At 41.7% G+C, this 72,089-nt stretch overlaps 1 protein-coding gene across 2 annotated transcripts; it reads right to left on the bottom strand.

The window, feature by feature from the left end:
* Positions 1-26,467: 26,467 nt before the first annotated feature.
* LOC124620913 lies at positions 26,468-70,844 on the bottom strand. Of its 2 annotated transcripts, none has more exons than XM_047147102.1 (2): positions 70,739-70,844; positions 26,468-29,099 (listed from the first exon to the last, which is right to left on the bottom strand). In XM_047147102.1, exon 2 carries the CDS (start codon positions 29,051-29,053, stop codon positions 27,287-27,289), a length of 1,767 nt encoding a protein of 588 aa, XP_047003058.1. In that variant the 5' UTR covers positions 29,054-29,099; positions 70,739-70,844; the 3' UTR covers positions 26,468-27,286. The 2 variants fall into 2 exon arrangements, with proteins under 2 accessions (XP_047003058.1, XP_047003059.1); XM_047147103.1 differs by having other exon boundaries at positions 70,494-70,826.
* Positions 70,845-72,089: the final 1,245 nt, after the last annotated feature.

The raw sequence follows: 72,089 nt of genomic DNA, 5'->3' as shown, positions 1-72,089 counted from the left end.
CGTTGTGGATTTGTGTGTCCGTGACGGGGCAGACATGGAACAGCTTATGCAAGCACTCACTGAACAACAAACACAGCTGACGGCTGCTATTCAGGCACAACAAACACAGCTGACGGTTGCTATTCAGGCGTTGTCGACGTCACTTACTCATCGTCTGTCTTCCTCTTCTCCGCCTCCATTCCCTCCTTACGACGAGGCCGCTGAAGATTGGGAGGATTATGAGAAGCGTTTGCGGCAACACTTCTTGGCTTTCGGCGTTGTCGACGCTCCTATGTGTAAGTCGTTATTTCTATCTTGGATTTCCCCACGGATCTATCAGCTGATATCTCAGTTAGCCCCTCTGCGGGAACCTGCCTCTCCGTCCTTCCAAGAAATGTGTGACTTATTGTCTAACTATTACTGAAAAAACACCCACGTCATTGCCGCCTGCGTGGCGTTCTACCGGTGTCGTAAACAGCCCCATCAATCTTACCGGGATTGGGCAGCGGAACTACACGGTCTGAGTAGGAAATGTCAGTTTGTCACGGACACTCATCATGAGTCTTATGCTGATTCAATGGTTATGGATGCTATTCTACGGCTTGCTCCTGATAAAGGAGTTCAGCAACATGCCCTACAAGTGCCAAATCCGTCGTTGTCGGAGGTTCTAAGCATCGCTCAATCCTTTGAAGTGTCTCACGCTGCTGGTGCGCAAATAGACGCGTGGTGTGAGGTAGGCGCTGTACAGACAACTTTCGACACAGACAATTTCATCATTGGCAGAAATGTATCCAATTGGCTGGTGATTATGTGGAAAAGTGAATATTGGTAATTAAAGATCACATTCTAAGGATTATTTCTGCATCTGATTTATTAAAATATTCCCATCCAAACCCAATTAATGAAGGTGGAGGCATTACTTTTCATTCACCCCTCATCAGTAGAATAGGAAAAATCTTTAAATTTTAGTAATTATAAAATAATTTGAAACTTCCTGGCAGATTAAAACTGTGTGCCCGACTGAGACTCAAACTTGGTAGAGCACTTGCCCGCGAAAGGCAAAGGTGCCGAGTTCGAGTGGCTAAGCCATGTCTCCGCTATATCCTTTCTTTCAGGAGTGCTAGTTCTGCAAGGTTCGCAGGAGAGCTTCTGTAAAGTTTGGAAGGTAGGAGACGAGATACTGGCAGAAATAAAGCTGTGAGTACCGGGCGTGAGTCGTGCTTCAGTAGCTCAGTTGGTAGAGCACTTGCCCGCGAAAGGCAAAAGTCCTGAGTTCCAGTCTCGGTCGGGCACACAGTTTTAATCTGCCAGGAAGTTTCATATCAGGGCACACTCCGCTGCAGAGTGAAAATCTCATTCTGATAAAATAATTTATTTTACAATGAAAGTGTGTGACATACATAATAACTATTAAGTAAAAATATGAGTAAAAACAGTCTTAACAACTCATTGTATGATGCCTTACTTTCAGAGATAGAGCTTTTATCCTCACCTTCACATCTCAGATCAGTAAACCATTTCATATGTACAGCAGGAATGCACTTCTGTGCTAATTTCATTACATATTTATGCTTATTGTTATTTACAGGCAATAGACCATGGTAGAACTCAGCTAAATCTAATACTGGAATATGTTTCATTTTGGAGAGACTGAATTTTGTCTGTGTTAAACTGTTTTGATCAGCAGAAGCAATACCTCTCTGCCTTCATAGACAAATTTTTGATATCTACTTATTCTGAATGGTTGTGTACCATCATTTATTATTTTCTTGAAATGTGGTACCAAGTGTTGCTTGAAATCAAATACCTTCTCCTGAAGTACTTTCACCACAGGAAAATGTTAAGAAGGAGATGGTATTATATCATACCATTCCTGAGGAACAAACACACTCTTTCTTGGGTTTTATCTTTTCAATCTGTGTGAATGTACAATCACAGGGCATGTACAAAAGTCCACGTTCTGGAAAATGGTGACATATGTTGAAAAATCTGCCTGAAGTCGCTAGTGTGCTTAAGTATTGCATCATCAAAATATTCGTGTTTTGGCCTGCAGAGATGTCAGTAAAAATACACGGTGTTTTCACTTCATGAGGAACATAGTTCTCTATATAATGCCTCAAAATAGAGATAGTCCCATTGGACCCTTCTCCGCAAAGGTTTCATCATACATACAAAGCAATGGAAAATCCAGGGTGGAATGTAACAATATTATGAAAAGGAAAATTGCTACTCACCATATAGTGGAGATGCCGAGTCGCAGATAAGCACAACAAGAAGACTGTCATAAGTAAAGCTTTTGGCCAGTAATGCCTTCATCAAAAATTAGCTACAGACACACACATGCTCACGCAAATGCAACTCACGCACACAACTGCAGTCTCAGGCAACTGAAACCACACTCCATTTCACAGAGATTTCAGTTGCCTGAGACTGCAGTTGTGTGCGTGAGTTGCGTTTGCGTGTGCTTGTGTGTGCCACACGAATTCTTTACCGACGAATGGAAAAACTGGTAGAAGCTGACCTAGGGGAAGATCAGTTTGGATTCCGCAGAAATGTTGGAATATGTGAGGCAATACTAACCTTACGACTTATCTTCGAAGAAAGATTAAGGAAAGGCAAACCTACATTTCTAGCATTTGTAGACTTAGAGAAAGATTTTAACAATGTTGACTGGAATACTCTTTTTCAAATTCTAAAGGTGGCAGGGGTAAAATACAGGGAGCGAAAGGCTATTTACAATTTTTACAGAAACCAGAGTCGAGAGGCATGAAAGGGAAGCAGTGGTTGGGAAGGGAGTGAGACAGGGTTGTAGCCTCTCCCCGATGTTATTCAATCTGTATATTGAGCAAGCAGTAAAGGAAACAAAAGAAAAATTCGGAGTAGGTATTAAAGTCCATGGAGAAGAAATAAAAACGTTGAGGTTCGCCGATGACATTGTAATTCTGTCAGAGACAGCAAAGGACTTGGAAGAGCAGTTGAATGGAATGGACAGTGTCTTGAAAGGAGGATATAAGATGAACATTAACAAAAGCAAAACAAGGATAATGGAATGCAGTCGAATTAAGTCAGGTGATCCTGAGGGAATTATATTAGGAAATGAGACACTTAAAGTAGTAAAGGAGTTTTGCTATTGGGGGAGCAAAATAACTGATGATGGTCGAAGTAGAGAGGATATAAAATGTAGACTGGCAATGGCAAGGAAAGCATATCTGAAGAAGAGAAATTTATTAGTATTGAGTATAGATTTAAGTGTCAGGAAGTCGTTTCTGAAAGTATTTATATGGAGTGTAGCCATGTATGGAAGTGAAACATGGACAATAAATAGTTTGGACAAGAAGAGAATAGAAGCTTTCAAAATGTGGTGCTACAGAAGAATGCTGAAGATTAGATGGGTAGATCCCATAAATAATGAGGAGGTATTGAACAGAATTGGGGAGAAGAAGAGTTTGTGGCACAACTTGACTAGAAGATGGAATCGGTTGGTAGGACATGTTCTGAGGCATCAAGGGATCACAAATTTAGCATTTGAGGGCAGTGTGGAGGGTAAAAATCGTAGAGGGAGACCAAGAGATGAATACACTAAGCAGATTCAGAAGGCTGTAGGTTGCAGTAAGTACTGGGAGATGAAGAAGCTTGCACAGGATAGAGTAGCATGGAGAGCTGCATCAAACCAGTCTCAGGACAAAAGACCACAACAACAACAACCATGTAGCTCACAGAATGTTTCAATTCATATAATTTGTAATTGGCGTGACTAATGATGTATATTTTTAATTTGTAATGTTTCCCAATTTCTTGCTTCACATTTCTATATTTACAGCCACAGTATACACACCACATCAGACGGCATGACAGAGGGCACTTCTCACTGCACCAGCTATTAAGGCTTATTCCCATTCCATTCACACATGGAGCATGAGATGACTGTTTGAACGCCTCTGCATGTGCTATAATTAATCTCATCCTCACAATCTCTTCCCTGTGAGTGTGTGTGGAGGGCAGCAGGTGTTATGTCTAGAGTCATCATTTCAAGCCCCACCCATGTAAATTCAACACCGGCAGGAATAACATGTGATTCTCAGACATGTATTGACCATGTTATTACAAACTTATGCAAGGAAGACCTTGTAGTTAGAACCGTTGAGAACCGCATTTCAGATCATAGCTCATTAGTCCTAGAGATTCATAAAGACAAAGAAATAGTATCTGATGAGGACCTATTTACCGATAAAAGAAAGTTAGACTATCATACATTAAAGGAAACCCTGGCACACAAACTGGAATCAGGTAGGCCTATACGAAACAGAAGATATTAATGAAAAGTGGGACAAATTTTATACAACATTAACCCATTGCCTTAATCAAGTGTGCCCAGTGGTAAAAAAATTAAAGGAAAACTGACAGTTCCAAGAACCTTAAACTTCCCCCTGACATGTTAAAATTAATGGAAGATATGAAGAATTTATATATTCTTTTTAGGGACACCAAACTGCAGTACTTCCAATCTAAATACAAAGCCCATAGAAAAACCTACAGGGAAGCACTTAAGACATTAAAAGCACGTAAGTATGCAGAACACATGAGGCACTCCGGCAATGTTAGCAAAACAGCGTGAAGTATAGTAAAGAAGAAAAGAAGGGGAAGTGACAATGCAGTGTGCAATAACATAATAATACGAGGTGATGAAAAATTGCTGAGTGACCCAAAGGAAGTATGTGAGAGAATCAAAGATGAATTTAGTAGGATGAGTAGGGAGGATGTCATTGACTCACCAGAGATGCTAAATCCCAGTAATTCATACTTCCTGAGGTGTGTTACAGAACTGGAAATCCTGAAAACCATTTCCAACTTAAAAACAAGTATATCCAGTGGCTGGGATAACATCTCAGCCAAATTTCTCAGAGAATGCGGTAATGAATTAATAAAGCCACTACTACATTTAATAAACAGCTCTTTCAATGTGGGGTCATTTCCCGGCTCACTAAAAGTCACTGAAATAAGACCAGTGCATAAAATGGGAATAACTACTGAAATACAAAATTATAGGCCTATTTCATCGACATCAATACTTAGTAATTTGTTGGAAAGGCAACTCCCAGGTCATTTTTATGCAAGTACACTCTGCTAAAAAAGCTCTCAGCATGGTTACAGGAAGGGCAGGTCTACAATAACAGCTGTAGCTACATTTTTTCAAGCAGTATTGGATAAACTTGATGATGGAAGCACAGTTATTGGCACCTTTTTAGACCTATCCAAGGCCTTTGACTCTGGTAAACCATTCCATTCTTCTATATAAATTAGAAACTTATGGAGTCAGAGGAGTGGTAGTAGATTTGTTGAGATCCCACTTTGTTGACAGGAGACAATGTGTTAAGCTGTACCATACAACAGGGGGGCGGGGGCATACACACAGTAAAATAATCTTGTTGTTGTTGTTGTTGTTGTGGTCTTCAGTCCTGAGACTGGTTTGATGCAGCTCTCCATGCTACTCTATCCTGTGCAAGTTTCTTCATCTCCCAGTACCTACTGCAATCTACATCCTTCTGAATCTGCTTAGTGTATTCATCTCTTGGTCTCCCTCCACGATTTTTACCTCCACGCTGCCCTCCAATACTAAATTGGTGATCCCTTGATGCCTCAGAACATGTCCTACCAACTGATCCCGTCTTCTGGTCAAGTTGTGCCACAAACTTCTCTTCTCCCCAATCCCATTCAATACTTCCTCATTAGTTATGTGATCTACCCATCTAATCTTCAGCATTCTTCTGTAGCACCACATTTCGAATGCTTCTATTCTCTTCTTGTCCAAACTATTTATCGTCCATGTTTCACTTCCATACATGGCTACACTCCATACAAATACTTTCAGAAATGACTTCGTGACACTTAAATCTACACTCGATGTTAACAAATTTCTCTTCTTCAGAAACGCTTTCCTTGCCATTGCCAGTCTACATTTTATATCTTCTCTACTTCGACCATCATCAGTTATTTTGCTCCCCAAATATCAAAACTCCTTAACTACTAAGTGTCCCATTTCCTAATCTAATTCCCTCAGCATCACCCGACTTAATTCGACTACATTCCATTATCCTCGTTTTGCTTTTGTTGATGTTCATCTTATATCCTCCCTTCAAGACACTGTCCATTCCATTCAACTGCTCTTCCAAGTCCTTTGCTGTCTCCGACAGAATTACAATGTCATCGGCGAACCTCAAAGTTTTTATTTCTTCTCCATGGATTTTAATACCTACTCCGAATTTTTCTTTTGTTTCCTTTACTGCTTGCTCAATATACAGATTGAATAACATCGGGGAGAGGCTACAACCCTGTCTCACTCCCTTCCCAACCACTGCTTCCCTTTCATGCCCCTCGACTCTGGTTTCTGTAAAAATTGTAAATAGCCTTTCGCTCCCTGTATTTTACCCCTGCCACCTTTAGAATTTGAAAAAGAGTATTCCAGTCAACATTGTTAAAATCTTTCTCTAAGTCTACAAATGCTAGAAATGTAGGTTTGCCTTTCCTTAACCTTTCTTCGAAGATAAGTCGTAAGGTCAGTATTGCCTCACGTGTTCCAATATTTCTACGGAATCCAAACTGATCTTCCCCGAGGTGGGCTTCTACTAGTTTTTCCATTCGTCTGTAAAGAACACGCGTTAGTATTTTGCAGCTGTGACTTATTAAACTGATAGTTCAGTAATTTTCACATCTGTCAACACCTGCTTTCTTTGGGATTGGAATTATTATATTCTTCTTGAAGTCTGAGGGTATTTTGCCTGTTTCATACATCTTGCTCACCAGATGGTAGAGTTTTGTCAGAACTGGCTCTCCCAAGGCCGTCAGTAGTTCCAATGGAATGTTGTCTACTCCGGGGGCCTTGTTTCGACTCAGGTCTTTCAGTGCTCTGTCAAACTCTTCACGCAGTATCGTATCTCCCATTTCATCTTCATCTACATCCTCTTCCATTTCCATAATATTGTCCTCAAGTACATCGCCCTTGTATAAACCCTCTATATACTCCTTCCACCTTTCTGCCTTCCCTTCTTTGCTTAGAACTGGGTTTCCATCTGAGCTCTTGATATTCATACAAGTCGTTCTCTTATCTCCAAAGGTCTCTTTAATTTTCCTGTAGGCAGTATCTATCTTACCCCTAGTGAGATAAGCCTCTACATCCTTACTTTTGTCCTCTAGCCATCCCTGCTTAGCCATTTTGGACTTCCTGTCGATCCCATTTTTGAGACATTTGTATTCCTTTTTGCCTGCTTCATTTACTGAATTTTTATATTTTCTTCTTTCATCAATTAAATTCAATATTTCTTCTGTTACCCAAGGATTTCTACTAGCCCTCGTCTTTTTACCTACTTGATCCTCTGCTGCCTTCACTACTTCATCCCTCAAAGCTACCCAGTCTTCTTCTACTGTATTTATTTCCCCCATTCCTGTCAATTGCTCCCTTATGCTCTCCCTGAAACTCTGTACAACCTCTGGTTCTTTCATTTTATCCAGGTCCCATATCCTTAAATTCCCACCTTTTTGCAGTTTCCTCAGTTTTAATCTACAGGTCATAACCAATAGATTGTGGTCAGAGTCCACATCTGCCCCTGGAAATGTCTTACAATTTAAAACCTGGTTCCTAAATCTCTGTCTTACCATTATATAATCTATCTGATACTTTTTAGTATCTCCAGGGTTCTTCCATGTATACAACCTTCTTTCATGATTCTTAAACCAAGTGTTAGCTATGATTATGTTGTGCTCTGTGCAAAATTCTACCAGGCGGCTTCCTCTTTCATTTCTTAGCCCCAATCCAAATTCGACTATGTTTCCTTCTCTCACTTTTCCTACACTCGAATTCCAGTCACCCATGACTATTAAATTTTCGTCTCCCTTCACTATCTGAATAATTTCTTTTATTTCATCATACATTTCTTCAATTTCTCCGTCATCTGCAGAGCTAGTTGACATATAAACTTGTACTACTTTAGTAGGTGTGGGCTTCGTATCTATCTTGGCCACAATAATGCGTTCACTATGCTGTTTGTAGTAGCTTACCCGCATTCCTATTTTCCTATTCATTATTAAACCTACTCCTGCATTACCCCTATTTGATTTTGTGTTTATAACCCTGTAGTCACCTGACCAGAAGTCTTGTTCCTCCTGCCACCGAACTTCACTAATTCCCACTATATCTAACTTAAACCTATCCATTTCCCTTTTTAAATTTTCTAGCCTACCTGCCCGATTAAGGGATCTGACATTCCACGCTCCGATCCGTAGAACGCCAGTTTTCTTTCTCCTGATAACGACATCCTCCTGAGTAGTCCCTGCCCGGAGATCCGAATGGGGGACTATTTTACCTCCGGAATATTTTACCCAAGAGGACGCCATCATCATTTAATCATACAGTAAAGCTGCATGCCCTCGGGAAAAATTACGGCTGTAGTTTCCCCTTGCTTTCAGCCGTTCGCAGTACCAGCACAGCAAGGCCGTTTTGGTTATTGTTACAAGGCCAGATCAGTCAATCATCCAGACTGTTGCCCTTGCAACTACTGAAAAGGTTGCTGCCCCTCTTCAGGAACCACACGTTTGTCTGGCCTCTCAACAGATACCCCTCCCTTGTGGTTGCACCTACGGTACGGCTATCTCTATCGCTGAGGCACGCAAGCCTCCCCACCAACGGCAAGGTCCATGGTTCATGGGGGGAAGAAAAAATAATCTTATAAAATTCTTTAATGTGGAGTCCCTCAGAGAAGCATTATTGGACCTTTTTTGTTTATTGTGTACACCAATGATATAATAATTTCACAAAATTCAGTCCTTGTAAATTATGCTGATGGTATCTCCTTCATAAGCTGAGGCTCTCTTTAGCAGTGCAAAATAATACAGAATAATACAGGGAACATTAGCCTCATCACAGAATATTTCACCAAAAACTAATTGGCACTGAATAAATACAAGACAATTCTGATGGAGTTTCTGCTAAATTATAAATCAAGACCAGTGGACACTGAGCCAGAGTTATCAATAACGCCACCTGTCTTAAGACGAATCTATTTTGGAATCATACACTCCCACCAACAATACAGTATCAAGATTTGGAGTGGTGCAATAATCGTATACATAGGATTGAGATTACAGAGCGCAGGAAAGAGCAATTAGGATAATAGCTAATATTAGTAAACATCAGTCCTGTACAGAATATTTGATTACATATGACATACTAGCAGTGTATTTATTGCATGTTTTCATGACTATACAGTTGTAAAAGAAAATATGGAGCATAGTATAATCAACAGTGAAATCCATAATTATAACACAAGAAAGAGAGAGAATTACCACATAAAATTTAGCAATAAAAGAGCAATAGATTGTAGTCCATTTTCTGCTGGAAGACATTTTTCTAACAGACTGTCAAATAATATAAAACTGTTAAATGGAAACATATTTAAGACAAAATTAAAGCAACTGTTAATTGCTACATGTGTGTACTCCATCAAGGATTTTTGATGTTGTTGTGTATAATTTATCTTTATTTCTAAATTCTTATTAATGTTCATATGTTGACAAACTGAATATGCCCACAATTTTAAAAGTTATTATGGACAAATAAATCTGTTGTGACAGTGCCACGACGTTTAACAGTGCCGCCACGACAGTACGCGCAAACGGCGATAGAGGCGCTCCGCAACTCGGCTGAGTGCGGGAGCGCCACCTAGCTACGAACGGCGCCGGCTGCATGTCACGGCACAGCAGTCGAATAAGAGATACTGAGTTGTTATCATGTAACGAGCTATTGTTTCTAAGTGAGTGTGTTTGAATATCCACGCAATTATTGGTGATTAAAGGTTATAACACTTTTTGGCGACGAGGTCGGGTATTTTCATTGCGTTGTGGATTTGTGTGTCCGTGACGGGGCAGACATGGAACAGCTTATGCAAGCACTCACTGAACAACAAACACAGCTGACGGCTGCTATTCAGGCACAACAAACACAGCTGACGGTTGCTATTCAGGCGTTGTCGACGTCACTTACTCATCGTCTGTCTTCCTCTTCTCCGCCTCCATTCCCTCCTTACGACGAGGCCGCTGAAGATTGGGAGGATTATGAGAAGCGTTTGCGGCAACACTTCTTGGCTTTCGGCGTTGTCGACGCTCCTATGTGTAAGTCGTTATTTCTATCTTGGATTTCCCCACGGATCTATCAGCTGATATCTCAGTTAGCCCCTCTGCGGGAACCTGCCTCTCCGTCCTTCCAAGAAATGTGTGACTTATTGTCTAACTATTACCGAAAAAACACCCACGTCATTGCCGCCTGCGTGGCGTTCTACCGGTGTCGTAAACAGCCCCATCAATCTTACCGGGCTTGGTCAGCGGAACTACACGGTCTGAGTAGGACATATCAGTTTGTCACGGACACTCATCATGAGTCTTATGCTGATTCAATGGTTATGGATGCTATTCTACGGCTTGCTCCTGATAAAGGAGTTCAGCAACGTGCCCTACAAGTGCCAAACCCGTCGTTGTCGGAGGTTCTAAGCATCGCTCAATCCTTTGAAGTGTCTCACGCTGCTGGTGCGCAAATAGACGCGTGGTGTGATGTAGGCGCTGTACAGACAACTTTCGACACAGACAATTTGCCGGTTTCACAGGAGAACGAAGATGTGGCGGCGGTTCATTCGTGTAAACAATGTCGCGTTGGGCCGCAACGCTCGCAGCGAAAACAGCAACCACAGAAGCAGCTTCGTTCCGCACTTCCTTCTTGTCCACGTTGTTTCGTACAGCATGACAGGGCCGTGTGTCCAAAAAGTTGGGCCACGTGTAATTCATGTAGGAAAAAAGGCCACATTGCTTCTGTGTGTCAGTCCCCTAAAGTTCCTGTCCACGAGGACGAGGCATCGGACATGGATGTTAACTGTGTGCTTTCTCAAACTAATAAGTTGTTTGTTACTGTTCATGTTCTGGATAAAGACATTCACATGCAAGTAGACACTGGCTCTGCAGTAACTCTCATTAATTCTCAGATGTATTTGGAGTTGAGCTCCCCTCCCTTGTCTCCAGTTACGCGAAATCTGAGAACTTATAATAAACAGAAAATTCCTATCATTGGCCAGTTTGATGCTTCCAATGCCTACAAGTCTGTTGTTAGGCCCCTCACGTTTTATGTGGTGGATCATGCGGGCACTGAAAACCTGTTCGGTTATGATGCTTTCCAGTTGTTCGGGTTCTCCATTGATGATGATGCGCACCTCATATCTGAGGATATTCCGTATCAACAGCTGGATGGATTGTGTTCTGAATTTTCGTCCGTGTTCTCTGCTGGTCTGGGTCGTGCCAAGGATTTTGAAGCCCACATTACTCTTAAACCTACAGCTCGCCCTAAGTTTTCCGGGCACGCCCTATTCCGGTGGCGTTGCGTGCACCTGTCAAGGCTGAGAGATAGACAGGTTAACAGCTTCAGGGATTCTCCTTCCTGTTACCTCCAGTGAATGGGCATCACCAATCGTGGTGGTTTCTAAACCAAACGGGAGTCTGCGATTGCGTGGTGATTTTAAAGCCACTGTCAATGCTCAGAGCCTCATTGACACTTATCCTCTTCCCCGTTCTGAGGAGTTATTTACCAAGCTCACTGGGGGCCAGTTCTTTTCCAAACTTGACTTATCAGAGGCGTACCATCAGTTGCCGTTGGATGCTTCATCCAAGGAATTTCTCGTCATCAACACTCCTTGTGGGTTGTATCAGTACCGGCGGTTACCATTTGGTGTCGCTAGCGCGCCGGCCATTTTTCAGCGGCTTTTGGAACAGCTCACGGCTTCCGTTCCCAGCTGCATAAACTATCTGGATGACATTGTTGTCACGGGGGGCTCCACTGAGGAGCACCTTCGCAATTTGCGTTCACTGTTTCGGGTTTTGCATTCGGCTGGGTTGAGGTGCAATCTGGACAAGTCACAGTTCTTCCAACCCTCCATTGTGTACCTCGGTTTCCACTTGTCCCGTGAGGGTATACGTCCTCTACGTCAGCACGTTGCAGCCATTAACACTCTACCCCGGCTGTCTATGGTCAAAGAACTTCAGGCGTTTCTGGGCAAGATTGCTTATTATCACAAATTCATTCCACCCGCGGCGGTGGTAGCTCATCCTCTGCATCAACTGTTATGCAAAAACATCCCTTTCTGTTGGTCCGACGAGTGTGAGCAGGCTTTTGTCTGCCTGAAGGCTCATTTGCAGTTGGCACCTTGTCTTGCCACATTCCGTCCGGGTCAGCACTTGGTTCCAGCGACTGACGCGTCACAGTATGGCCTAGGGGCTGTTCTTTCCCATCGGTATGAGGATGGGTCAGAACAACCCATCGCCTATGCTTCCAAGACCCTCAATGATGCGCAACGGCGTTACTCTCAAATCAAAAAGGAGGCACTTGCTATCATTTATGCTCTAAAAAAGTTCAGCATTTTTTTGTATGGGTCTAAGTTTCACCTCATCACCGACCACAAGCCGCTGGTCTCTCTGTTCAGCCCATCGGCATCACTTCCGGATAAGGCAGCTCACCGCCTGCAATGTTGGGCCTTATACTTGTCTCGTTTTCACTATGAGATTCACTATCGCCCCACAGCCCAGCACGCCAACGCTGACGCATTGTCGCGATTACCGATGGGCCCCGACCCGGTTTTCGATCGAGATGAACTACTCTGTTTCCACATTGATGAGGAAGAACGTCGTGCGGTCGAAGGTTTTCCACTTACAGGTTTGCAGGTCGCATCGGCTACTGCACGGAACCCGGTCCTGCGTCAGGTGATCGGTTTTGTTCAACGGGGTTGGCCGGAGAGGACCAAGGGCCGGGCATCGGATCCCCTTCACAACTACCGTGCCTTGTGCCTTTGTCTGTCTGTTTGTGATGGTGTTGTTCTTCTGGCCACGGATGGCGCATCTCCACGGGTCGTGGTGCCAGCCTCCCTTCGCAAAGATGTTCTCAAGCTGTTGCATGAAGGCCATTGGGGTATTTCTCGGACTAAGTCCCTGGCCCGCAGGCACATTTATTGGCCCGGTATTGATTCGGACATCGCCCACATTGTTGCTGCGTGTGGTCAGTGTGCTCAACAACTGGCTGCACCTCGTACTATGCCCTCTCTGTGGCCTGATCCGGCGCAGCCATGAGAACAGGTGCACGCTGACTTTGCCGGCCCCTTCCTCGGTACTTATTGGCTACTGCTGATTGACGCATTCTCAAAGTTTCCGTTTGTTGTTCGATGTCCATCGCCCACCACTGAGGCGACGACGCTGGCTTTGTCCAAAACCTTTGCGCTGGAAGGTCTTCCATCCACGATCGTCACGGACAATGGCCCTCAGTTCTCTTTGCAGGCCTTCTGTGATTTTTGTACTGGACAAGGGATTCATCATGTTACAGCACTGCCCTTCCATCCGCAATTGAATGGGGAGGTCGAGCGCCTTGTCCGCACTTTCAAAAGCCAGATGAAAAAATGCGTTAGTGATTTTCCCACAGAAGACGCTCTGCTGCAATTTCTGAGTTCTTATCGCTTCACGCGTCTGGGTGATCGCAGCCCTGCTGAACTCTTGCATGGCCGCCAACCGTCAGTGGGTGCCGTGTGGGCACGAGGGTATGGATCTCGCCCTAAATGGATTCCAGGGGTGGTCAAGGCTCTTCGCGGCCGCCGGCTTTGTGAAATACGTACGGACGACGGCATGGTTGGTCGCCATTACGACCAGATGCGCCCACGAGTGGTGGCCACGCCAGTGCCACCGCCCCTTCGTTCGCCTCCACCAGCCCGAGAAGCCAGTCCTGTCGCTGCTGCCGATCTACCGTACGTGTTGATGCAGCCGACGTCGCTACCGCTTCCGAGTACGCCGGAACCGGCCCCAGTCGCGACGCCGCCTTCTCCGGGACCCATCTCGCTGGAGCACACCCCCAGGTCCACGACACCTATGGATGCTGCTCCGGAGTTTTCACCCATCATCTCGTCCAGGAGGCACGTTCCACGCACGAGCTTCCGTCCTGGACATTTTCGACCATACTCTCGTGTCTCTCCGCGGGGTCTTCTCGGGGCCTCACAAGAGGCAATGGATGTCTCCACACTGTCCATGTCTCCAAGGAAGTGAGTGTTTTTTTTTTCTAGGGGGGAAAAATGTTGTGACAGTGCCACGACATTTAACAGTGCCGCCACGACAGTACGCGCAAACGGCGATCCGCAACTCGGCTGAGCGCGGGAGCGCCACCTAGCTACGAACGGTGCCGGCCGCATGTCACGGCACGGCAGTCGAATAAGAGATACTGAGTTGTTATCATGTAACAAGCTATTGTTTCTAAGTGAGTGTGTTTGAATATCCATGCAATTATTGGTGATTAAAGGTTATAACAAAATCATTTATTTATCATTTATTCATCTCTTGAAACTTTGTAAGCAGACTTTCTCAGGACAGTGTGTACCTTCAAGGATCTGCCACTTCATTTCTTTCAACATCTCTGCAACACTCTTCCATAGGTCAGGTAAACTTATGATCATTTGTGCTACCCTTCTCTGTATATGTTCAAGAACCCCTGTTAGTCCTATTTGGTATGGGTTTCACACGCTTGAGTAATATCCTCAGAGTGACTTGTAAGCCGTCTTCTTTGTAGAAGGGTTGCACTACTCTGGTGTTCTATCAATAAACCTAAGTCTGCCATCTGCTTTACACATAACACACTATATGATTGTTCCACTTCATGTCCTTAAGCAGGTATTACACGACGGTCCGCCGTGAACGGTACTGGTCTAGCGTGGAAACCATCTAGCGGTAGAATGGGTCAAACTACAAAAATTAGCAGACAGATTATTCATGCGCCAAAATAGAGAGCAGTGCTAAACTGCCTTCAATCCGCGCATGCGCACTAGGTAGCGATAACTCGCGCATGCGCAGAAGGGGGTACTGCAGTGCTTTCTGCTTGTGATTCACTTATTGTTCGGTGGTTTTCATTTTTTTGCCAGTAGACTTTCGCTAGCTGTTTGTGACAGCATTTTTTCTTTTGATTACTTAGTATTATAGAAATGAAATGAAGCAAAGAGACGTTAAGTGCTAAATTCAGGCATACAGCGAGTAAAGGTGTGTGTGTGTACCCACTGTCATAATACAATACACTGGCAATCATTTCTTTCTGAGTAATATACACATAATGTTACACGGTGATTTTTGATTTGTATCTTAATGCCTTAGCTTACAAAAGTACATGTTTTGAGTTGACTGCATCTCTTGCTTTATTTCAGCGTGCCAGAAAAGAGAAACGGGCAGTGATGGTGAGAAAATCTGTGCAGTTTCGCCCAGCATGACATACGAGGACTGCAAAACTGAATAACATATTGCACACTACATTTCATTTTCCAAACTTGGAAAAATAACATAAGTGCACCTTTAAGTATTGGTCCTTTAAAATGTTGCAAACTGCAGTGCATACACTCACAAAACTTTTGAAATGGTGGGCTGTGCTATTCTGGGGCTAAAAGCCAGACTCGCAAAAGATTCCCCAGTTGATAGGAAACGTAATGTTACAACCAGCCTGCAACTTAACATGGCATGTACTGGTATTTTACCAGTGATCTAGGTTGGTATGATCATAAAACATATGATTTAATGCTTACTTTTGAGGAGGTGAGATAGTCTCCCTCACGACAGTGTCACACTTGCTAATTCCGTCTTCTATCATAGACAGCAGCTTCTCGAAACAGGCCATGCCCATCCTCACAAAGTTCCAAAATTCTTGCGGATCTTCGGACCTCACTTCTTTCATAAGCAATATAATCCTCTGCCTTCATTCCTTGCTTTCAGCTAGGGTTGAAGTCAACAACATCTGACTTTTCGTTTTTGTCGTCATTCTGCCCTAATCCAAAGTTTTGCTGTCACTGCCAGGCCAACAGCTCCAAAAACAAGTGGGTCCTCCATGTGCAAAATATAAATTTAGATACTGGATACATGTACCTGTGTACCAAGTGTCGTAATACAAAACTAACTGTCTAGTCTGTAATTCAGAACAGTAGTCACTTACACAATAGGATAATTACTTAACAAATAATGATAAAAAACAATGTCTTATTAAATAGGAACCTTCAGCTCACATAAATAATTTGAAGGAATGACCACTCAACATGTCACACGGACCCCCTTGTGTTTCGCATGGTAGAACGAACAGCTTTACAAGAGACCAGACGGTTCTATTTGCGTTTCGTGCGTTATTACCATCTACTGCGCATGTGCGCCAGGTATATCCCATGTGGATGGTGTAATAGGACTACATGAACCAGCATGTAGTTACAGATATGCATGCCTGGGGCACTGGTGCATAGGTGTACAGCTTACGCGCATCATGTAGTGTGTTACACCCAGGCATTTGCACGAGTTGACCGATTCCTGCTGTGACTCATTGATGTTAAAGTCATATTTCTTCATTTTGTGAAGTGCACAATTTTACATTTATGAACATTCAAAGCAAGTTACCAATCTTTGCAGCACTTCGAAATCTTATCTTAATCTGACTGAATATTTGTGCAACTTCTTTCAGATTGTACCTCATCATAGAGAACTGCATTATCTGTGAAAGGTGTGAGGTTACTGTTACTACTGTCTGTATGGTCATTAATATGCAACATGAACACTTCCCTAGGGCACACCCAAAAATTATTTCTACACCTGTCAATGAGTCTCTGTCCAAGATAGCTTGCTGTATCCTCCCTACCAAAGAAGTCTCAACTCAGTCATAAACTTTGCTAGATATCCTATACAATCATTCTTTTGATAAGTGTCAGTGTGGTACTAAGTGAAATGCTTTTTGGAAATTGAGAAATACCACCTCCCTCTGACTGCCTTAATCCATGGCTTTCATGTGACTGATGTTTACAGAATCCGTGCTGGCTGGCATGAGGGAGGTCGCTCTATTTGAAATACCTAATTATGTTTGAGCTCAGAATATGTTCCGAGACTCTACAACAAATGGACATAAAAGATGTTGGACAGTAGTTTAGCGAATCATGCCTGCTGCCCGTCTTGTACACAGGTGTTATCTGTGCTCTCTTCTGACAACTGGGCAATTTTTTCTTTGAGGGATCTATGAGAGATTATAGTCAGAAGAAGGGCTAACTCAGCTGCAAATTCAGTATAGAAGCTGATAAGGATTCCTTTGGGCCCAGGTGCTTTGTTCAATTTTAACAATTTCAGCTGTTTGTTAACACCACTGACACTACTATTTACTTCACTCATCTTTCCAGTGGTACGAAAATTAAATTAGTGCAATACTCCTGGCTATTCCATTGTAAAGCAACTACTGAAAAGAGTTAAGCATTTCTGTTCATGCTTTGCTACTCTCAATTTCAGTTGCTTTCTTGTGCATGAGTGACTGAACACTAATTTTCGTGCCTTCGCATTACAACCAGAAATTCTTCAAATTTTGTAAACGATATCTCAACAGGCCACTTTCTTAAACTCATTTTGAAAATCTTAGAAGCGAAACAAGTCTGTAATTAGAGATGGTTTGCTTATGTCCAGTTTTATAGACCGGTGTTACTACTGCATGTGTGTGCTTCAGGAAGTACACCCTCAATCACTGATTTATTACAAACACATCCTAAGGCTAAGACTATTGTCAGAAAAAGCTTTTAATATTCTGCAAGAAACACCATCGTAACCATAAGAGTTGAAGTGAATTGATGAATCTTGTGGTATCCTTTGGAACAATATTTTTGAAACTAATGTCTCTTGGCGCAAGAAAATCTAATGCATCTGCATTTGCATTTGGTTGGTTGTTAGTGCATGCACTATTTGCTGAAACTGAGGTGAAGCTGGTGACCAATGATCTGAAGGTATCATTTATATTCTACCAAAGCCAGTTTCTATTGACTCCAGATAGTTTTTACCATATTCTTGTAGTATTCTAAGTGTAGTGCATGTATTTCACTTTTAAATAACAGACTGGAGGACTTTCTAATACTGATGGTATTGGAGATTCAACACTTGACAGTAGCTTATCCCCTGAATTATGTAGATCTCACGTCTTCTACCATAAGATGCTTTAAACCCTAGAGTTATACATTCCTCATCTTTGTTTCTGTTTGATTTTGCCCTTGTTTAGGGGGAAAAAAGAAAGTGCTGTAAAAATAGATTATGTTCAAGAAATAGTTAAATATTTAATCTATACTGTCTACTTCATAAATTCTTCTGTGTTCTTCCAGCAATTTTTCTCTAAACACTGTGGCTGTGTCATTGTTTATGGTCCTATGATACATTATTTTTCTTCTATTATTTGTTCCTAACTGTTCAATATATTTTATTGCTAATCCAGATAAACCATTGGCTGTTGGTTTTACAAAAAATCACATGTTGTTGGGTCTGAACTGATTAAAAGCTGCTTTATGAAGTTTAATCTGTGTCCTGCTGATGGGCTGTAAATTGTCAGTACTGCAAGGTTGTGTGTTCCCTGGTCCACTACTCCACTGTAGTATAAGTAACAGCATCCCATCCCTAAGTCTCCCCTGACCCTGAGTTCTGGGTGACTTTTCTGAACTGTAGCCCTCTTTCCCTAAACCTCTCTAGTCCCCTCTTCTTTCCCCTTCAACTCTTCTGCCAGAGGAAGGAGCCACTGGCTCCGAAACTTTGTAAAAATTTAAATCCTTTTGTGTGTGTATGTTACCCTGCCACTGCTGGGTGAGTAGATTTTTTATCCATCTGGTTTTACTATATTTACTTGAATATAAGATGACCTCATTTTTTTTTAAAGCGGCCCTTTGATAAAATTTTATTTTTAACATATATTGACTATTCAAAATTACAAACTGTTACATTAACATAAAGTATCTGCCTAAAAAGTTAACATTATACCTATTTTAAATCTGCACCAATTATTGATAAAAAGATGTTTTCATTAGTTTTTATCTTCACTTTCTTATTTGCTTAGCATCTAAGTCAGTTGTATGTGATATCATAATTACTAGGATCGTTATCTGGGATGACAATTTCACCTAACCACTGAGAGGTGCAGAGAGAATCAGTGTATTCTACGTGAAACAACAATTGAATTTAAAATTTTGGATGTCATAAAAATTTTGCTTTTTCTCCCAAATAAGTTGTGATTTATGATACTGTGTTTAAGGTAGGACCTGAGAATGCAGCTGTTTTTTCCAAGTACATAGCGGATTTTATATCCACAGTCACATAAGAATATGACAATATTTTCCTCCATCTCTTGAACCAGCAGCTGACACACACCCTTCCATTCCTGTCATAACGTCACAGCTCATGTTGACAACATTGCTGCACGAAACGCATAAGTACACCACTGGCCTCTATCTATACTTTTATAATCTCCTGCAGAAATGTTTACTGCTGTTGAGTGTTTGCTCAATTTGGAAGCCAATTCAATTCCTAATACATATTAAATGCAGCTAATAAAAAAAGGTAGGAAGAAATATTAACTGTCATCTCTTTTTCATCACTACTACGAAAATAGTAAAGTTTTTTTCTTCTTATAAAGTACATTTTGGTAAAAACCATGAAAAACAATTAACAGTAATTTATTGTTAAAAAAGAACAGTGTCTATGCAGTGCAATGAGTTTAGAACAGAGCTTGTCCTCTCAACATCTTTGGCCTGCTTGGCAGGCACAACTGTTTAAATTATTGTTGTGAAAGGAAGAATTAATGGTGGACATTCATGAAAAACACACAATATTTAGAAGATGCACCAAATCAACAATTTTCAAGATTCGGCAATGAAATTTTGTACCATGCTTTACATGAAATTAATACATTTACTGTTGAGTTACTTAAACAGAATTTAAAAAATTTATTTATAAAAAAAAGTATTTTTTTCTCACTCAGAAACTATTTCAGGAGATTCCTATAAAATTTTCTCTGTTTAATCACCTTGCATATGGTAAGTTCCTATCATGAGGTATACTGAATAGAAAAATTTTTTAATTATAATTCTGTAAGTATAATATAAAATTCATGCAAAATTCCCAGCACTTTGCCCCATATATCAGCTTACACAGGTTGTATACATGGACAAGGCAAAAAAATTCCCAGATTTCCCGGTTAAAAATATAAAAATACACTTTCTCCCAGATGAAAACACACGTTTATTAAGTGACGGTATATTTTCCCTCGGAACTGTAAAACTTATCAGTCCTTTGAATGGTTATGTTTTTATACACGTGCATAGAATTTCCCGGCACTTTAGAAACGAAACTCAGGGAAGAAAACTCCTTTTGGAAAGATTTTTGCTGTGCAGCAACATGTACACTGCATAGTTTCGTATTATGAAAGTGTAAATTCGAATTCCACTAAACACCGCATGTTACTTTCTGAACCATTGTACTCGAGATTGCGATGCGCTTTTGTAAGCCAGTCATAACTCATGTCACTTGATCCCACCAGCCGATGACAGCGGATATTCAGACCACAGGAGACGTGATGTAGTCAGCTAATAGCAACACCACTGTTAAGTAGTGCAGATGCACAAAGAGGAAAAAATGTTTTAAATTGATATACATAATGTTGCTACAAGAAAAGCAAAGCTTTCACATATAACATTGATCTCTAAGGTCAATAAGCTGCATCAGAAGCTAAGCTTTCACATATATCACACAAATGTGCCAGTAAAAGTTTTAGCCGAGTCCAGTGACTTGCCCTCAAAGTTTTCTACAAATAAATTAGCTACATCATAGGAGAGAGAGCTTCCCATAGCATATCAATTTGCTCATAATAACGACATGAATGATCTTCTGGGCTTGAAATACTTCTAAATGGCTCATCATCAAACGCTCTGTGATTTAAGAAATTCAGCGTACATTCTCGCACATAGTTCAACTTGTGTAAAAGGAAATTTACTTTGAAAGTAAAGCTTTTCAAACCACCATTCGTAATATTTTCCTGCGACCTGTTAGAAATAGGTTCGTTTCAGTAGTCATCAGAGAGCACCAGATAACAGACGCCACCGCACTTCAGCAGCTGGTATGACGCAGGAAGCCCGTATGTTTGTACGTGTAAAACATCGGAAGATCTTACATTATGTCATAAGAGAAAAAAAGACATCAAAGAATCAAGAGTATCGGAATTTCGTGAAGCATACTAAAATGGCACATTTAAAATGCATACTTAAAGAGCACATTTGCATGTTCAGATTCCCAATCAAGTAGGCCTCGACCTGATATTAAGCTTTTCAGTTGGGTTTTGGGATGGAAATTTTCTTGGAGTACCAGTACTGTAGTAACTCATTTTTGATTCTTTATTATGGCATAATGCCATATGTGCTAGAAGATGAAAACGTGCACTTGAAATGCAGCGAGTAGTTGAAATTAGCCAATAGTGTGGAACTAAACACTTTGTTTCAAACAAATTGACTGCCTCAGCGTAAAAGATTAATAAAAACCAAATTTATTTAGCAAACCAACAAAAATAACTTCATTGTTCTACAAGGTGATTAACGCATGGCTATCCGAAAAGTGGAAATAAAATAAAATCTGAAACTAACAATGTATATTAGCCTTCCGTAATAATGTGAATGTATTTTAATTCACCTGATAGCTCCCAGCCACAGAAATCCACTTTGTTTTCATTTGACGTGAGAGAAGTAAACGAAGAGGAAACAGCAAAATCACTAAATGTAAACACGGGTCACTTGGAGACTACACACTTCCCCACTATAACTCAGACTGCTCTGCACATCAGCCTCGGATCTACGATATTTATGAACCAGGACAATACTAAGATAGTGGCGCCCCCTCCCCCAGCTTCCCTCCATCGAGTGTTTGAGATATGGTGTCAAAAATTTGAAAAAATCGAATTTTCAAAAATATGTTCATTTTGTAGTGCACATCTTTATGAAGAGTCTGATACATAAAACATGTATGTTCAAGGAAATGTAAGACATGTTATTTGGTCTTAAGTGTGCCAGAGTGCAGTGCCACCCCGTTTCACACAGCGTTCTCCTATGGCACGTTATTTCGCTCCGTGGAACTGAAATTTTTATATTTTGTACTGGTTGCCATCAAACTATATTCAGGACAGTGGAAATTAAAATGTCCTGTGGTGCCTCTCCTGTTCCCAGTCGTCCGGTTTGACATCCTGACCCTCTTTAAAAAAACTCGCAATCAATATTGGATGCTAGAGGGGCACTGTACAACTCGCCCTTACTAGTGTAGCGATCTAGCCAAAAATTTTCTGACAAAATTTCATTTCCCGGGATACATTGAGAAGATAATATGTAATCTTTCTTACCTGTTATTCCTGTCAGTTGTTTATTCCCACCCTGGTAGTCTGAATCTATGAATTTACCAAGTAATTATAGCAATTATATCATTCGCAAATCCAAACAACAGCATAATCAGACAGCGATTGGCGTTCACTCGTTCGTCTTTACTCCGCTCAGCTTGTATAGCCCAGTCCCCTTTGCCTGCAGGAAAGTTTACTTCTAGATTCGACGAGGATTCCCCTGAAAGACATCACGTACACTATGCACGCGTTCAAAAATCAACTTATGATTTTTTTTTTTTACTTTTTATTTTTACTATGGGACCAAACTGCTGACGTCATCGGTCCCTAGGCTTACACACTACTTAATCTAACTTACGCTAAGGACAACATGTACACCCATGCCCAAGGGAGGATTCAAACCTCCGACGGGGGGGAGCCGCGCGAACCATGGCAAGTCGCCTCAGACTGCACGGCTACCCCGTGCAGCTTATGATTCATTCAGAAAACAACTTACAGAGTGTATTCAAAAACCAACAGGGTGCACATCAAAATCATATGAGTAATCGATAGATCAACGTGCGCTGGATGCTAGGCGCTTTGCGAAACAAGGTTTTTGGGCGCAGCAGTAAAATTTTTCCCAGTAGCATCTAGCTGCTTGCTGCAATTGCTTACACAGCTAACAGCCACATTTCTGTAGCCAGGAACGGGGGAAGGTACTACTCATACGCCACTCAACTGCGCATGCACATGAGCCCGCTCACTACTGCTTAACAAATCTAATGTAAACAGTTGTGACATCACGCTCATAGGAGGCAATTTGTTGTTATGAAGCATTGCACAGTCTTCCTAAAGCCTTTGACACATTTTGCTGTTGGCAAACTCTTGTATGAGCACTGTGTTTAGTTGATGTATATGGCACATTTCCTTTGCAATTTATGTTTTATTTTCCTTTTGTTTTCTTGTTCACGTTTTATTGTTGCAATTATTCTGCAATAGCATGATACAGTAATATCCTTTGTTAGAGTATCGATTCGTACCAGTCAAAATTACAAAAAATTGACTGAAAACTAAGACAACAAAAAATTACCAGAATTCTAAAAAATTCCCGGTTTTCTCCCAGATGAAAAAATTCCCGGGTTTTTCCCGGATCTCCCAGTTGTCCCGGATCGTATACACCCTGTTACACTAAGAATTTCAAAATTTACTCTGGAGACAACATTCACTGGGTTTATAGAAGTAAGTGTACAAAATTTCATAATTCTAACCTTCTTAAGGTCTAAGAAAGAGGTATATAAACTTTAAAAACATAATTTTCAGGAAGTGCTGAGTCACAGATAGGCGCAACAAAAAGACTCTTACAACGCAAACTTTCGGTCTTTATTAACAATAGAAACACACACACACACACACACACGCACACACGCACACACGCGCACACACACACACACACACACACACACACACACGCACACACACGCACACACACGCGCGCGCGCGCGCGCGCGCAAACGCAACTCGCACACATTCTCAGCCAACTGAAAATATTGTTCCATTTCATCCTGGATTTTCCATTGTTTAATTTTCAGGAAGTGCAATTTAAAAGTTCAGTTCATGTTTTTCTTATGTCACAACCCAATGTTTTTTCTGAAAGTCACCTCTTCAGAAAACCTCAGTGTCATTTTTCCCTTCAAAGTTTCTCTTCTGATTTCCTGTTTACTGCCATCTTTCCTTTACCAGATCTTGAGCTGACTTTCCAGCTACAGAGAGGTGCTGTAAATTATTTTTCTCAAGATGTCTTGAGTGAAATTTCCTATCTTGAAGCCCATTCTCTCTAATACCTTCATCCTTTGTACAACCTCTGCATGCATCATACGAGGGCAGTTCAATAAGTAATGCAACACATTTTTTTTCTCGGCCAATTTTGGTTGAAAAAACCGGAAATTTCTTGTGGAATATTTTCAAACATTCCCGCTTCGTCTCGTATAGTTCCATTGACTTCCGACAGGTGGCAGCGCTGTACGGAGCTGTTAAAATGGCGTCTGTAACGGATGTGCGTTGCAAACAACGGGCAGTGATCGAATTTCTTTTGGCGGAAAACCAGGGCATCTGATATTCATAGGCGCTTGCAGAATGTCTACGGTGATCTGGCAGTGGACAAAAGCACGGTGAGTCATTGGGCAAAGCGTGTGTCATCATCGCCGCAAGGTCAAGCAAGACTGTCTGATCTCCCGCGTGCGGGCCGGCCGTGCACAGCTGTGACTCCTGCAATGGCGGAGCGTGCGAACACACTCGTTCGAGATGATCGACGGATCACCATCAAACAACTCAGTGCTCAACTTGACATCTCTGTTGGTAGTGCTGTCACAATTGTTCACCAGTTGGGATATTCAAAGGTTTGTTCCCGCTGGGTCCCTCGTTGTCTAACCGAACACCATACAGAGCAAAGGAGAACCATCTGTGCGGAATTGCTTGCTCGTCATGTGGCTGAGGGTGACAATTTCTTGTCAAAGATTGTTACAGGCGATGAAACATGGGTTCATCACTTCGAACCTGAAACAAAACGGCAATCAATGGAGTGGCGCCACACCCACTCCCCTACCAAGAAAAAGTTTAAAGCCATACCCTCAGCCGGTAAAGTCATGGTTACAGTCTTCTGGGACGCTGAAGGGGTTATTCTGTTCGATGTCCTTCCCCATGGTCAAACGATCAACTCTGAAGTGTATTGTGCTACTCTTCAGAAATTGAAGAAATGACTTCAGCGTGTTCGTAGGCACAAAAATCTGAACGAACTTCTTCTTCTTCATGACAACGCAAGACCTCACACAAGTCTTCGCACTCGAGAGGAGCTCACAAAACTTCAGTGGACTGTTCTTCCTCATGCACCCTAGAGCCCCGATCTCGCACCGTCAGATTTCCATATGTTTGGCCCAATGAAGGACGCAATCCGTGGGAGGCACTACGCGGATGATGAAGAAGTTATTGATGCAGTACGACGTTGGCTCCGACATCGACCAGTGGAATGGTACCGTGCAGGCATACAGGCCCTCATTTCAAGGTGGCGTAAGGCCGTAGCATTGAATGGAGATTACGTTGAAAAATAGTGTTGTGTAGCTAAAAGATTGGGGAATAACCTGGTGTATTTCAATGCTGAATAAAACAACCCCTGATTCAGAAAAAAAATGTGTTGCATTACTTATTGAACTGCCCTCGTAAGTTGCAATTCTGACAACTGTAGCATATGAATATGTGGTTTTAGGGCATTGTTTCCATATGAGTGAATTTAGAGACTCATTTGGATTCAGGATTTTGCCACCTACACACTTTTTAGAAGTTCAAGATCAACAAGAAACGTGTAAGTGGGCTTAACAACATCCAGGATACAATTTGGAAGCCTCTCCTTGTGAATGTAGGTGTTGTTATCCTTCTGAGCCTGTATATGTAAGTGATGCTTCAAAAAGTGGGCAAGGCAAGGTCACATCAACAATAGTAGTTTACTACACACTGCGGTACCTGCCAGTTAGCAGTTATTCCGCACTTCAACATCCCAGCTCAGAGAAGGACACACTATCAAATAAAGAGCACGTCTTGACAGTGCGGCTGATTTCACCAAAAACAAGAGAAAAAGACTTAGCTGTTAAATAGGTGTTAGCATTCTGTTGTTATGTCTTGAGCTGTCAAGTGGACATTTAGATTGAAGTTGAGAGATTATTGCAGTGTTCCTTATAAATAGATATTAATCTGAAGAGTTATTGTATTTGAAACCTGCACCTACTGCAGAATTTCCAAATGAAGTTTGAGCTTCTCCAGATCTTCTCCGGTCATGAAAAAATAAAATGCTGAGCCAACTAAAGTGAAGGTGATACCTCAGGAGCAAATTAGTTATCTGTAATTATGGGAAAATCACAGCTGATTTCCTCCTTAATTAACTCTGATATTTTTACTTTATCTCACTCTTGTCATGTCACTAATTTTCGTTTCACTTTCCCATATGGTGCATTCGTAAACATATGCTCCTTGGTGACACATTTGCATAACACTTGTACGAAGTAATCTTTTCTTCACAGTTTTTGCCAGGACCTCAAACTTCAATAATCAGTAGGTATCTTAGATTTATGTAATATACATTTACAACACTTCACAAATCTTGCAGTTTTACATTTAAAGGGGAGAGGGCGGGGGAGAGGGGGAGGAGAGGGAGAGAGGGGGAGGTACATGAGGAAGGGGGGGGGGGGGGCTTGAACACAAAAGGACTTCTTTTCTCTGATATGCAGTTAAATTATATAAAATATTTTCATCTGAGTATTGTCTTTTACGTAACACAAAAACCTACAAGACACAGGATCATATTCAGGAGCTATCCAATGTCTGTCTTGACACTTAAACATTGGGTCATCACACTACATTAACAAATGGTCAATGGAAATAACATATTTACACTGAAAATAAGTTCATAATACACACATACATTACTTTGAATCTTTCAGTTTTTCTCATATTGTTATGGTTGTTGGCTCTATATTGATTTTTATCATTTCATCTAACTTCTTGAGTCAGTTTGCACATCATATGACTTAATGCTGCTGTACTTTCACAGAAAAAGTTGCACACACTACAAAAAACATTGTCTTTCAAAATAAACTGAGTACTGCAAACAATGTTCTCTAGACTGACTGGTATTTCCAACAGTTACTGCAGGATTTATTTTTCAGTTCAACGTTTCGTAATATACCTTTCTGATCAAGATGACCTAGCCTACCTAGAAACGTGTGTCCTTTATGTTGGGTATTTATCTTATTACCAGTTCATTACAAAGGGAAGAGATTATTTATCCTAAATGAAACCTGAAAAATTTTTGTTAACATGAAATGATGCATGTACATACATTCATACATCAACTAACCTAATTGCACGTTTAACTGATATTGTTTGGTACCTGTACCCTACAACAGTCAGTAAATAAGCAGGAAATAGCAGGCCATACAGAAACAGATGCTGTACTTTCACAGCTGTTATTCCTAACTACAGATTCTGGCACAACTGTTCTTCTTGGCAGTACCTGTCTTTCTTTTTTATGCTTCTCTCCTTTCACATGACCTTGCACTGTGTGGTGCTATTTGTAACTTCAGACTTTTGGGCACCACTGTTCTTGGCAGTTATTCGTTTCTTTTTAGGCTTTATTTGCTTTGTATGGCCCTGCACTGCCTGGGAATTAACAAGTTCACCTCCACAGCTGTTATTTGGAACTTCAGACACTCTAGCATAACTGTTGTTTTTGGCAGTTTTTCGTTTAATTTTATCCTTCTTTTCTTTTGGATGATCATTCATTGCTTGGTAATTAACAAGTTCATCTTCACAACAATTATTTAGAACTTCAGACAGTCTGGCACAACTGTTCTTCTTGGCCGTTTTTTGTTTCATTTTATGCATCTTTCCTTTTGAATGACTATGCACTGCCTGGTAATTAACAAGTTCACCTTCACAGCTGTTATTTGGAACTTCCAACATTCTGGTACAACTGTTCTTCTTGGCAGCTTTTCGTTTCATTTTATGCATCTTTCCTTTCGAAAGACTATGCACTGCCTGGTAATTCACAAGTTCATGTTCACAGCTGTTATTTGGAACATCAGACATTCTGGCACAACTGTTGTTCTTCGCAGTTTTTCGTTTCATTTTGTATGCCTTTCCTTTCAAATGACCATGCACTGCCTGGTAATTAACAAATTCACCTTCACAGCTAACATCTGGAACTTCAGAAACTGTGGCACAACTGTTCTTCTTGGAAATTTTTCGTTTCCTTTTATGCTGCTTTCTTTTCACACAAACAGGCACTGCCTGGTAATTAACAAGTCCATCATTGCGTAATGTACACTTAAATCTCCCATTCTGGTGCCTTACAATACCATACAGTTCATCACCTGCATCACACAATTCCTCTGAACTCTGACCATTTTCATATATGATAGGAAAATCGGGAGCTCTTTTCTTTTCTTTGTTACCAGTGTTTGATCTCCCTTGTAATGATTCAACTTTTCCTCCTAGATATCTGCGAATGCTATGATCTTCATGAACAACACTGCCAATGTCTTCGTACTTCTCTTGATTGCTAGTCTGACTTCCCAAACTTTCCAATGGGAAACACTCTTCAGTGTTTTCTCTCTGAGTAATCGTATCACCTGGTTCATCATAAGCATTGTCTCTCACAAGTCTACTTGCCACAGAAGCACTTTCCTCATCACCAGCAAAACAAACTGTCACTCTATTATTTCTAGTATCACATGATGTTTGATCTGCAGGAATATCATTATTACCAATGGGAAAAACAAATAAATTTTCAACTTCATTTGAATCTTGTATTTCTGTTTTTATGTTTTTTGGCCGGTGTATGTCTGACTTCGGCAACGGTGACTGTCTAGTTTCTTCAGTATCCTCCGATTCCAAATTCTTTGACTGCATATTGATTCCAGTCTCTGAAGTTAATGAAATGCAACACTTGGTGTTATCAGAATATGGCACTTCCATTTTTATACTTTTGGTCTCATGTCTGCCTAACTCGAGCACATCACACTTTCTTCTCTTTCTACCTCCTTCAAACAGAGCAATCTCCATTCTTTGTTCATACGATGACAGAGTTACATATTCAACTCTAAGTCCTACAAGTTCTTCACTTAACTTGTTCAACATTATATTAACATTTATTAATTTGTGATATATTTTAAAATTTGTTTCCTTTTTCCCAATGTATGGTAGCAAGGCATCGTAGTTCCGCTTGCAGCATGTGAAAGTATCATCCATCAGGCTTGCTAATTCAGCAACTGATGTTTTTAAATCTTCTATTGTTTTTATGTGACTCATTCTGTCGAACAACAGAAATGGCCCTGTGCAATGCAGAAACTGAATCCTGAAACAAGAAAAAGATTTTTTAGAGACAGAATTCACTGTGACACACTTCAATACTACTTCACTTGCAGAATTATGATGCGAACCTTAAGGATAAAAGTAATTTTTGCATGATGTGTCACTGCCAAGTAACATAGCTTGACAAAACTTGGACCATATGCATAAAGAACTGCCACAGTATAGTACAGAGTGTAATGAGACAAACAGAAATGAGTCTTTAATGACAATACTGATACTGAAGTCACCATTCGTAATGTTCCCCTGGAGATTACAAATGTTGCGACATTGGTCTTAATAGGGACTGCAATGTATGATCTGCAACTTGCTCCCATGCTGGCCTCAAGGTTGATAAGGAATTCTTGTGGTACGACGTTCAACTCCTCCACTAGTGTGGTTGACAGCTGCTAGATGCTCATTGGTATACATGGACATGCTGCAAAACTCTCACCAATGCATCCCACATATGTTTGATGGCAGTTAAGTCAGGGGAATGGGCAGGCCAGTCCAATCATTAAATATCCTTTTGTTCCAAGAGTTCCTCCACTTACACTTTTCAATGTGGTTGTTCACCGTCATCCATAAAAATGAAGTCAGGATCAGATACACCCTTGAAAATATGCACATGGGGGAGGTGCACATTGTCACAGTAACGTTGACTAGTGAGTGTACTGAGTTCAAAGATTTCGAGATTAGTATGCCCATGCAACGTTATGCCTCCCCAAGCCATAATATAAAAGAATCATGTACAACAGTGTTGGATGAACACTAATATGGTGACACGTGGGAATATGTAATGCAGCCAGGAACATTGTCAAACATGATCGCTTTGTTGGTCCAGGTATTATATTGTGGGTAGGCATAACATAGCATGGGCATATTGAGCTCCACATCTTTGAACATGGTTCACTCACTGGTCAGTGTTGTTATGACACTGTACTACTCCTCCATGTGCATCTTTTCAGGGGTGCTTTCGCCCCAAATTCATTTTTATGGATGACAATGTGCAACTGCATCAAACAGCGCAGGTGGAGGAGCTCTTGGAATGAGAGGATATTTGGCAAATGGAATGGCCTGCCCATTCCCTCAACTTGAATCACATGGAGCACATGCAGGATGCATTGGGGAGAGGTATTGGAGCATCTTCATGGACAATAACAACCATCAAACAGTTGTCCACCATGCTGGTGGAGGAATGGAATGCCCTGCCACAAGAAATTATTATGAACCTGGTGGCCAGCACAGAAGCACGTTGCAGAGCGCACACTGCCATCCATGGGGATCACACACCCTATTAAGAACCATGTCCCATCATTTGTAATGTCCAGGGGACCAATGTGGATGGCGGTGACTTCAGGGATGAATAAGTACCTGTGACAACGAATTACCAGCTGCTGTCAGTTAGCATGTTGTTGTACATAGAGCAAAGTTCAGAATATGATCTTAAAAGGTGTCACCGTAGTGTAATTCTTTCGTAAAATACAGATGTTAGAAATGTACTTGACAATGAAACTTAGTGGAAATTAGCTAATTGCACAATTAAATAAACATCCCATTATAGCCTACTGCGGACCATGTTTACATTTATTAAACTTCAGTGTAATTACTGTTTTTGAATAAAAGTCTCATTTCTGTTTGTCTCATCGCATATTTATTTCAGTTATCTTCTGTAGTACACTGTAACAGTTCCTTTAACATATGGTCCAAGTTTTATCGAACTCTGTTAACTGGCAGTGATATCATGCGAAAGTTACTTTTGTCCTTAACTTTTGTGTACTAGTGTATTTAACATTAACTATTGTACAGTGACATGAAATAAGAGAAATGTGTACACAAAAACTGATCAATATGAAACAGAGTACAGGAGGTGGTGATGAATTTCGGATGCCCAACACAGCATATTCATCATCACACTTACTGGGTATCACATACAAGCAAAATTGCTGCAATGATTCCTGAGGAACACTTAACAGATTTCTTTTCTGGAATGTCTGCCTTTGTCGACACAGAACCGTATTTCACCACCGACAAAAATCATTTTCAAGTTATCTCATCATGTATTAAAGTCGAACAACCATTTGGAACAACTTCCTTACGATGCACTAAACTATGACACTGAAAATATTCTTCTAGCAATTTCCATAGGGTGAGTTTAGTGTGTCTAAAAGGTACATTACAATGGTTCAGAAAATTCTTTTTGACAAGTGAGCCAGAATGATTAAAAGTTTGCTTATCTTTGAATAAATGATGAGAATATAGAAAGTCATAAGAGAGTTAGTGTCTACATTTACCCTGGTGTCTTCATAGTCGCATAAAACTAAACTGAGCTTGACTTGAGATGCTACTTAATGGAATGAGAATTATATATATATATAGAGGGAAACATTCCACGTAGGAAATATATATCTAAAAACAAAGATGATGTGACTTACCAAATGAAAGTGCTGGCAGGTCAACAGGCACACAAACAAACACAAACATACACACAAAATTCAAGCTTTCGCAACAAACTGTTACCTCATCAGGAAAGAGGGAAGGAGAGGGAAAGACAAAAGGATGTGGGTTTTAAGGGAGAGGGTAAGGAGTCATTCCAATCCCGCGAGCGGAAAGACTTACCTTAGGGGGAAAAAAGGACGGGTATACACTCGCACACACACACATATCCATCCACACATATACAGACACAAGCAGATATATGTCTGCTTGTGTCTGTATATGTGTGGATGGATATGTGTGTGTGTGCGCGCGCGAGTGTATACCCGTCCTTTTTTCCCCCTAAGGTAAGTCTTTCCGCTCGCGGGATTGGAATGACTCCTTACCCTCTCCCTTAAAACCCACATCCTTTCGTCTTTCCCTCTCCTTCCCTCTTTTTTAATATATATATATATATATATATATATATATATATATATATAGGATGGTGGACAGATCTCCTGACACACTGAGAGTTGCCCTTGTGCACCATATGAAATGCATGTAGTAAAAATATGTTGCATTAAAATGATATTTCATGAGCTTCAGATATTGGTAGATTATCTTTCTGGAGGAGAAATTTTGTTTCTATGGACAGTGTCCAGTCCCTGATCTGGGACGCATTATTTCCTTAGATCAATGTGATGCAAGGATAGCCACACATGGGTGGTCGATTTGATTGACTGCTGTTTTGTTTACCATCTATAATTACTAATCTTCTCAATGAAGTATGACCCTTCCATCAAACAATGAGCATGCTATTGAATAGTACATTAACTGCAAAGACAGAAAATGATAGATAAATACAAAAAGCAGTCCTGTCAAAGTCAAATCCGTCAAACACAAATACAAAATGATACCAAAAATAAGTGTGTGCATAAGAACTCTACACTCACAATAAACCCAACAAGCCTAAGCTCTGCACATAAATATAAAATATGGAATTTGAAAATGCTATGAAAAGGACAGATTGTTACTCGCCATACAGTGGAGATGTTGAGTGACAGTCAGGCACAAAAAATCACACACACAACTGCTAAACAAGTAAGCTTTCAGCCAAAATGCCACTTCTTAGCAATCTATCCTTCTTATAACATTGTCATTATTCCATCCTGGATTTTCCGCTGTTTAGCTGGAAGTTGATGGCATACAGTAAGAGGAAAGACAAGGTCACAGCTATGCAGGGAAACAAAAATGAGTTTTTAGTAAGTGATGACTTACTGTTGGAGGATATCACTCTTCCCAACTACAAAATTGACATGTGTCTTGAAATTAGAATGCAACAACTCAGCAAACATTTTAAAAATATTTTGTTGTCTTCAGTCCTGAGACTGGTTTGATGCAGCTCTCCATGCTACTCTATCCTGTGCAAGCTCCTTCATCTCCCAGTACTTACTGCAACCTACATCCTTCTGAATCTGCTTAGTGTATTCACCTCTTGGTCTTCCTCTACGATTTTTACCCCCCACGCTGTCCTCTATTGCTAAATTTGTGATCCCTTGATGCCTCAGAACATGTCCTACCAACGGGTCCCTTCTTCTTGTCAAGTTGTGACACAAACTCCTCTTCTCCCTAATTCTATTCAATACCTCCTCATTAGTTATGTGATCTACCCATCTAATCTTCAGCATTCTTCTGTAGCACCACATTTCGAAAGCTTCTATTCTCTTCTTGTCCAAACTATTTATCGTCCATGTTTCACTTCCATACATGGCCACATTCCATACAAATACTTTCAGAAACGACTTCCTGACACTTAAATCTATACTCGATGTTAACAAATTTCTCTTCTTCAGAAACGCTTTCCTTGCCATTGCCAGTCTACATTTTATATCCTCTCTACTTCAACCATCATCAGTTATTCTGCTCCCCAAATAGCTGCTTGCTCAATATACAGATTGAATAACATCGGGGACAGGCTACAACCCTGTCTCACTCCCTTCCCAACCACTGCTTCCCTTTCATGCCCCTCGACTCTTATAACTGCCATCTGGTTTCTGTACAAATTGTAAATAGCCTTTCGCTCCCTGTATTTTACCCCTGCCACCTTTAGAATTTGAAAGAGAGTATTCCAGTCAACATTGTCAAAAACTTTCTCCAAGTCTACAAATGCTAGAAATGTAGGTTTGCCTTTCCTTAATCTATTTTCTACGATAAGTCGTAGGGTCAGTATTGCCTCACATGACCCAACATTTCTGTGGAATCCAAACTGATCTTCGCTGCGGTCGGTTTCTACCAGTTTTTCCATTCCCCTGTAAAGAACACGCGTTAGTATTTTGCAGCTGTGACTTATTAAACTGATAGTTTGATAATTTTCACATCTGTCAACACCTGCTTCCTTTGGGATTGGAATTATTATATTCTTCTTGAAGTCTGAGGGTATTTTGCCTGTCTCATACATCTTGCTCACCAGATGATAGAGTTTTGTCAGGACTGGCTCTCCCAAGGCCGTTAGTAGTTCTAACGGAATGTTGTCTACTCCCGGGGCCTTGTTTCGACTCAGGTCTTTCAGTGCTCTGTCAAACTCTTCACGCAGTATCGTATCTCCCATTTCATCTTCATCTACATCCTCTTCCATTTCCATAATATTGTCCTCAAGTACATCGCCCTTGTATAGACCCTCTATATACTCCTTCCACCTTTCTGCTTTCCCTTCTTTGCTTAGAACTGGGTTTCCATCTGAGCTCTTGACATTCATACAAGTGGCTCTCTTTTCTCCAAAGGTCTCTTTAATTTTCCTGTAGGCAGTATCTATCTTACCCCTAGTGAGATAAGCCTCTACATCCTTACTTTTGTCCTCTAGCCATCCCTGCTTAGCCATTTTGCACTTCCTGTCGATCTCATTTTTGAGACGTTTGTATTCCTTTTTGCCTGCTTCATTTACTGCGTTTTTATATTTTCTCCTTTCATCAATTAAATTCAATATTTCTTCTGTTACCAAAGGATTTCTACCAGCCCTCGCCTTTTTACCTACTTGATCCTCTGCTGCCTTCACTACTTCATTCCTCAGAGTTACCCATTCTTCTTCTACTGTATTTCTTTTCCCCATTCCTGTCAATTGTTCCCTTATGCTCTCCCTGAAACTCTGTACAACCTCTGGTTTAGTCAGTTTATCCAGGTCCCATCTCCTTAAATTCCCACCTTTTTTGCAGTTTTTTCAGTTTTAATCTAAAGTTCGTAACCAATAGATTGTGGTCAGAGTCCACGTCTGCCCCTGGAAATGTCTTACAATTTAAAACCTGGTTCCCAAATCTCTGTCTTACCATTATATAATCTATCTGATACCTTCTAGTATCTCCAGGATTCTTCCATGTATACAACCTTCTTTGATGAGTCTTGAACCAAGTGTTAGCTATGATTAAGTTATGCTCTGTGCAAAATTCTACCAGGTGGCTTCCTCTTTCATTTCTCTCCCCCAATCTATATTCACCCACTTTGTTTCCTTCTCTCCCTTTTCCTACTCTCGAATTCCAGTCACCCATGACTATTAAATTTTCGTCTCCCTTCACTACCTGAATAATTTCTTTTATCTCATCATACATTTCATCAATTTCTTCATCATCTGCAGAGCTAGTTGGCATATAAACTTGTACTACTGTAGTAGGCGTGGGCTTCGTGTCTATCTTGGCCACAATAATGCGTTCACTATTTTGTTTGTAGTAGCTTAACCGCATTCCTATTTTTTTTTATTCATTATTAAACCTACTCCTGCATTACCCCTATTTGATTTTGTATTTATAACCCAGTATTCACCTGACCACAAGTCTTGTTCCTCCTGCCACCAAACTTCACTAATTCCCACTATATCTAACTTCAACCTATCCATTTCCCTTTTTAAATTTTCTAGCCTACCTGCCCAAGTAAGGGATCTGACATTCCACGCTCCAATCCGGAGAATGCCAGTTTTCTTTCTCCTGATAACGACGTCCTCTTGAGTAGTCCCCGCCCGGAGATCCGAATGGGGGACTATTTTACCTCCGGAATATTTTACCCAAGAGGACGCCATCATCATTTAACCATACAGTAAAGCTGCATGCCCTCAGGAAAAATTACGGCTGTCGTTTCTCCTTGCTATCAGCCGTTCACAGTACCAGCACAGCAAGGCTGTTTTGGTTAGTGTTACAAGGCCAGATCAGTCAATCATCCAGACTGTTGCCCCTGCAACTACTGAAAAGGCTGCTGCCCCTCTTCAGGAACCACATGTTTGTCTGGCCTCGCAACAGATACCCCTCCGTTGTGGTTGCACCTACGGTACGGCCATCTGTATCGCTGAGGCACGCAAGCCTCCCCACCAACGGCAAGGTCCATGGTGGTAGGTTTAAAAATATAGTACATGCAAAACAAGCAATGGCAGAACTGGATTCCAAACCTAAACATAATTACAGAGGTGTCTTTGTACATGCTGAAATGAATTTGGTGAGAAGCAGTAACTGCGAAGAACAAACTACAAACTATACAAGAAACATTGTTCATGTGACAAGGAGTGACTAGGTGGCATCCAAGCTCATACTTCATGTAATCACAAAAAGTAGGTCAGTGAATGACAAATATAATTCCAAGACAAACTGTTCTTCAGACCAATGTGACTGTTTTAGAGCTATATTCACTGACCAAAACAAATTTCCATGTGATATTGCCCAAGATCGGATGGGATACATTTAAACTGAAATTGCCCTAGGACATATAATGATACAGCCGTCCCCAAAATTCATACGAAATGTCTGATACCACATTTTTATATGCATCCGAATAATTATTGGACAAGTTAGTGCTTCCTAGGGACTTGTATGTGTGTCTATATGTATATCATTCTGTCCAATTTGCTAATAATACTTGATATTAATTGTGAAAGCAAACAGAAGGTTCCGGAAAAACGTATATTGTCATAATTATCAAGAGATTGTTGTCATTAACAAAATTACATACAAATGCTGGATTGAATGTATAGTAAAGAAATTGAAGGCATAAATATTTGGCAGAAAATGTTAAAATACTGTGGAAGTGTTGGCATAGGTGGCCAGTGCCTATAATTACAATTGAGTAACGAGTTAACTCAAAGAAGCTCATTATCTTAAAATTCAGTTTAAAAGTTATTACAAAGCGATGTACTTTCATTTGTTATTTATTTTTATGTCTTCCTGTGCAATTAGTATCCTTCGTAATTACATTTCTAATTAACTCTCCAATTGTTTACATCTCACAGTTTTCCAACTGCAGAAATTGAGGCCTTATTCGTACGTAATTCAATGTATTTAATTGGATAAAGCACGAGCTCTGTACTATCATTACATGTTAGGAAACAAATCCAAACTGTAATTAATTACGTAACTAAAATAATATGAGGGGCATTATTGTAATAAAAGTTCAGAATGATTTTCATATGGAAAACTAAAGATATTACTAGAGATGATTGTAATTCAAATATTGTATTTTATACCTTATTCAGCTGAACATCAATTTCTTTATGTTTTGTAAATTTAATTGCAGCATTGAAATTATACAAAATTAATAATGGAATATTTTGTGAGCAATTGTTAAAATTCTATATAAAGGAAAGCAGCGAGGCTGTGTGGCAGTCAGTTAATTGTTGTTGAGTCTGCTAGAGAGTTTGATTGGAAGTCAAAGAGATCTGTGAAGTCTGTGTTTTGTTTACAAGACGAGTGTGCAGTTTGGATGTCAATTAATGTCAGTAAATCTTGTTAAACATGAAAATTTCGCATTCATTCATCAATGGACCAGGCAGAAGAAACTTAAGTTAAGTAACATTCAACATGAATCGTTACATTTGGTGGAGTTGAGCTGTGACTGATGTCTGAAATGTGGAAATATGTTTAAGTGACTGTTTCACGTGAACGTAAGACAAATGCCAAGCATAAATTGTCTTGAAAAACTTTGTTTTATGCTCACACAGAACGAATGGATGTTGCCCCATGGGAAGAATTAGTGTGGATAAAAAGGACCAAATTCTCGAACAGCACTGTCACCCCATCAGATGAGTAACAGTTCATTTTCTTAAGGAGTGTTTTTGTGAAAGTGACAAACATTTGTGTGGGAAGTTTTATATTTTACCATGGCCGATAACGACAAGGTAAAAATAAGTGAGGAAAAACTTTTAGGTTGCAAGCCAGTGGAAAACACTTCAGACCTAGGAACAAGTATCAGTGAACTATCACCCAGTAGTATTCAAAGTGTAGATCAAAGCTTTGGTGGAGAGGGGTCCAGTGAAAATGTCAGCACAAGTACTCCAATTGCACAGGGGAGAGTAGGTGGAGATGATTTGTTAATGTTATTAATGCAGCATGTGAAAGAAGCGAAGGAACAGATGAGGCAAGAAGTGAAGGAACAGATGGGACAGATTAGACAAGAAGCGAAGGAACAGATGGGACAGATTAGACAAGAAGCGAAGGAACAGATGGGACAGATTAGGCAGGATACTAGTAAGATAAGGGAAATCCAGGATGGTTTGGCAGTACTAAAAATTACTGTTGAGACAGAGCAGGGGGAACTCAGTACTTGTGTAGGAGCAGTACAAGGAAGGTTAGAAATATTAGAAACTAATTTCAAACAAGAGTTGTCCAAAAACAAGGAGAGATTCAAAAAACTAGATGAGCGCGTAGAAATAGAAAATTATAAACTTAAAGTAGAGGTTGTTCAGACTAGGAGAATCTTAGAAGAAAAAGTAGAAGCTTACAAAAGGAACTGAGCTAAAACTTACAGACATTTCCAATCAAATAAGTAATGTAGATCTAAAGCGTGATGAAAAAATAGATTTGTGTAAAAAGAATGTTATAGATTTAAGTAAGAAAGTTGTAGAATTTCAAGTGGGTGTAGCCCAAAGAAATTTTGCTAACAATTTTAATTGTGTATGGGGTGGCATACCTTTAAAATGTTTTCCAGGAGATGGGAAATTGCATCCTATTGATTTTTTTACACCATTGTCAGGATAATTTTAGTAACGACATGACATACAATGTTAAAATTAAATTTGTTAAGCGGTTTTTGGATGGAGAAGCAATCTCATGGGCCAATCAGAATGTAAATTCTACCATGTCACATGATGAATTTGAGAGAAAGATCTTAAATAAGTTTTGGTCAGAATCTGAGCAAGCTAGGATTAAAAGTGAGCTTTTGAATGGTTGAATGTATAGGGAAGGTGACGGTAGTTTCAAGTGTTTTTGTGAAAACCAATTGATAAAACTAGTACACTCAGACAAACCTTTTGACAAACGAATACAAATAGATGCCTTAAAAAGGAGGATTCTGTTACATATTTGTCATGGTGGATCTTTTTTCAAAATTCATTTAACTATGTGCATTGAAGAAAGCAACAAGCAAGAACATCATTTTGAAAATTAGAAGAGACTATTTCACATAGGTAGGCAAACCGAATAGCATACTTTCTGACAATGGAGCACTATTTACTTCTAAGCTTTGGAAAACATTTTTTGAGGATGAGAACATAAACCAATTCTGATATCTGCTAATCACCTAACAAGCAATCCAGCTGAACGTTACAAATGAGATATAGGGAGATTATTTAGAACTTATTGCAACAAACATCATGTAAGTTGGATAGAGTATGTAGACAGCTTTGAAGATATACTGAATAGCTTACAACATTCATCTATTGGGTTCTGTCCATGTGAAATAATGTATCACGGGAAACCACCAAATCTGATCAACGACTTAATTGAATTCCCAACATGTAAGGTTATGAGTCCACAGGAAAGAGAAGAAATAGTCAAGAAAGTAATGGAACAACAGGGGAAGAAACTGAGAAAAACAAACATTATGGGAAGTTGAAACCTACATATTTTAAAATTGATGATCTAGATCTGGTGAAAACACATGAAAAATCCAAGGCTATAAATAATGAATTAACGAAATTTATACCTAAAAACACAGATGATGTGACTTACCGAACGAAAGTGCTGGCAGGTCGATATGAAATTCTTTGACATCTATATTGGTCCATTCAAAATTCAGTCTATACCACATCCAAATGCATACACGTTAGTGTATCCAAAGTCTGGAAGATTATTTGGTCTACATAACATAACTGAACTGAACGCCTATAAGCAAGTGCCAAACACCAAGAAAAAATAAGATGATGTAAAAGCCCTCAGGAGGACACATCCTTGCATCAAGTGCGTGGCGAGCACTAGGTCTCCGAGCTATGAAGCATTCTATTTTCTTCTTTTCGTTTTCGGATGCTACATCTTTTACTCATCTATAAACCTGTAATGAAGTTCTCTCTTACTGACAATACTATCCATTCTCTGTAGTGTATGTTTTCTGTATGTAATATGACTATTGAGTGACGCTACTTGCAATAGTTTTTGATGGAACTGAACAAAGAGTATGGAGATATTACTGCAGTGTACATTGGTTTTGTCAAAGGATGTGCCTGGAACGTACTCAGTTTAAGACCCACTATTGTTGAATTTTTGAAGGAAGAAGGAAAGCAAAAATGAAAATTAGAAGATCTGGAATGAATCATAGACCTTGGATTTTAAATAGTGTTGACTGCAGACTGCCCTCAGTAAGACATTGCAAGATGAGAAGCAACTTATTTCTGATTTCATGGCAAAAGTGGAAGCATTTAAAAAGTAAATGGAATTGTCGAAGGGACTACTTCTGATGAGGAACACTGTCAAATTTTGAACAATTCATTGTGGCATTGAAAGAATTACAGAAATAGCTCATTAAACATTTGAAAACACTGCCAGTCTTGCATTTGTTTTTTGTGTTTTTGAGTGTGTTTACTATTTCAGTTTAAATCACTCCATCTGCAGATGGAACTGGTTGATCTGCAGTGTAATTCCTGTTTAAAAGGCAAATTCTTTTATGGTAAAACTGTCCAGTAGTTCTATGTTATTTTCCTTGGAAAGAGTTTCTACGTCTCCATAATGATGATGTAAACATGATATCAAAGTTTCGATCAACATATGTGCATGAAAGGCTTTTTTTTTTTTTTATTCCGAAAATAAATACTTCAAGATTACATGGCAACATGAGTGATGAAAATCTGTGAAACTCTGTGTATTTGTATGCATGCCAACAGATTGTGCCAGATATACATTTTATTATACATCTTCAACTCGCCAAAAATAAGCAAATGGTACTAAAATTTGTTTTGCTCGCGATCTTTGTTGTTATGAAATGTGGGATATAAAACAAGGCCACATGCTGTGCTTTCGCAGTCCCCTCCCCCTTTTCCTCTCAGACAACATGGTGTGATTAGAGGAGAAGTGTGCCCTCAGGCGAGAGAGATTTGCTGGTGTGCACAAGCATCACACATGAGCAGTTCTTCATTTACCCCACTCTGAAACAGTGTGGGTGGGCCATTAAGAGATCACCAATATCCACACAGCTAAGAGGGTTCACTGGAATAATTCCCTTGGAATTGCATTATGAAAATAAAACCTTAATGACTGTAAGAGGGAACAACAGTGTCAGAATGTCTTTACTGTTGCAAAGAGGAAAAAAGTTTTTCAAAAATGTATCTGTTGTGTTCATTAATTTTTTAAGAGGTTTCTTGAGTTCCAGCATATAATATTTAATTTCTCTAGATGATAATCTATTAGTTCTACAGGATTTTGTTGTAGGTCTTTTATTATCTGTATTGTTTCTTGTCACTTGAAGCATGACGTTTGTGCCAGCTAATAAATGTTTGTCAAGTGTTATTGTGTTTAGTGTTTGTTTCTTCTCTTAGTTTTTGGCCTGCTGTGGCAAAATGGTGATTGAAGACTTATTCTGTTCTGTTATAGTCTTTTTGCTTGTCATAAGCTGTATGAGCATAGTGTAGAAAGTTCTCTGAATGGAAAGAAAGGGAACAATTTACCCCAGTGAAGCTGTTACAGCAATGAGAGTTGTGCTTGGGTGCACTTTGTCTTCAAGAAAAATGACTTTCTTCCTTGTCAGACCTGGTCTCTCTTTTTCTGTAGCTGGTTCTGGAGGTTAGCGTAGTATTTTTCTGCAGTTCTTTGACCATTGGGAAGGTAATTTATTGGAAGAATCCCTTTCACATCCCAGAAAGCTGATGCCATGGCCTTTCTGGCCAACCATATTGCCTTTGCTTTCTTTGGTGGTGGTGAATCAACATTTTTCCACTACTTTGATGGTTGTTTTGTCTCTGGGATTTCATGCGTGGTCCCAAACCACTGCAAAAAAATCTTGTTCATTGCTCTGAAGACCAGTCAAATATTGTTCAGAAATTTCAGTTCTGATGCATTTCTGATTCTTAATGAAGTGGTGTGGCATCCACCTGATAGATAATTTTCTCATATCCAATTCCCTGTTAGTATTCTCCATTAAAGAGAAAATATTTGGAGGTCAGAAAGTGCCTGAAAAGGTCGATCGTCTTCTCATCAAATTTCTGTGCAATAAGCTCAACTGACTCTCGAAGAGGCACCCTGGTGAATAATGAAACAACGGCGTAACTCACCAGGATATCCTAGTCTTTCAGCTTGAAGTTGTCCAGACATTTTACGAAATCCACAGACTTATGAACGTGATGAGGGCACCCACATAAGGGCTTAGTAATACTGCCAGGTATTTGGCCAGCAAATATGTAGGTGCCCTAATGTTGCTGACAGTTGACAGTTGGGCGTAACGGCACCCCTTCTTTGTAGACTTTAGGGAGTCCATAAAGTCTTGGCGATTCAGGTCCTTGAGATATCAATTTCTTGGCGACATCCTCTGGTAACCCCGCGTCCTTGAGAAGAGTCCTAGTCTTGTTCTCCAACTTTTTTGTGGGATCAGCATTGATCTTCCTGTAAGATTCGTCATTTAGAAGGCTCTGCAACTTCTCAATGTAGTCCTTATGGGAAAGAACAACCGTAGCATTGCCTTTGTCAGCCGGTAAGACAACAATTTCAAGACTCTGTCTCAGGTCTCGAATGACTGCCCTCTCCCTGCTGGTAATATTCGACTTGATCGGTTTAGTTCTTGTCAGAGCACGGCAGGTTTCCCGGTGTGCTTCTGCGAGTAAATACAGAAAATTTACTATTCACACCACCAATTTCATCACATTTCCCAAGGCTGCATGTTTAACAAAAAGTGCTTCTTGGTGTACAGAACAATGAATCCCATACAGGCTGTCTATTGATCCTTATAAGTTCTAGCTCTTCCATTGTCAACTAAATCTTTAAATTCTTTCTGCATGGCATTGTGATGCCATCTCCAAGCAAAGTTGCAACACCTGTCAATTAAGCAACTACATTATTGATACTGAGAGTTCTTATCTTCCTCCTCTGTAATTCCCATTCATTTGTAAGGGATCACAACAATAGATCACTACACTGCCCTCTTTTTGTACAAACAGCCATTGGACCTGTGAGCTTCCTTTATGCCATGAACTAGTAGCAAATGATATACAGCACTTTCACCATGACTCTACCAAACTAAAGACAGTTGTGCCCACCAAAATAAGCTGGACCAAATGCTGAAAGGAAATGTTTAACTGCAAAGCTAATAGAAATGGTATGCTATACCAAGAAAGACTTTGCAAAGCAGTGACAGGCCAAGTCTCTAAACACACGCACGGCAAGACTCTGTAGCCAGATCCGCACCTCATCACCTTGTGCCTACACAAGCCCCCCACCCCCCCTTTACACTTCTAAAACAGCTAAATATTTGTGACAATGAAGAATATAAATGTCACTGCTGCTCGTTTCACTCACAGCAATTTAAGCTGTCCTCTTAGGTCTCTGCCTAACCACACCCTCAGAAATTGCAATATATTTGGAAATAAACAGCAACCATTTGTAACAAATGAGGATTTAGAGACAACATTGCTCCTCAATTTTATTTGCAGCAACTGAAGCTGTACTCTTAGGCTGTTTTCTAGCAACAGCCTCAGAAACTGCGACAAATTCACAAACAAAGGCCAAATATCTACAACAAGTAAAAACACAAGTGTCATTGCTGGTCCAAGAATCTGTTACAAACACAAACAAGGTAAAAAAAAAAAAATAAAGCTTAACATATAGTAGGACACAAACCTACCTCCTCCTGTTCCGTAACTCAACATCTCTAGCCACAGGTCCACACTGAACGTGGGCAATCGCTAAGAATATTATCACTGATGTTAGGCTTTCACCGCCAATTCATCATTAACTGCCATTTAATTACAAGACACACTACCAAGGGTGACATATTTGTGATAAACATTCAATGCATCAAAACAACGGTGAGGTGCACATGCTGGCTACAGAGCCTTGTGCACACAGGCAGAATATTGTACATGGGTGAAGTTTAGCATGCTTGTCCAACCCTGGTTTAGATATTTGTTTTCATGTTAAATTCCATGGTGTTACCATGAACAGCTAGGGATCTATAAAGTCCAGAGAGGGAGAGTCCAGCTTACCTGATTAAACATTACACAACTGAAGTGTGGCATGCTCCCCAGAGGTTGCACAATAATAACTGTCTAGCCCAACAGTCATCACGGTGGTTGCTGAAGGAAGACCAGAGCTTACTGTTAGAGAGGACTGACAGTATTTGCCAAATCTGTACTCCTCCAATAAAACAGTTCCCTGAGATGCTTGCCATTTGGCCTGACCTATCTGGCCTGTGGACTATCAAAAGACACATGTGCGATGAACTTAAGTTTCTGATAAAGTTTCTCAAAATTGTATGTATAGACTCCGGTGTAAATTTTTAGGCTGAAGACTTTAATGCCCTGCAAAATGATTGGCTCATCCTTGTCAAATGATCAGCTAGCCACAGCTATCTGCTATATTATTTTAATATTCTTTCCACTATTCCCTCTTGGTCATAAATTTCGAAACTGACATAATATGTGATTTTTTTAATCTCTCTCTCTCCAACATCAGCACTGGCCATATTAGTGGCCAAACTACAGTTTAACTACATTTGACCAATGTATTGCACTCTGCCATTCACTTCAGCTACAAATGAACCGAACAGATTATAGTCCACTTCATATCTTTTTTACTTTCACACATTTTTATGTCAAATGAGTCCATTTATAGTTCATTACCTGTGGGGTAAAGTGTACTACAATGTGACAGCAGTACGCTACACAGTGATAGCATCCTCCCTCTTCCTGAGATCTAGGTTGTGGTGACAGACTGATCTGAAGTGTTTGTATGGTCTAGATTAAGCAGAAAGATGATAATCTCGTTGTGAATTCGCAAAGCCAACAAATGAGACTGCAAAGTAAAGACTGTGGTAATAGATTCACCTGTGACACTGACTGATGTCTACAATTGTGCAATATTCGATACACTTTAAAATGTTTTTGCCAATTTCAGAGCTTATGTGGCATTGAGCAAAATCCCTATTGTGACTGCATCACTCTTGGTGGTGTGCAGCATTCCACATATTGCTCCACAGATTTAGTCAGAAACATTTGTTAGGTGAGCCAGATTAATTCTCTATCCTTTACAAATGTAAAATCAGTCTAAATAAGGGTAGCCAGTCTCTGACCTTTGAGATAGTCAAAAGTCAATAATTAAAACCCAATAAATATCTAAGCACTTTCAAAAAGATTCCCGGGTTCGACCACACAGTTTGACACAGCACTCCTGGCACTTTCCAATGATGATCTCCACAACAAAACAGGAATACTGAGAGAAAAAGTTAACTGAGGAAAAGTCACAGAAAACAACTCACTGAAATGTGCATGGAAACAAATGAGTTCTATTAGAATCAAGTCCATCATTCTTATCGAAAGCCACCTCTAGCTACCTAATGGCTCCACACACTGGTGTGAGGCCATCTGTTACTGAACAGGCCTATTTGTTTTGTTTTGTTTTGTTTTAGGGCGCAGGGCAAAAACAACTGGGATCATATGCGCCCAAGTCAAAACTATAGAACACGAGGACAGAGAGGAGTTAAACAACAACTATTCGTCAATCCCAATTTACATAAGAGAAGACAGCTAGAAACAGGGATACAAGGATTAGTGAACACAGGGTTGCCGTAGCAAGACTGAATATTGTAAACCCCCCCCCCCCCAAACCCTCCAAAAATAAACAAAAATATATCTATTCAAAAAAGCAGATAAAATCTACTTGACGCCTTCCTGAGACACAATCTCCACTCCTTCCAAATTAACAATATAAGTGTAGACCAGATATGGCTTGAATTCAAAGAAAGTATCAGCAGCAATTGAGAGATTTATACCAAATAAATTAACAAACGACGGAGCTGATCCTCCTTGGTACACAAAACAGGTCAGAACACTGTTGCAGAAACAATGAAACAAACATGCCAAATTTAAACAGATGCAAAATGCCCAAGATTGGCAATCTTTTACAGAAGCTCGAAATTTAATGTGGACTTCAATGCGAGATGCTTATAACAGTTTCAACAATGAAACTTTGTCTCAAAACCTGGCAGAAAATCCAAAGAGATTATGGTCATCTGTGAAGTATGTTAGTGGCAAGAAACAATCAATGCCTTCTCTGAGTGACAGCAATGGAGATACTATTGAAGACAGTGCTGCCAAAGCAGAGTTACTAAACACAGCCTTCCGAAATGCCTTCACAAAAGAAGGCGAAGTAAATATTCCACAATTTGAATCAAGAACAGCTGCCAACATGAGTAACATAGAAGTGAATATCCTCTGAGTAGTGAAGCAACTTAAATCACATAATAAAAGCAAGTCTTCTGGTCCACACTGTATACCAGTTAGGTTCCTTTCAGAGTATGCTGATGCATTAGCTCCATACTTAACAATCACATACAACCATTTGCTTGACGAAAGATCCGTGCCCAAAGACTGGAAAGTTTCACAGGACACACCAATATTCAAGCAATTACTTACAGATCCATATCATTAACGACGATATGCAGCAGGATTCTGGGACATATATTGTGCTCGAACATTATGAATTACCTTGAAGAAAACGGTCTATTGAAACACAGTAAACATGGGTTTAGAAAACATTGTTCTTGTAAAACACAACTAGCTCTTTATTCACATGAAGTGTTGAGTGCTATTGACAAGGGATTTCAAATCGATTCCATGTTTCTGGATTTCCAGAAGGCTTTTGACACTACCACAAAAGTGGCTTGTTGTGAAATTGTGTGCTTATGGAATATGTCTCAGCTATGTGACTGGATTTGTGATTTCCTATCAGAGAGGTCACAGTTCATAGTAGCTGATCGAAAATCATTGAGTAAATCAGAAGTGATTTCTGGTGTTCCCCAAGGTAGTGTTACAGGGCCTTTGCTGTTCCTTATCTATATAAACGATTTGGGAGACAATCTGAGCAACTGTCTCGGGTCATTTGCAGACGACACTGTCGTTTATCGACTAATAAAGTCATCATAAGATCAAATCAAATTGCAAAGCGATTTAAAAAAGATATTTGGATGGTGCAAAAATTGGCAGTTGACCCTAAATAATGACAAGTGTAAGGTCATCCACATGAGTGCTAAAAGGAACTCGTTAAACTTCAGTTACGCGATAAATCAGTCTAATATAAAGGCCGTAAATTCAACTAAATACCTAGGAATTACTATTATGAACAACTTAAACTGGAAGGAACACACAGAAAATGTTGTGGGGAAGGCTAACCAAAGACTGCATTTTACTGGCAGGACACTTAGAAAATGTAACAGATCTACTAAGGAGACTGCCTACAATACACTTGCCCGTCCTCTTTTGAATATTGCTGTGCGGTGTGGGATCCTTACCAGATAGGACTGATGGAGTACATCGAAAAAGTTCAGAGAAGGGCAGCACGTTTTTTATTATCGCATAATATGAGAGAGGGGGTCACTGAAATGATACAGGATTTGGGCTGGACATCGTTAAAAGATAGGCTTTTTCATTGCGACAGAATCTTCTCACAAAATTCCAGTCACCAACTTTCTCCTGTGAAGGCGTAAATATTTTCTTGACACCGACCTACATAGGGAGAAACAATCACCAAAATAAAATAAGGGAAATCAGAGCTCATACAGAAAGATATAGGTGTTCTTTCTTTTTGCGCACTATACAAAATTGGAATAATAGAGAATTGTGAAGGTGGTTCGATGAATCCTCTGCCAGGCACTTAAATGTGACTTGCAGAGTATCGATGTAGATGTAGGGATGTGGAGAAACAGCTAGAAAGGACACCATACAACTACGGAGGTCTAAAAGTAAAAATTAAATGCCTTTCACCATATTGCTTTGACTGCTAAAAAGTAAAAGCAGTCGACAACACACCCAACATTTGCTAGAACAGCTGATAACTCAGACGGCAAACCCAAGCGGGAACATAAACGGTTAAAAATGGGCATTCCATCAGGAAGTGGCGGACAGTTAAAACTTGGGCGCAATGTGTACAAAGTGGTGGAGGAACATCACTTGTAAAATGACGATGGCTAAAGAGGCAGTGCCCAATACGCAACCAAGTTAATAATCCAGAGTTTATTCCCATGAAGGAAGGACCAATGGCGATGCCAAAGGGACACCATGTCCTGACAGACGGCAACACAGAGATCATTGGAGGAAATATAGGAACTGGTGTGCTGAGGTACAAGGACTGCAGGCTTGGCAGCAGCATCAGCAGCCTCATTTCCTGGCAGACTGACATGACCAGAAACCCACATAAACATCACATTGGCTCCACTAAGAGTGAGCAAGTGACAGTTTTCCTGGACCTGTTGCACTAAGGGATGGGCAGTGTACAGCGCACATAGACTTTGAAGGGCGCTGAGCGAGTCTGAACAGAGAACACAATTGAAAAGTCTCTGTCACCGGATCTACTCCATGGCCTGATACAGGGCGAAGAGCTCGGCTATAAATACTGAGTAGTGTACCAGAAGCCGATACTGAAAGGCACAGACGCCTGTGATGAAGGCAAACCCGACACCATGGTCGGTCTGAGAGCCATCAGTGTACACAAAGGCACTATCGCAAAGTTCCAATGCGAAGGTTGTGAAACTGAAGGTGATGAGTGAGGCTGGAGTAGTGTCCTTAGGAAGCGAAAGAAGGCCAAGGTTAACAAAGCACCCATAGCATAGTTTTGAATGGACAAGGGACTGGTACAAACGGAGGACGGTAATTCGATCTGCTCCCCAGGAAGTACCATTGAGGATACATACGACACTGAGGGACCACATACAGCGGGTTGCCAGGTAAGACACATGGGAGAACCAAGAGAGTATCCTATAAAGCATGAGCCCCAAGAATTTTGTAGTTTCAACGAATAGAAGAGCAACAGGCCCAAGATGTAAAGACAGTGGGAGAAACCTACTGCACCACCAGAAATTCATACAGACGGTTTTGTCAGTGGAAAAATGAAAGCCACTGTCGATGCTCCAGGAGTAAAGACGATCAAGACATTGCTGAAGATGCCGCACAGTGAGACAGGTCTATGGAGAACTGCAATAAACGGCAAATCATCAACAAAAAGGGAGCCAGAGATGCCTGGCAGCAGATAGGCAATTCTGTAGGGTTAATGGTGTCAGCAAAGAGGACGACACTCAGGATGGAAGCCTGAGGCACCCGGGTTTCCTGGATAAAGTGTCTGACAAGGAAGAACCAAGATGCACCTTGAAAACTCTATCTTTTTAAAAATTCCTGAACGAAACAGGGCAGCTGGCCACAGGAGCCGCATGTGTAAAGACTACGGAGGATATCAGTTCTCCAACAAGTGTTATAGGCCATCTCCAAATCAAAAAACACGGCCACAGTCTGAGATTTCCACAGAAAACCATTCATGACATGGGTGGACAAAGTAATGAGATGGTCAACTGCAGAACAGCGTGCTTGAAATCCACACTATGCAGTCATTAGTAAACTGCGAGACTTGAGCCACCATACCAGCCGGGCATCAATCATATGTTCCATCAACTCGCAAACGCAGCTGGTGAGAGAGATAAGGTGGTAGGCAGAAGGAAGATTTTTGTCCTTATTAGGCTTAGGTATGGGCATGACAGTGGCTTCATGCCAACATCCGGGAAATGTGCCTTCTGCCCTGATGCAGTTGTACGTATTAAGCAGAAATTGCTTGCCCGCATAAGAAAGGTGCTGCAACATCTGAGTGTGGACAGCACCTGGCCCAGGGGAGGAGGATGAAGATGAACTGAGAGCATGATCTAGCTCCCTCATAGTAAAGGCGACACTGTAGCACTCACGACTCTGAGAAGAGAAGGGTATCACCCGAGCCGCCTCCGATTGTTTCCAATAGAGGAAGGCAGGGTCATAGTACGAAGAACTCGAAAAATCACGAAATGGTGGCCCAAGGGGTTGGAGACAGCAATAGGGTCCACGATGACATCGTCTGATACTGTCAGGTCGGAAACTGGCGAATGGATCTTGGTCCCAGAGAGCCGTCAGGGGTTGGCCCATACAACAGAGGAAGCGGTGGAACTGTTAAAAGAACTTGTGAATGAAATCCAGCTAGTTTTTTTTTGCTACCCTGAAGAATGCAAGAAAACTTTGCATGCACCTGTTTATAATGAATGATGTTTGCCTTTGTAGGAAGGTTGGTTGGTTGGTTTAAAGGCAGGAGAAGGGACCAAACTACGAGGTCATCGGTTGCTTGTTCCTTATAACACAATGCCACAAGTGTCAGAATAAAACGGACGAAACATGTAACACAAAACGGAATGAAAGGAAAAGCCAGAAGAACGAAGGGAAGGCAACGAACACTAAAAGGAACAAAAGAGGACAAGAAAACAACAGAGAGATGCTAGAAACAGAAGAGAGTAAAACATGAAAGCAGATTACAGTGCCTGGCCAACCACGAGAATAAAAAGGGAAAGCCAGCCACTCTGCAACACATTAAAAACTACACCCTAAAAGCACTAGGGTGGAGGACACAGAGGGACAAAGCACATGCGCTACAACCTACATAGAAGTACAAAACCCACTCTCACGGAAAAATCGTAAAACTTGTGGAGGCATTTTTGCCCAACACCGAAGGCAGGAGGCTAGGAAAGTTAAAAGTCTGCCGCATAGCGGCTAAAAGTGGGCAGTCCAACAAGAGGTGGATGACTGTCATTTGGGAGCCACGGCGACACTGAGGTGGGTCCTCGCAATGGAGTAGGTAACCTTGCGTTAGCCACGTACAGCCAATGGCGGAGCCGGCAGAGGACAACTGATTCCCTGCGAAAGGCCTGCATGGAAGACTTCCACACATTCATAGTCTCCTGAATGACACACAGTTTGTTGTGCGTGCTGTTACGCCATTCCATCTCCCAAAGCCGGGAAACCCTGCAGTATAAGACAGAACGCAGGTCAGCTTCGGAGATGCCTATCTCCAGAAGCGGTTTCCACGTTGCCTGTTTGGCTAGCCTGTCGGCAAGTTCGTTGCCGGGGATTCCAACGTGTCCTGGGGTCCACACAAACACCACAGAATGGCGGGACTGTTCCAGGGCATAGATGGACTCCTGAATGGACGCTACCAGAGGGTGGCGTGGGTAGCACTGGTCAATAGCTTGTCATCATCATCAGTTATCTGCTATATTAGCAGGTCCTTTGCCTCTCCATTTTCTGCGATCCATTGCTTCCTTCTTAAGGCTGCTGTATGTTGTACCGTCCATCATGTCATCCAGTATCTGGAATCTCTTCCTTCCTCGCTTTCTTTTCCCTTCTACATAACCTTCTAAAACTGTTTTTATCAGTCCGTCATTCTTTCTTAATATATGCCCAATCCAATTTCTTTTTCTTCTCTCTAGCTTGTATGCTGCTCAATGAGTCAGTACACAGGAGACACGACTCACCAGGGCATGAGCAGATGTACTCAAGAACATGAGATACGGCCGCCAGCTCTGTAGTGAAAACACTGTAGCCAACTGGCAAGGAATGCGGCTCAGTATGTCCTCCATCAACATATGCGAAGCTTATGTGACCATCAGCCATTGATGTAAGCCCCTTCAGAGCCCCGGAACACGTCAAGAATCAAGAGGAAGTGACAGCAGAGATGTTAACGGAGTCCTTAAGGCCATGCAAAAGGTCCAGACAAAGCTGCGGCCGAGACGGCGTATGTGAATGGACTGCAAGTAGAGGTGGTAAAGGAAAGGACTCCAGTTGAGAGAGAAAGGGACCGCATGCAAACCACAATTGTTAGCCCCCCCGATCTGGGCCGCCAATGCAGGAGGTGGACTGCCGCGGGCAGGAAAAGGAGACAGTAATTCGGATGCTCAGGGGAACTATGAATGTGTGCTGCGTAACTGGCGAGCAGTTGCGCACGTCTGATCTGCAGTGGAGGGACACCAGCGTCCACCAGTACACTGGTCACCGGACTTGACTTAAAAGCTCTACATCTACATCTACATCTACATAACTACTCTGCAATTCACATTTAAGTGCTTGGCAGAGGGTTCACCGAACCACAATCATACTATCTCTCTACCATTCCACTCCCGAACAGCGCACGGGAAAAACGAACACCTAAACCTTTCTGTTCGAGCTCTGATTTCTCTTATTTTATTTTGATGATCATTCCTACCTATGTAGGTTGGGCTCAACAAAATATTTTCGCATTTGCAGGAGAAAGTTGGTGACTGAAATTTCGTAAATAGATGTCGCCGCGACGAAAAATGTCTTTGCTTTAATGACTCCCATCCCAAATCGCGTATCATATCTGACACACTCTCTCCCCTATTACGTGATAATACAAAACCAGCTGCCCTTTTTTGCACCCTTTCGATGTCCTCCGTCAGTCCCAGCTGGTAAGGATCCCACACCGCGCAGCAATATTCTAACAGAGGACGAACGAGTGTAGTGTAAGCTGTCTCTTTAGTGGACTTGTTGCATCTTCTAAGTTTCCTGCCAATGAAATACAACCTTTGGCTCGCCTTCCCCACAATATTATCTATGTGGTCTTTCCAACTGAAGTTGTTTGTAATTTTAACACCCAGGTACTTAGTTGAATTGACAGCCTTGAGAATTGTACTATTTATCGAGTAATTGAATTCCAACGGATTTATTTTGGAACTCATGTGGATCACCTCACACTTTTCGTTATTTAACGTCAACTGCCACCTGCCACACCATACAGCAATCTTTTCTAAATCGCTTTGCAACTGATACTGGTCATCGGATGACCTTACTAGACGGTAAATTACAGCACTGCGAACAACCTAAGAGAACTACTCAGATTGTCACCCAGGTCATTTATATAGATCAGGAACAGCAGAGGTCCCAAGATGCTTCCCTGGGGAACACCTGATATTACTTCAGTTTTACTCGATGATTTGCCGTCTATTACTACGAACTGCGACCTTCCTGACAGGAAATCACGAATCCAGTCGCACAACTGAGATGATACCCCATAGGCACGCAGCTTGATTAGAAGTCGCTTGTGAGGAACGGTATCAAAAGCTTTCCGGAAATCTAGAAATACGGAATCAACTTGAGATCCCCTGTCAATAGTGGTCATTACTTCGTGCGAATAAAGAGCTAGCTGCGTTGCACAAAAACGATGTTTTCTGAAACCATGCTGATTACGTATCAATAGATCGTTCCCTTTGAGGTGATTCATAATGTTTGAATACAGTATATGCTCCAAAACCCTACTGCAAACCGACGTCAATGATATAGGTCTGTAGTTCGATGGATTACTCCTACTACCCTTCTTAAACACTGGTGCGACCTGCGCAATTTTCCAATCTGTAGGTACAGATCTATCAGTGAGCGAGCGGTTGTATATGATTGCTAAGTAGGGAGCTATTGTATCAGCGTAATCTGAAAGGAACCTAATCGGTATACAATCTGGACCTGAAGACTTGCCCGTATCAAGCGATTTGAGTTGTTTCACAACCCCTAAGGTATCTACTTCTAAGAAACTCATGCTAGCAGCTGTTCGTGCTTCAGATTCTGGAATATTCCATATGTCTTCCCTGGTGAAGGAATTTCGGAAAACTGCATTCAATAACTCCGCTTTAGCGGCACAGTCGTCGATAACAGTACCATCGGCACTGCGCAGCGAAGGTATTGACTGCGTCTTGCCGCTTGTGTACTTTACATACGACCAGAATTTCTTCGGATTTTCTACCAAATTTCGAGACAATGGTTTGTTGTGGAACCTATTAAAGGCATCTCGCATTGAGGTCCGTGCCAAATTTCATGCGTCTGTAAATTTTAGCCAATCTTCAGGATTTTGCATTCTTCTGAACTTCGCATGCTTTTTCCGTTGCCTCTGCAACAGCGTTCGGACCTGTTTTGTGTACCACAGGGGATCAGTTCCATCTCTTACCAATTTATGAGTTATGAATCTTTCAATTGCTGTTGCTACTATAGCTTTGAATTTGAGCCACATCTCGTCTACATTTGCATAGTCAGTTCGGAAGGAATGGAGATTGTCTCTTAGGAAGGCTTCTAGTGACACTTTATCCGCTTTTTTAAATAAAATTGTTTTGCGTTTGTTTCTGGTGGATTTGGAAGAAACGGTATTGAGCATAGCTACAATGACCTTGTGATCACTAATCCCTGTATCAGTCATGATGCTCTCTATCAGCTCTGGATTGTTTGTGGCTAAGAGGTCAAGTTTTCTGTTCAGCAACTATATCATCGGAGTCTGGGGGTCGGTAGAAGGAGCCAATTATTAACTTAGTTCGGCTGTTAAGTATAACCTCCACCCATACCAATTCGCAAGGAGTATCTACTTTGACTTCACTACAAGATAAACCACTACTGACAGACACAAACACTCCACCACCAATTCTGCCTAATCTATCTTTCCTGAACACCGTCTGAGACTTCGTAAAAATTTCTGCAGAACTTATTTCAGGCTTTAGCCAGCTTTCTGTACCTATAACGATTTCAGCTTCTGTGCTTTCTATTAGCGCTTGAAGCTCAGGGACTTTCCCAGCACAACTACAACAATTGACAACTACAATTCCGACTGTTCCTTGATCCAAGCACGTCCTGCATTTGCCATGCACCCTTTGAGATTGCAGCCCACCCTGTACTTTCCCGAGGCCTTCTAACCTAAAAATCCGCCCAGTCCACGCCACACAGCCTCCGCTACCCGTGTAGCCGCCAGCTGAGTGTAGTGAACTCCTGACCTATTCAGCGGAACCCGAAACCCCACCACCCTATGGCGCAAGTCAAGGAATCTGCAGCCAACACGGTCGCAAAACCGTCTGAGCCTCTGATTCAGACCCTCCACCCAGCTCTGCACCAAAGGTCCGCAGTCGGTTCTGTCAACGATGCTGCAGATGGTGAGCTCTGCCTTCATCTCGTAAGCAAGACTGGCAGCCTTCACCAAATCAGATAGCCGCTGGAATCCAGAGAGAATTTCCTCAGATCCAAAGCGACACACTTCATTAATGCCAACATGTGCCACCAACTGCAGCTGGCTGCACCCTGTGCTCTTCATGGCATCTGGAAGGATCCTTTCCACATCAGGAATGACTCCACCCGGAATGCACACGGAGTGCACACTGGATTTCTTCCCCTCCTTAGCCGCCATATCCCTAAGGGGCCCCATTACGCACCTAACATTGGAGCTCCCAACTACCAATAAGCCCACCCTCTGTGATTGCCCGGACCTTGAAGGCTGAGAATCATCCTCTGAAACAGGGCAGGCAGCTGCATATGGCTCAGCCAGAGACAATGCCTGAAACCTGTTTGTCAGATGCACCGGGGAGGCTTTCTGATTAGCCTCCGGGGACGTATTTCGCTGCCTGCCACGCCTTGGAACGACCTCCCAATCAACCACAGGCAAGGGCTCAGCCCCACTGCGGGCAGCAACCGGGGCAACCACAGCGGCAGACCGATCTGGGGACAGACGGGACGAGGTTGACATCCCCGTGATACCCAAGTCTGGCTCCCCACAATGGTGCCCCTTGGCAACAGCCTCAAGCTGCGCGACCGAAGTCAGCACCGCTTGCAGCTGTGAGCGAAGGGATGCCAACTCAGCCCTCATCCGAACACAGCAATCACAGTCCCTGTCCATTTTAATCGATGTTGAACAACAGTTACTGAAACACGAGCCCATGCCTAGATAACGCAAGGGAAACACGAAAAGAATGTATTAACTAACCTGTACAAATGCCTAACGACTGAGCTACAATCTGCCTGAATTTACGATTACAGTAACTAGAACTCGAAATTACACCTCCTATACGAAACTCTCACGCAATTTAAGTAAGAATCTACGAAGTAAATACTAAAGCGCGATGTTACAACTCTCAAAAACTATAATACACCCGAAATTTATGAATTAAACAATGCAAGTGCCCAGAAACACGCAAAGAAATTAAGAATGAAACTATGTAACAAATAAGCAAGCTAGGGGTATACGACTTGCTGCTGCAGCTGCTTATCCAATGGCGGCAGGGAGCACACTGGCTGTGACCAACCGACACTGGCCGTTAAAAACAAAAACAGAAGACAAACGACTACGCGAATTTACACTAATCAGGTACTAAAGCGCGATGCTACAACTCTCAAATACTATAATACGCCCGAAATTTATGAATTAAACAATGCAAGTACCCAAAAACACGCAAAGAAATTAAGAATGAAACTATGTAACAAATAAGTGAGCTAGGGGTATACGACTTGCTGCTGTAGCTGCTTACCCAACAGCGGCAGGGAGCACACTGGCTGTGACCAACCGACACTGGCTGTTCAAAACAAAAACAGAAGACAGACGACTACGCGAATATACACTATTCAGGTACTAAAGCGCGATGCAACAACTCTCAAATACTATAATACGCCCGAAATTTATGAATTAAACAATGCAAGTACCCAAAAGCACGCAAAGAAATTAAGAATGAAACTATGTAACAAATAAGTAAGCTAGGGGTATACGACTTGCTGCTGCAGCTGCTTATCCAACAGCGGCAGGGAGCACACTCCTGTCACTAATCGAACAGTGGTGCACAGGGTCAAGTAAATGCAATGCTAAAGACACTGCCAAACCATAAACTACACTCCCATAGTCAATTCGGGATTGGACAAGGGCTCTGTAGATTTGCAGCAGCGTACAGCGATCTGCACCCCAATTGGTGTTGCTCAGGCAACGGAGGGCACTGAGATGCTGCCAGCACTTCTGTTTAAGCTGACGAAGATGAGGGAGCCGAGTCAATCGAGCGTCGAAAACTAGTTCTAGGAATTGATATGTCTCCACTACAGTGAGTGGATCATCATTAAGGTAAAGTGCGGGTTCCAGATTAATGGTACGACACCGACAGAAGTGCATGACACGCGAATTTGCAGCTGAAAACTGGAAGCCATGGGCTAGAGCCCATGACTGCGCCTTGTGGATGGCTCCCTGGAGGTGCTGCTTAGCAACAACAGTACTGAAGCAGCAGTACGGAATGCAGAATCTGCATACAGAGAAGGTGAGACAAAGGGCCCAACAGCTGCTGCTGCTAGACTGTTAATGGCCACTAAAAAGAGAGAGAGACACTCAATACAGAGCCCTGCGAGACTCCCTTCTCCTGGATATGGATGGACTATCAGAGTCACCAACTTGCACATGGAAAGTACCGAGCCAACAGGAAGTTTTGGATAAAAATCGGGAGTGGTCCCCGGAGACCCCACTCATACAATTTGGTTGTGGATGCGATCAGGCCCAGCAGCTGTGTTGCGGCAATGTGCAAGGGCACTGAGGAGCTCCCACTCTGTAAATGGCGCATTATAGGATTCACTGCAGCGTGTAGTGAATGAGAGGACGTTCCCTTCCAGCTGCCGTTTGAGTGTATGAAAGGCTGGGGGGGAGAGGGGGGGGGGGGGGGTAACTCTCTGACGCAGAGGCTCGAGCAAAGTACTTGGCAACTGTGTTTGCGTCAGTACATAACTCGGAATTTATGGTAACACCGGGGACAGATGTTGGGGCCTGGTACCCGAAAAGACGTTTGATCTTTGCCCAGACTTGGGCAGGTGACGTGTGGCACCCAATGGTGGAGACGTATCTCTCCCAACACTCCTTCTTCTGTTGTTTGATAAGGTAGCGAACACGGGCACAGTGCCATTTAAAGGCTATAAGGTGCCACTGTAGAGCTCGCCGACACTCCTTACTTGCTTCAGCGACTTCCGGCGACCACCAAGGGACTGCCTTACGCCTCGGGCATCCTAAAGAACGAGGGATTGCATTTTTGGCCGCAGAAACAATTGTGCTAGTCACCTGCTCAACCATCACATCGATGTTACCGTGTGGGGGAGATTCAGTGGTGACAGAAGAGGTGAAAGTTCCCCAGTCTGCCTTGTTCAAAGCCCATCTGGGCAAGCGTCCATATGCCTCACACTGGGGCATTGACACGAAGATGGGGAAGTGGTCACTACCACACAGGTCGTCATGTGCTCTCCAGTGGATAGATGGGAGAAGTCCTGGGCTGCAAATTGATAAATCAATGGCAGAGTAACTACCATGAGCCACACTGAAATGTGTGGCGGTCCCAGTATGTAAGAAGTGGAGGTCACATTGCAACAGTAAAGTTTCGACATCTCTGCCTCGGCCAGTAAGCATGGTACCACCCCACAAGGGGTTATGGGCATTCAAATCACCCAGAAGTAGGAAAGGTGCAGGGAGTTGATCAATCGGTGCAGATAATACATTCAGAGGCACTGCACCATCTGGAGGAAGAGATACATTGCAGACAGTTATTTACTGCATCGTCCTTATTCTGACAGCCACAGTTTCAAGAGAGATTTGAAGAGGCACATGTACACTACAGATCGAATTTAGGACGTAAACGCAAACTCCACCTGACACTCAATTATAGTCGCTACGGTTCCTCTAATATCCCTTATAGCCGCGGAGGGCAGGGGTCCGCATTGCTGGGAATCAGGTTTCATGAAGGGCAATGCAGATGGCAGGTGTAAAGCTTAGTTAAGTTGCTGTACCTCAGCCAGGCGGTGCAAAAATCTGCCACAATTCCACTGGAGGATGATATTGTGACACTGGGAAGGCATGGAACGTTCAATGAGGCAGTTTCCGCCTCATAGTCACATGATGCCACCGATTAATTGCCTGAGCAGTCTATATCCATTGTGAGTGAGGGTCTGGCGAGATCTAGGTCCTCAGCAGACGCCAAAATCTCCACCCCATCCTCAGATGCAGAGCTTGTAGGTAGTGGTGGTGTGGGTGCCACCGCAATTTCCTTGGTCTTAGGGGTTTTCTTTTTGGTTTTCTCTCGCTGCTCCTTGGGTTTCCCTGGCTGGGAGGACTTCACCGGCTCAGTCTCCGGGACTGAGGATGACCATTAAGCCCTACGACCAGCTGCTTTTGGGCTCTTCAGCCACTGGCGGTGTCGTCTTTCCCACTAGAAGAAACCTGGGAAGGAAGTGACCCAAGGACCCCTTCCTAGCGAGAGAAGCCGAAGAAGACTTACACTTCTCCGACTTAGAAGTGGGGATGGACATCCCTGACGGTTGGGACGGTGTTGCTCCCGAAGTAGGTGGTGCAGGAGCAACAGGGAGGGAAATGCCCCCACCATCAAGGGGCCAGGTGCAGTATTCCTGCTCTGAGAGGTGACCTGGGTTGGCGGAGCTGATAGTGCCAGAACTGTTGTAGCGGCGGCGTAAGACGATGTCATACGCACAGGATGCAGGCGTTAAAATTTTCTCTTAGCCTCAGTGTAGGTCAGTCGGTCCAGTGTCTTGTACTCCATGATTTTCCTTTCTTTCTGGAGAATCCTGCAGTCAGACAAGCACGGCGAATGGTGCTCTCCACAGTTGACACAGATGGGAGGTGGGGCACATGGAGTATCAGAATGTGATCGGTGTCCGCAATCTCAGCATGTGACGCTGGAAGTACAGCGGGAAGACATATGGCCAAACTTCCAGCACTTAAAGCACAGCATCAGGGGAGGGATATAGGGCTTTACATCACACTGGTAGACCATCACCTTGACCTTCTTGTGCAACGTATCACCCTCAAAGGCCAAGATGAAGGCACCGGTGGCAACCTGATTATCCTGTGGACCCCAGTGGACACACCGGACGAAATGTACACTTCGGCGCTCTAAATTGGCACGCAGCTCATCTCGGACTGCAAAAGAAGGTCTCTGTGAAATATGATACCCTGGACCATATTTAAGCTCTTATGGGGTGTGATGGTTACAGAAACATCCCCCAGCTTGTCACAAGCGAGTAACTCCCATGACTGGGCAGAGGACGCTGTTTTGATCAAGACTGACCCAGATCTCATTTTGGATAAACCCTCCACCTCTCTGAACTTCTCCTCTAAATGCTCAACAAAAAAATGAGGCTTCATGATCATGAAAGATTCCTCGTCAGCTCTCGAACATACAAGGTACTGGGGTGAATAAGATCTGCTGCCATCCTTGGCCTGACGTTCCTCCAATGGCGTGCCCAGGGAGGGGAACAATTTGGGGTCGTTCTTCTGTGTGTTGAATTGAGCTCGTGAATGCTTAGAGACTGCTGGTGTTTCACCACCAGCATGAGATGATGGACTACGCTTCATCACATGTCATCTGCCCTGATGCCACCCTCTCCGCCCAGGGGGCCTCCTCACGGGCGCCACCCAGTCGCAGCAAATGCCACCTGCCAGGATGGCCATTGCCAGGAGACTCGATGCCCCAGGGGGATGGCATACATGGGGAGTTAACAGCATAGGCACCAGCAGAGCGATCCCTGTGGGGTCGGGGGGCTACAGCCAACAGGGTACATGGCGGCTCCACCACAATGTACTGGCTACCGTGCTGGATATCAGGTGCAAAGAAGTCCATGGTCATCGTCGAGGCAGAAATCGACACTGCATAGTGCATAGTGGAAAACACACTCAGGAAGGTGTCCTCACCCAGAGATGGAGAATGGGCAGGATTGCAATGCGACGATGAGAAAGTGGGCTAAAGATCTCAATGCACGATGGACACAATGCACCTTGTAAGGCGCCCTCCCCCAATTGTCTTGCTCTTCATGAAAATTTTGAAGAATGGAAGTCAAACCCTACAGGGGACCATCACATAAAGGCCGAAATGTGTGAAACTCCTTTTAGTCATCTCGTACAACAGGCAGGGCTAAGGTATCACGTCGCAACACCGCCAAAGGGGATCTTTGAGTTGACAAAGGAGGATTTCGGTTAGCACAGGAAGACTCAGGTGTTGCTTAGCTGGAAGAATGCAGGAAGCCTTCATGGGAGTACTCCTCCTGTCCTTTCCGGCCTACCACTTGCGTAGCCAGTGGCTTTGCCCCTTGAAGCGAGAGTTTGATGGTTTGTTGCACAGCTGGACGGGGAGATGGCGATGCTGCCTCGACACTGGGCAATTTCACAATCTCAGAGATGAATTTGGGGTCACATGTCTGCATGGCCATGTCCTTCATGGAGTGAGAGGTAAAAAGAACAGAACTATAAGTGACAGACGGGAGATCGCAGGATTTGCGGCAAGCCAATAACTTGGGAGCGACTGGGTAAGGCACTTCTTCCTTTACCCATTTCTCCCGGACAGCCCGCTCATCAAGAGGTGGCCGCCATTGCAGCTGATACAGCGGGGAGGAGGAGGCAGACAATCGCCCTCATGCACATCCCTGCCATAGGTTACACATTTGGCTGGGTGTCGACGACGTTCTAGTGTGGTTGAAATGATGACACTGGTAGCAGCGCATTGGGTTTGGAATGTACAGTCGGACTGTGATAATTTCATAGCCTGCTTTACGATGGACGGAAGCACCACTCTATCAAAGGTGAGAAAAAGAGTGTGGTTGTTACTAAGGAGGAATCTACCTTTTTCATCACCCGATGGATGCCGATGACACCCTGATCAGAGAGATAAGACTGGATCTCGTTGAACAGCCTAGTGTAAATAACACCGCGGGAAGAATCCAAAGTTATATGGGCCTCGACACGAATGGAATAGCCTGGAGAAGCGAGGCGGCAAGCAGTTGTTGAACTTGAGAACCAGAAGCAGTCTCCAAAAGCAAAGTGCATTCCATAAATGAGAGCAGGACTTCACAGGACCGGCAACGGCATCAACACATTTCTGAATAATAAACGGATTTACCATTGCAAAGGACTGACCAACTTCAGTACATGAAACCACAAAGAACCATGGTGCAGATGGAAGGGTCTTTGAATCATTATCCTCATCCTATTTACGTTTCGTAGATGTTGATTGTGGAGATGATTGGCTCATTGTGAGAAAATCCATCACTGCCAGCGTCTCCAATTGTGCACTTGCCTTAGGTGATTGTTTACACCTCCCGAACACCTGACAGAGGGATCAATCGGCAGTTTGGGAAGGTAGCAGCTGAGGCAGTCACCCCTTCCTGGGCCTGGCCTGTACCAGGGGGTACATGCAAACCCTACCTTCAACCCGGGGCTGGGAATTATGCATTACACAGTCACCTGTTACTCGGCAGACACATGGGCTGGCCATCAGGAGCGCAAAGGGGGGAGAAAAAAAAGAGTAGGAACGAGAGGAGAAGGGAAACAAAGAAAGGAAAAGGGAACAAAAGACAGTGGTGCGACTGTTCTTACGTCAGCTACAAACAATGCGGAACATTCCCAATAACACCCTAGACATGTTCCCCAAGGGAGGGTAAAAAGAATAGCAAGAGGATAGACATGCAGCACGGCCCCATGGTAGCCAAGCCCAAACCCGCAAAAGAGTGACGAGCTCCCTGGAGGGGAGCAGGTCTGTGGGCTCTAATACACAACACTCGCTAAGAAAAGCAGAAACGTGTCTAAGCAAAATACGATGACTGCAGATGAAACTGCACTTTCAAATGCTTTGCAGGATTTCTACACTGAAAAAGTAATCTTGTCGATCACAAAGGATCACAGGCTCATGATTTCCCAAATAACCACTCCACAATGAACTCCACTCCAGCAGGACCCCAACTTGCCACCTCAACCCTGCAAGGGTTGCTGGCCATCTGCCTGATTTTTCAAGCTCCAAACCGTTCCATGAAACTAATTTAACATTTAACCATTCCAGCCAGACAGAATCAGGAGAAAACTGTAGGTATTTTCATTGGCCATTTTCTGCTCCTGCTTATAGGGCTTCTGTGAGGCACTACTTTCTACCAAGAATTTCCTAACTTTCTCTGCAGTTAGAAGTGGAAAACAATGGCTATCATAGGGAAATTATTTGTCACTGAAATCAGCCAAGTTGGCTCCAACCAATATCCATTCAGGAGAATTATTTCACTTAGAAATTTTGCACGGAACATGAGATGGAAAAGTTCAAGTACCTTTGTCATTGATAAGCACAAAGACAAGAACTCCAAAGCCTCTCCAAGAGGAAAAAAAAGTAACGGCCAATATGCTATTTTCGATGCAAGCATAATACAATTAGTAAGAACCATTACACAGACAGTCTCTCAAGTAGTAAATAATTTCTTTAAAAATACATTGCTGAGTAAAATATCTTCCCCCATGGCTTGTTCACATCACATGATTCAACATCTCACATTTGTCTGTACTGAGTCCCTGATACGCAGATCAGTAGCCACAGAAAAAAATTTCCACAGACCGAACTGAATATTCATGATTCCAAAACTAGATACTGATATAGTTTGCAACTTTTTGGTGAGAATTGCATTGCTTGAGCACCAACTTGTCAGAGAATTTTTGAATATTTTACACTATAGGTCAAAATGTGTGGTTAGTCTCATCAATATTACATGAAATTATCACTTCATTATGAAAGAGGAAATGGCTGTTCTGCATGTGTCTGTAACATGAGACCAAGTATATTTCTGAAATGCTAAGCTTGATGTTTTAAAAGTGTGTCATCCAGTAATCGCACTAACTTGTTCTGAACGCACATGCTGACTATGTTCTGTGAGATAGCTGGCAATGCAGCGAGTATAACATGTTTCTCTTGTATAGTGTTCATTAGCACGTGTGAATAGCTATGAAAATTTCAATACTAGTATACCAATACTAACTCATTATAACCCCTAATTACAAATGCCAAACATGTTGATATCAGCCATCAATTTTGACCACTGATGTAATCAAAATAGCAGCAGACATAAACAATTTGTCAAAATCCAATATGCATACAATGTGTGCCATAACAAAACATTCAAAACATTTGTTGGCTTCTCAGACTCTCACCTCAGGTTACCTTCCATTCAGAAGGCTGTTGCACTCAGCGACTGTTATATTGACTTGTAAATAATATATTTAATCTATCAGTCATCGTTTTTTAAATTTTATTGGCAGATCTAAATTTCAAAATGGCTCTGAGCACTATGGGAGTAAACATCTGAGATCATTAGTCCCATAGAACTTAGAACTGTTTAAACCTAACTAACCTAAGGACATCACACACATCCATGCCCGAGACAGGATTCGAACCTGCGACCGTAGTAGTCGCACGGTTCCAGGCTGAAGTGCCTAGAACCGCTCGGCCACAACAACCAACGATCTAGATTTCAGCTAGAAACTAGCCATTCTCAATGCACTATCATATTTTTTATCAATGCATGTAATGCCTGTCGGTCGGGAATCATCCACAGTTCATTGAATGAACTGTGGATGAAGCTTTTGGGATTTGTATGTAAAACAGTATTTTCATAGAATGAAATTTTCACTCTGCAGTGGAGTGTGCACTGACATGAAACTTCCTAGCAGATTAAAATTGTGTGCTGGACCGAGACTTGCACTCGGGACCTTTGCCTTTCGCAGGGAAGTGCTCCGCCCACTGAGCTACCCAAATGCGACTCACGACCCGGCCTCACAGTAGCTCATCTCCTACTTTCTCATGTTTTAGTATTTTCATTTTTATCCACATCTATACACTGAAAATGGATGTGAGGGTGCTTCCTATTGTACTACACATTACATTTTCTTTCTGTTCTATTCGTGCATGGAGCACAGGAAGGCTGGTGGCTTAGACACCTCTGTGCACACTGAATTTAATCTAATCTAGTCCTCATGACAGTAGCAATATCTATGGCGTTTTACTACACTCTTACCTTATTTACTTAATACCGGTTTTGAAATTTATCGGTGTCTGTCTTCAAGCATGTCCCATTACATTTTTTTCTGTGTTTCTATAATGCTCTCCCATATACCAAACAAATCAGTGATCATCAGTGGTGCTTTTCTTTGAAAACTTTCAATACCCTCCATTAATTCTATTTCCTATGAGTCACACACAGTTTCAGTATTCTATGAGGGTGGTTTGAAAAGTTCTCAGTACAGAATAGAAAAAAAGTACTTGTATCACTGAAACTTTTTTTTATTTTTCAATGTAGTCTCCTTGTAGATCAATGCACTTGGTCCAACAATGTTCTAGTGCCTTGGTCTCATCACAAAAATGAGTTTCCTCCAGGCCTGCAAAACAGTTGTCAACTCCGGCTATCAATTCTCCGTTTGAAGTGAATCTTTGTCCACGAAGAAAAATTTTCAGTTTGGGGAATAGATGGAAGTCTGACGGAGCCATATCAGGTGAATAAGGTGGGTGTCACAACAATTCATACCTTAATTCGAGTAATTTTGCCATGGCAATGGCACGTGTGCAGGCGCGCATTGTCTTGATGGAAGATGACTTCCTTCCTTGCTAAACCTGGCCTTTTTTCGTGTATCTTTTGTTGTAATTTGTCCAGGAGGTTAGCATAGTATTCTCCACTAATTGTTCGCCTAAAGGGGAGATAATCTACAAACAGAATTCCCTTCGCATCCCAGAACACTGACGCCATGACCTTCCCTGCTGAAGAAATTGTCTTTGCTTTCTTTGGCGGTGGAGAATCAGCATGTTTCCACTGCTTTGACTGTTGTTTTGTCTCTCAGGTATAGTAGTGCACACACGTGTCCTAAAATGGGCCAAACAATGTTCCGATATGTCCATTCTCATATGTTTTTGATCCAGAGTCATGAGTCATGGCACCCATCTTGCAGGTATTTCTTCCATTTCTAATCCTCCAGTTTTGCTCTCGCGACCAAATTTAAATTCATTTGTCCACTTGGCAACAGATGAATATGAAGGAGCAGAGTCCCCCAGTGTATTCTGGAAATCAGCATGAATGTCCTTTGCTTTCATACCTTTCTTTATGAAGTACTTAATCACTGCTTGAATCTCAATTTTTTCCATCTTCACAAATCACTATGCAGGAACAACAACAGAGCCATGTCAATGCCACAGCTCTCTTCCAAGAGCACTGATGTGGCATGCACAACAGTCCAATAAATATCATGTGAACAACTCATTGCGCTCATGCTGACCTCTCGTGGTGATTCAGAGAACTTTCAAACCACCCTCGTAAGGTGAGTTATACAAGTGCTTTGTAAGGAAACTCCTATGTATACTGATAGCATCTGTCTACTTCCTGCAAATGAACCAAAGTCTGCCACCTGCTTTACCTATCACTCAGCCTATGTAAACATTCAATTTCGTATCTGTACAAATTGTGATCCCCTTGTATTAGTATGAGCTGACTCATTCATACTGTAGTCATAGGATACATCAATATATTTTTTTGTTATGTGAAATGTAAAGTTCTACATTTCTGAATACGAGGTGTGTTTTTTAAGTAAGTACCGTTTTGTCACACTGCTGCCGCAGCGCTGCAGTCGGCGTTCTGCGCATGCGCACTGTGTACCTACATCTGTTGTCTACACACTGACGCCATTACAGTCTGATTCTTCCTTGTTTACATTGTGTACTGACTGAGTAAGATGCCTCCGATAACCGTGAGTCCCGCTGACTGTGGAGTACGGGCTGTTATAAGATTTCTTAGTGCTAAAGGCCTAAAAGTGATCGACATTCATGATGAGGTCTGTGCAGTTTACGGAGAAAACATTATGAGTGATCGAATGGTAAGAAAGTGGATGAAAGCATTTAAAGATGGCCACACAAAACTGCTTGATGAACAACGGAGTGGGCATCCTTGGGTCGTTAATGAAAGTTTGTTGCAGGAAGGTGAGAGAAAACATACACCTTATGATTTCCTCCTTGTGGGATGACTTTCCTAATGTTTCTCATAGTGTTTTGTATGGCACTGTGACCGAGCACTTGAATTACCGAAAATGTTGACGGATGTGCACAAAACCAAACGTTTAGACAGTGCATTGACTTTTCTTGAGCGGTACCACAACAACGGTGGTGATTTCTTAAGCCAAATTGTTTCAGGCGATGAAACATGGGTGGCCTACAACACACCAGAATCAAAGCAACAGTCCATGGAATGGCGGCATTCAGATTCACCCAGAAAAGTGAAGTTTAAGCAAACAATTTCAACCCGGAAAATCATGTGCACAGTTTTTTGGGACATAAAAGGAGTATTGCTTGTGGAATTTCTGCCTCATAATTAGACAATAAATGCAGCAGCTTACTGTAAGACATTGCACAAACTGCGCCATTCAATTCAGAACAAATGGACGTGGCAAGTTGGGCAAGGGCATCGTTTTGCTGCAAGACAATGCCTATCCGCATGTGGCAAATCAGACCAAAGACCTCATCACATCTTTTCGATGGGAAACTCTAGATCATCCTCCGTACAGCCCCAATCTTGCCCCCAGTGACTACCATCTGTTCCTGCACTTGAAGAAACACCTGAGCAGTCAGTGTCTTCAAGACAATGACGAAGTCAAAACAGTGGTGATGAAGTAGTTAACAAGTCGGGCGGCAGACTTCTATGAGTGGGGTATTCTAAAACTGGTACAACGTTATGACAAGTGCCTCAGTATTGACGGAAATTATGTAGAAAAGTAGATTAAGGTACAGGCTTTCATGTAAAAATAAAATTATTGAGATATCTTAGCACATCATTTTTTAATTTCAAAATGAAAACACGCCTCATATTTAGCACAATTCTGAAATCTTTGTAAGATCCTACTGAGTATGTGTGCAATTTTTTCAGACAGTACTTCATTTCATAGACTAATTGTACAAGTCTGCAGTCCTGGTGTATGGCTTTTGTTATAGCTCATCCTAAGATTCAACAAATTATTAATCTGAAGTACAGCTCATCAGCAGAGTGAGCACTTTGCAGTAATTAGATATTGGATCTCAGGATGACCAGTAGGAAAGGCTGGATGCAGTTATCCCAATAAGCATCCAAAGTGACCCAGACAGTATTTTTCTATTATACTTACAAGTGGTCAAAGTTCCCTCAGATATAACATTTTCTATTATGAAAGTTCTCGTACATACTAACATCCCCATGCCTCAGCGTCACAGCACACCACTAGAGGAGTTGAAACAAAATATTCACCACAGAAAAGTGGAGTGTTGTGCGGCAATTCATTTTCTTGCATCTCAAGGGGGAAAATGCTACACTAGCTCATGATGAATTAGTGGAAATGTAATGCTACAATGCATCATCATATGGCACATGGTTAGATGGTGCAGATGCTACTAAGTGTGGTCTGAATGATGAATGAAATTGCAGAAATTCTTTTTTGAAGCACCAAGAATTGAAAAATATCTGGGTACCCTGGTAAGGCTGCCATGATGTGTTGCTAACAGATGATTTTTATAAGGGGCACTGTTATAGCAATATATTACTAAAATTTTCAGACAAGGTTACGGACATCAAGACAAAGTCCAGGAAAGTTTCCCAAGATCTGTGTTTGTTCCATCACATCACTACAGCTGATTCTGTGCATGACAGTCACCCTTGTTACATTTTTGGGTGTCCAGCAAATTCTTTAATTGTGTTGGATGAGGAAACCATTGTTAGAGACATTTCCACAATGATGACACTGCGATTTTCAAGGTGGAAAACTTCCTGAACAGCCTAAATGCAGACTACCACAATGAAGACGACCAAGTCATGAATCGCCGAGAAAGAAGGCTATATAAAGGAAGACTAACACCATAGTCAAGTTTCATGGCCACACCAAGATTTTTTTCGAGTTGGTAACTAAAACCTTATGATTACACCTTGAAAGTGTTGGTGTGGTAATGAGTCGAATTTTTTCATATACATATTTGACTCGATCCACCTGAATGCCTTGAGATAAGTTTAAAATACGCAGTATTATCAGAATTTATGCTCGTTGGCATGGTCACCTCATTACCCTTGAGCTCAGAATATGTCCAACAACAGATATATGTCAATGCAACTGAATAGTTACTTTGTAGATCTCTACCAGTATTTTTCCTGCATACAGGTGTCACCTGTGTTTTCTTCCAAAGCTTGGGCACAGTTATGGGTGAAAGAGCTCCTAACCAGTCATTCTGTCTCCCTGTTATTTTGTAAGGGACAGAAGTTGACAATTTAATTTAAGACAAATGTCTTAAGTCCGGTGTGTTTTTTATTCATTTTAATTTTACACATGTTGCAAATGTGTTGGTAGATTTGAGTGTTGACCTGATTTGACAACCTGATGATGAGACTACTCTCACACTAAATGCATTGTTCAATTGTATATAGGACATAAAATGGTCTAATGCTACCATTTATTACAGTTAAAACATAACCATATTTTATAAATATAGTAATGTTATGACCGCATTTCCCATTTTTTGTGTAATATACGTACTGTATATATAGTTTGTAGCACAATGTATCTTAATTTACTTTGCAATTTTAATTATATATATAAAAAAGTGGGAATGTTACTGAACTATCAGTTCAGTCACAGCTGCAGAATACTGACACAAATTTTTTACAGAAAAATGGAAAACTGCCAAACCCAGGAAAAATCAATTTGGGTTCCTGAGAAATATAGTAACAAGTGTGGTAATACTGACTCTGTTTCTTACATCACAAGACACACAAAAAAGGCGAATCTACATTTCTAAAAATTTAAGATATAAAGTTTTTGACAATGTTGAGTTCAGTACACTCTGAAAGTAGCAGCAATAAATTACATGGAGCAAAAAGTTCTTCACAATTTGTACAGAAACTAGTCTGTAATTGTAATGGTTGGTGGGCATGAAAGAAAGCAATATTTGAGAAGGGAGAGAGACAGGGTTGTAGCTTTTCTGACATGGGAGAGGGTTGTAGCGTTTCCAATGTTATTCAATCTGTACATTGCAGACGCTGAAGAAACCAAAAAGAAATGTTGAGAGGAAATTAAAGTTCACAGAAAAGAATGAAAAACCGGTCAAAGCAGAAATGATACACAATGCGGACTGGCAATAGCAAGAAAAGGGTTTCTGAAGTTGTGGAATTTGTTAACAGCCCGTTTTGAAGGTATTTACCTTTAATATCAGTTTGTATACAAGAGAAACATGGATTAAAACAATTTTTATCGTGAGAGAGGGGGGGGGGGGGGGGGCGGGGTCACAGTTGGGGTTTCAGGAAAAAGGCTCTTACAGGTACAAACCACAGAAATCCATCATTGACAATGTAAAGCTTGTACTTTGACTTCTATGACATGATCATGATCAGTTCTATCTCAACAATATCAAAGATATTATATTGATCACATTCTTTGTCCTTTCTTGGCGTAAATTCAGATTTTCACTCTCTGTGGAAAGTGAAAGATATCTGTATGTCATAGTAACGTAAATTACCGTAAATGTTCACCAGTGATTAGTTCACTTTTAAAAATACCTGTGTATGTCAGTAAGGAAAATTTTATAATTAGGTACTGTAGCTATTAGTCACGATTTTATAGTAACTGGCAGGATTTCCATTTTAATGGTACTCACTACACAAACGTGACAATTCTGTTGACAGTTGGTGAAGGCAAGAATTTTGAATACCCAAATAAAGGAACTTTTGTAACAATCTGTAGCACTGTCGTGGGATAAATAGTATCACAACTTAAAATGATGGGAATTTTGGAAAATACATTATGTCCACTCTAACTGCGATTCATCGAAGTATACAGAAACAAAGTAAAAGATGGTACACAAATATTGCATTCCACCTACACAAAAGGATCATAAACGATGAAAATGGCTTGGTCGGAGGGAAAAATATACTATTCCCTCCTTTGGGAGTGATCGTAACACTTTGTATATGTGATTTAAGGCAATAATCCAAAGTAAATGTTAGCGACAAAATATTTTTCGATGGACAAAATGGAGGATAGAAAACTGTGTGCTGTCGGGCGGTAAGCACCTGTCGGATGAAGCTAATACTTATGGATAGGCTAAAAAGTAGGTAAAACATTACACATACTGTATACAATATAAGGTTGTGCGTTGTCAAACAGGCAATGAAGCATATCGCCGCACATCTCCATTACATTTTCTTACGTTCGGAATATAAGGTCTCTTAGCCCAAAAACAACTGTTTTCCCGTATTTATTAATTTTAAAACAACCCGCAGTGTTCCTCTAATGTAGCTCCACAGTGCTGCAAGTCTTTTACTACCATCTGCCACCCACCAGTCTCTCAGACAGGGGTTACAGGTACAGAACTTACTTTCGTAAAGCACTTCAATGAGATATAGTATCTTGTAACTACCATAGAATTAAATTTTTCCTGTCACACGTGCGTAACACTAGCATGCCACTTATTTGTAATTTCAAATCCCACGCCTATACGATATATCGATGAGGTAGACAGTTCGATGAGTTTCGATTTAAACGATAGTGAACGAATGTCTGATAAAATTTCCACACCACAGACATGAAAACAGAAAATACATGAGCATGATTTATTAGAAGTGGCTGACGTTGCGTATGCGCGATAGAGGTTCGACCGTACGGTAGCTGAGTCCTGATGGAGGCATGGCAGACATTTTACGTCGCGTCAAAACATTCTGTATTGTGTTTCAAATGGAGACAATAGCACATACCATCAATGTCATGTTACGTCACGTAAAGTCACGTCACCGTTACGGTTCTCTAGAAGGGAGTTTTGACTCTGCCGGCATCTGCTAACATCGTACATTAAAATATTCACGCGCCGTAACGCCAGTTGTAGTAGTTTATTTCGTGCTTCTATGTTATAGTAGCAAATTTTGTGCGTTTTTCTTTCTTGTTAATCATCACCTTTTTATTATTTTGCTTTCATTTCCGTGATTAATTGCAATAGTTATTCCACTGAGTATCATTCAGTGAGCAAGGCCAGATACCTGAAGGTGAAAAATGTTTTAGTTTTCAATAACAGAACAGAGCTGAGGCCTACACTGTGTGTAAATAAGAACATAAATTGTACGAATCCATGGTTTCACACCAATATGAACTGACAAAATTCTCGAGTTTCCAGCAGTGTCAAGTAGGTTTAACATCTTCGAGCTTTCGGGCAAGTACTCCTTGGGCATGGTCAAGTAGTGACTGTCTTTGATTGTTGCTCCCATCCTTATATACATGCACTTATTTACATATACGTCACGAGAGGTACTGTGGGTGACACAGCAAGGCTTGGAACCCCTTAACTCACAGTGACTGAATCACTAGAAGCTCTATATTTGGAATCTGTTGGTTAAAACCACTCCGTCATTGTATCAAAATGTCACTGCCGCCACTACACCCTCCAGTAGTGTTCACAAAATCGATGTTGAGAAGTCAGCTTCTTCTGTCATGGACATATGCTGCCTCCCTCGCCAGACTGCTATACAACGATCGAGTCATCAAGAGGACATCACCCACAACTGTTGCCACAACAACTATGGACACAATTTATGGAACTCCACCCGCTACCTGGACAACAGTATGAACTACAACTACCAGCGAAATGTATGCAGATCCTTTTAACAACACTCAAGCCCCAACAATGACACTGCCAATGACCCAGGACACAGCACCATCACCATCAGCTCTCCCAGCAC

This window comes from Schistocerca americana, chromosome 1 (assembly GCF_021461395.2).
Source record: "Schistocerca americana isolate TAMUIC-IGC-003095 chromosome 1, iqSchAmer2.1, whole genome shotgun sequence".
Lineage (NCBI taxonomy): Eukaryota > Metazoa > Arthropoda > Insecta > Orthoptera > Acrididae > Schistocerca > Schistocerca americana.
Note: the sequence above shows the minus strand (reverse complement) of the source record. Positions and strands in the feature narration are given on the sequence as shown.

What these genes read in the sequence shown, in the direction of transcription:
- LOC124620913 (XM_047147102.1), bottom strand. Translation starts at nt 29,053, where the DNA reads ATGAGTCACATAAAAACAATAGAAGATTTAAAAACATCAGTTGCTGAA.